Source organism: Salmo salar, unplaced genomic scaffold (assembly GCF_905237065.1).
Source record: "Salmo salar unplaced genomic scaffold, Ssal_v3.1, whole genome shotgun sequence".
Lineage (NCBI taxonomy): Eukaryota > Metazoa > Chordata > Actinopteri > Salmoniformes > Salmonidae > Salmo > Salmo salar.
This window is the reverse complement of record NW_025550914.1, coordinates 212,709-284,797: the sequence shown is the minus strand read 5'-3', so window position 1 is coordinate 284,797 and position 72,089 is coordinate 212,709. Positions and strand designations below refer to the sequence as shown.

The following is a 72,089-nucleotide window of genomic DNA, read 5'->3' as shown; positions in this document are numbered from 1 at the left end:
AGGAGTACCAGTACTGAGTCAATGTGCAGGGGTACCAGGTAGTTGAGGTAATAATGAGGATATAAGGAGTGCCAGTACTGAGTCAATGTGCAGGGGTACCAGGTAGTTGAGGTAATAATGAGGCTATAATTGAGGTAATATGTACATGTAGGTAGGGGTAAAAGTGACTTGGCAATCAGGATACGGTTTTCATGTCCTAATCCAGAGAGTGCACACAAACACTCACAAACACACACACAGGGAATGTTGCGTTTGTTTAATATTGTTTTAGGACTATGAAAATGGAGAAAATGTATTTGCCTATGGTTTGTGAAAACAACAAAAAGAAATGTGAAAATGGGAGAGGTGTCATGGGTGTCGTTGTGTAGAGAGGACCAAAACGCAGCAGGAATGTGGATGCTCATCTTTATATTTATTAAATAAACAGAACACGGAAAAACCAACAAAACAAAAGAACGACAGATGACAGTTTTACAGGCTATACGCAGCAGTGCAAAATACAACTAAACACAAAAACCCCAGGTGAAAACAAGCTCCTAATATGACTCCCAATCAGGAACAACGACGTACAGCTGTTCCTGATCGGGAGCCACACAGACAACAAAGAAATAGAAAAACCAGAAAACCATAGCTAACCAAAACCAGAACATACACTAAAACCCCGGAATACATAAACCAAACACCCCTTTAATACTACACACACAACCCGAACCATATGAAACAAATACCCTTCTGCCACGTCCTGACCAAACTACAATACAAATACTCCCTCTACTGGTCAGGACGTGACAAGAGGAGACTAGAGACAGTGTTGTTTAACTCACTGACCATGACCCATGAGTTCTTCTCACCTTTGTTCAGTAGAAAAGTCTCCCTCTCTAAACTCTATAGGATGACCCATAGACTCGTCACTCTTCATGGACACACAGCTGGGAACAGGGGAGGCTGGTCTCTCCTGCTTGATTGGGCTTCAACACAACAGAGACAAACATTATATATCTCATCTACTCATTTTCAGAAATGTTCATAAATTAGATTTTATTGTTTAAAAGACATTATGAAAGACATTGGTGTGTTTTTTCACTATTTAATCATGGCATCGGATTGTTCAATGACAGACATGTATTTGTTTAAAATCTATCACTTGATGGTTTCATTTCAGAGAGACAAATAACGTTTTTTTGTCAATGTGCAGGGGTACCAGGTAGTTGAGGTAATAATGAGGCTATAAGGAGTACCAGTACTGAGTCAATGTGCAGGGGTACCAGGTAGTTGAGGTAATAATGAAACTATAATTGAGGTAATATGTACATATAGGTAGGGGTAAAAGTGACTAGAGATTACATCTCCTCATCCTGGGAGTGCACACACACACACACACACACTCACACACACACACACACACACACACACACATGGAGGGAATGTTGTGTTTGTTTAATATTGTTTTAGGACTATGTAAATGGAAAAATAATTAGCCTATGGATTATGAAAACAACAAAAATAAATGGGAAAATGACTAGAGACAGTGTTGTTTAACTCACGGACCATGACCCATGAGTTCTTACCTTTGTTCAGTAGAAAAGTCTCCCTGTCTAAACTCTATAGGAAGACCCATAGACCAGTCACTCTTCATGGACACACAGCTGGGTACAGGGGAGGCTGGTCTCTCCTGCTTGATTGGGCTTCAACACAACAGAGACAAACATTACATATCTCGTCTACTCATTTTCAGAAATGTTCATAAATTAGATTTTATTGTTTAAAGACATTATGAAAGACATTGGTGTGTTTTTTCACTATTTAATCATGGCATCGGATTGTTCAACGACAGACATGTATTTGTTTAAAATCTATCACTTGGTGGTTTCATTTCAGAGAGACAATGTTTTTTTGCAAAATGTTATATATCTGCCTTTCTCTCAAATGTGACCGAACGGCTCGGTCTTATGTAGCAAAATTTGAAATTGTGTTTTTCACATTTGATAATAGTAGAGCCTCAGAGCTAGAACATGGTATATCATACACTACAGTTGAGGAACAGTGGAAAAGTGTTTCTGCTTTGGAAGATGATATACTTGTAACCTCACTTTGAGAAAATGGCCTTTTAATGTTTTGGTACCTGCTGGAGAGCTCTTCTTTGTCTACAGGGCTGTTACTTTGGCAGATAATGTCACCCATCTAAATAAATAGTTTTATATATATAATTAACTAAATGTGTGATGTTTATGGTTAATGTCAGTTTCATTGTTTGTTTTGCAAAAACATTGTTATTTTTTGGTTTTAAGTGGTAAAATGAACTAGAAAATGTTATATTTAGCAATTCTGAGTAAATACTACTTTAGTAATAAATTACACATTATTCAGTACTACTGCAGTTGATATATTATTCCAATAGATGGCAGCATAAGACCACAAATAACATTTCAGAAGATCCCCTACTTTAGTCGATAAAAACGTATTATACGAGTACATTCATTGTCAAATTCTCTCACAAGTAGCCAACTCAGCCCTGACAATAAGCTTGTGTCGTCAGCAGAAGCGAGCACTCTGCCTTCTCAAACAAGCGAGGGGCATGTTTAGGTAAATTTGCTAACCGGGAGGGTTACATGAGGTAATTTATTGATGGGCTGGAAGACGCACTCTTGTCTTTTCTATTCCGAGGTTGTTTACTCAGATATTAAGATGATGTGTTATAATGCATGTATACTGAGGTTGAGGTTCTGACTAGTGATTATTTACCAGGGTTCAATACCTGCTATAGTCACTACTTTCTTACTCTCCCCAAAGCCTTCCCTGTGGCTCAGTTGGTAGAGCATGGTGTGTGCAACGCCAGGGTTGTGGGTTTGATTCCCACGGGGGCCAGTAAAAAAAAAAATGCATGAAATGTATGTTTTCACTAATGTAAATTGCTCTGGATAAGAGCGTCTGCTAAATGATGTAACACAGTCCTGATATGTAGCTAACTAAAATAATGAGTAACCATTTTAGAAAATCATGGGACATGTGGTTGCATGCTATTTTATGTCAATCATATTGCTGCTTGTAGCCTATAACTAACGCTTAGTGGTCTTATGCTGCCATCTATTGGAAATTTGGCAATTAAAAGTTATTAATTCACGTACAGACATTGGTGAGGCAGTTGAGAAATAAAGTCTATTTTTCTTCTTAATTCCTTAGATCAGTCTCAAACCTCATTTGCTGGACTTTCACATAGAGGTTACTAGGTCCCCCAGTTTAAAAAATATATATTTTACCTTTATATAACTAGGCAAGTTAGTTTAAGAACAAATACTTATTTTCAATGACAGCCTAGGAACAGTGGGTTAGCTGCTTTGTTCAGGGGCAGAATGACAGATTTTTACCTCATCAGCTCGGGGATTCAATCTTGCAACCTTTTGGTTACTAGTCCAACACTCTAAACACTAGGCTACCTGCCGCCCCAGTTCAAACCACATTGAAAAAATAAAATGAATGTGGCTTGTTTATCAAGTGTTCTGCCTTGCAATAATGCATATAATAAAATAACAAAACAAAAACAGCAAAATGCTTAGACAGGTTTTGAATAACAAAACAATCAAAATGCTATTTAGTACTATAATGGTATTTACTATCATAATATTATTACTAAAACAGTTTCTAAAATAATTAGGTTTAGGCTAAAGTATGTAATACGTAGGGTTAGATGCTGATGTAAAAAGGGCTTTATGAATACATTTGATTGATTGTTAGGTTTAGGGTTTTTAAGACGAAGAACAGTATGTGTTTATAGCTCTCTTGCTCCCCCCTGTGGCCTTCTGTGGTTACTATACAATTCATTCACGACACCTGCTAGGCTCATAATCTGAGGTAGCAACTACGTCAGATCTACAAATCAATGAGCTAGACCTATCTATTTGGTTTGCAACTCTGTGAACCTGCGCAACTCTGTGAACCTGCGATGCCTACAAACAAAGATTTCAATGCATATCAAATTACCCAGCAGCCATTTAGAAACAACAAGTCATCAAAAAAGTGTTATTTCTTAATTAAAAAATGTATTCTGGATGTTTAAATCGGCCACATCTGAAAAAGAGGACAGGGACATGCGTTTTGTTTAGGTGGTATACCCTTTTCTGAAAACAAATATGGTTAACCATGACCAGAAAATGGTTAACGTTTAAGACTGTGGGCCACCACAATATGTACCCAAGCGAACAGGGATAGCACTCACAAAGTAGCCAGAACCCTGTTAATAATAATAAGTTACCTGATAATAATAATAATAATAATAATAATAATTGAGGTCAGCCTACAAGGTTAATAGTAATTTACCCGAGGTCGGTGTTCACGGTTATTGCCGACAGGTCTCATTGATAACAATAGAGAAGCTGCCATTTTAATGCAGAACAATGAGCTGGGAATAGAACGTTCAGAAGGTGAGTTGGCGTCACGGTGCTCAATTGAACTAGTAGGAGCTGGCAGGGTGAAAAATGACCTAAAATAAGGTCTGTTTTTTAGCGATTACTTCATAACATAACGTAAAATTATGAAACTGAGCTCCATGGAGGATGCAATGAACTAGTTTTCATCAGAAAAACTGTCCAGCCTACTTGAGGCGCCCGAAAATAATATTCAAAAGTTCGGTCCTTGGACACAGAGGGGTTAAACACTAAAGTTACAGTCCATCTAGTGAAGAGAGGAGAATCGGACAGCGATAACTTCTGCCGAAGTCGGTCCCTCTCCTTGTCCCGGCGGTGTTCGGCGGTCGACACTACCGACCTTCTAGCCATCATTGATCCATTTTTCATTTTCCATTGGTTTTGTCTTGTCTTCCTACACACCTGGTTCCAATCCCATCAATGACATGTTGTGTATTTAACCCTCTGTTTCCCCTCATGTCCTTGTCGGAGATTGTTTGTTGTATGTAGGTGTTTATTGTTATTCTGGTGTGCGACGGGTTTTGCACCCTCTATTTGTTATTTTGTATACTTTGGTTTTCTGAGGTTTTGACGTTTATTAAACAGCTCCATTTTTACCAAGTTCATTCTCCTGCGCCTGACTTCCCTGCCACCAGCACGCAACGCATTACAGCATCCATCAACGAGAGAGGGAGAAGCCCTCCACGGGATTTAACAGGTGGAAGAAACAACCGGGGAGCTCCATCGGTCCACAAGAAATGCAGGCAGCCAGTGATGATGTAGTGGAAGCTAGGATAACTAGGATGCTGCTGGTAGAGTAGCTAGCTAGCTTACCAAGCTGTACCGACTAGCTAGGATAACTAGGATGCTGCTGGTAGAGTAGCTAGCTAGCTTACCTAGCTGTACCGACTAGCTAGGATAACTAGGATGCTGCTGGTAGAGTAGCTAGCTAGCTTACCTAGCTCTACCGACTAGCTAGGATAACTAGGATGCTGCTGGTAGAGTAGCTAGCTAGCTTACCTAGCTGTACCGACTAGCTAGGATAACTAGGATGCTGCTGGTAGAGTAGCTAGCTAGCTTACCTAGCTGTACCGACTAGCTAGGATAACTAGGATGCTGCTGGTAGAGTAGCTAGCTAGCTTACCTAGCTGTACCGACTAGCTTGGCGAGCTAGCAGGTCGTTCGTCTGTTCCTCATCTCGAGGATGATGACGAATCCGGTGAACCACAAAATGAAACGAGGATAGCGAGTGAAAACGATCTGGCTATACTCATACTGCCCCTGACCATAAAGCAAAACACAAATTAAACGATAAACTTCGGCGTTTCAACACTGTAGTGAACTCCATCGTTATTCCCCATGATCACCTCAGCCCACTCTGCGCGTAACCGGACAATATGCTTGGCGCCACAACGTACGTGGGCACGGGGAGTTCCAGAACGTGACATGAGCAGTGCAACACAAAACAACTAAACACAGTATTTACAGTGGGTTACATTAGTAATGTTCATTTTGTATTATTATTATGTAAAACAAAATTATGTTGAGATCTGGTGGGTGGGGGTGATAAGAACGGAGCAGAAGAGACATTTTTGTTGTTTGCTGTAACTAATGGTCAAAGTTGTATTGTAATGTATGTATTGTATTGTATTGTAAAAAAAAGTCAGCCAGAGTTGAAGTGGACCATCATTCAAACAAAGAGATGACTCCCTGACCACCAGTGTGTTTGGATATAATGAAGATCAATTCAGTGAAGAAGAACCTCTAGAGTTCTGATCAAAGAGCCCTATAAAGGGTTCTATATATATTCTATATATACTGTATACTCAGACACTTCCTAACCTCCTATAAAGGGATCTATATATATTCTATATATACTGTATACTCAGACACTTCCTAACCTCCTATAAAGGGTTCTATATATATTCTATATATACTGTATACCCAGACACTTCCTAACCTCCTATAAAGGGTTCTATATATATTCTATATATACTGTATACTCAGACACTTCCTAACCTCCTATAAAGGGTTCTATATATATTCTATATATACTGTATACTCAGACACTTCCTAACCTCCTATAAAGGGTTCTATATATATTCTATATGTACTGTATACTCAGACACTTCCTAACCTCCTATAAAGGGTTCTATATATATTCTATATATACTGTATACTCAGACACTTCCTAACATCCTATAAAGTGTTCTATATAGAACTTTAGTGGTTCTGTATATTAAGCAAGATAGAACCCTTTTTGGTTTAAACAGGAGTGAAGAGTGTGTTGATATAACGGATATATTGTCAGAATTCAGCTTGAAACAACGATCAGAATTAGTCAAAAGGTTATGCATGCCAACATATTAGGCAGTTATTAAGAGGCTAAATGTTTGTGTCATGCAAAAATTCTCTAAATTCTACAGAACAACAATATTTTACAGACAACATGAAGGTCCCCATAAGCAATCATTTCTGATGAAAAATAACAAATGTGAAAAAATTGTAGATATAACGTTTTAGAAACAATGTTCTTAAACCAAATTGTCAGCTCACCTCTTAACTTTGGTGTCATGTTCCTCAGAGAGACTCATTTTAGAGGCAGGGCCTCCCTCCTCTCTCTCCCCAGAGAGTCTCATTTTAGAGGCAGGGCCCCCCTCCTCTCTCTCCTCAGAGAGACTCATTTTAGAGGCAGGGCCCCCCTCCTCTCTCTCCCCAGAGAGACTCATTTTAGAGCACTGTCCCCTAAACAGAGATCCAACATGTTGGTTGTGGTTAACACAGTGACAACTAAACAGAGATCCAACATGTTGGTTGTGGTTAACACAGTGACAACTAAACAGAGATCCAGCATGTTGGTTGTGGTTAACACAGTAACAACTAAACAGAGATCCAGCATGTTGGTTGTGGTTAACACAGTGACAACTAATTATTGAAGGTCAATTGATCTATTTTATTCATTATCTCTTAGCAATAAAACATTTACTAACAGACACATCCAAACAGTCAGGTGATTTAATGCATCACATGAACATGTAGTTGTGACTGATATTTTTCACCTTTTCTCCATGTACTGGAACTAATAATAATAATAATAATGTCTCACTTTCTCTTTTAATAATTTCTCTCATTCTAGTGTGTTGCTTTGTTCAACAGGTATGATATTATTATGCTGTTACTGAATTCAGTTCATAATAACAATGTTAAGAAAAGTATATTCAGTGGTTTCATACCAAATTACACAGGAAGCAGGAGCTCATTGTAATTTAGAAAACAACATGTTCTGATATTCTGAAAGATGATTTAGAACTATGATACATTAACATTTTTACAAATTGTAAAATAACCACGATATAGAAATCGTATAATACGATAAGTGAACAATATGTTATTGAATTTGACTTGCCTACGCCCAGTTAGCACCATTTTGTATGATTGAACTGTTACGTAGCTTTCCCAGGTGAAATGGACTGTTAGATCTGTGTTTTACTGTCAGTCACTAAACTAACATTACACCATACATTTAATTTATCTACACACTTTACAATAATCCCTGGGTAGATTCTTACCTTGTAGCCTGAATTCACAACCAGAACATGTCAAGTCATTGAGATATTTTCCGTTGTGCTGAGAGAGAATCTTCCTGATGACAAGTAGCTCTGTATCTATGTTCTAGGTACAGTTGATCTTTGGATACAATAATATCTGGTCAAAGTCTAGTGACACAACACCATAGTATATCATAAACATAACAGCAGTTTAACCTTCGGCCAGTAAAGGCCATGGCATACTATAAAACAGGGTTCGTCAACTAGGTTTGGCTTTGGGACAATTTCTTTCTGAGTTAAAGTTGGCAGGCCAGAACATAATTAGCATATATATTAGCACAATCAATAGGCCAACACTACAAGTATTACAACATTTTAATACATTTGGTTAGTACATAATACATTCAGTGACAAAATAATTTAGATCTGATTAAGTTCAGAAAATCATCAATATCTCTATTCAATTTGAATTTTTTGTTTATTTCTCTGTGTGTTGATTGGTGGGGAAAAACAGGTCTACGTTACTGTAGTCTACACTACTTTATTAATGTCAACATTCATTCAAAACAATTAGCTTGATAGCAAGAGAACATGTCGCTCTCAAAAAGTAACAAAAGAATGGTGGATAATGAAAATCAAAGTTTCAGGGAAGAACGGACAGAGAGATAAGCATTCATCTTACTATCTTTAGCCAAGCCAGTGTGTCTTGTTTGCAATGAAAATGTCACTGTTTGCAAATAATTCAATCTCAGACGGCATTATGAATATAAGCATGGTACTTTCCAAGTGGACTTCCCGCCCCAGAGGCCAGACGCAGAAACACTGAAGCATTAACTACAACCTACAAACACTGCAGTAGAATCCTCCGTGGCCTGACCCAACAACAGAAGGTCCAAGTGCTTCCTAAAAGCATCCTGGGTTCTAACCAAACACAACATGCCCTTTACAGACGCAGAGCTGTTTAAAAAGTACATGATGACAGTTTTGGAGGAATTGGCTACAGACCAGTCTATGGATAGAATAATTGTGTCTGTCAAACAGGTGCCCCTGTCTGTGACAACAGCCGGACGGTGTGTCCGTGCTCTGGTGGATGATGTACATAGGATTGTTCTGGAGGGGCTCAGTCAGGTTGAACATTTTCCCCTGGCTATTGATGAGAGAACTGACAACACCCATGTAGCACAGTTGTGTGTATATGTCCGTTATTTTCATGGAAATGACTTTAAAGAAGAGGCCATCCAGGATGATCTCCTGCTTCACAACAACGTGCGCTGGCTGAGTAAAGGAAAAGCTCCAGAGACATTCTGTGAGCTGCATGACCAGTTTGTGGATTTAGTCAGAAAAAGCTCAATGAATGCAGTAGCTGACCACCTTTGTATTCTGAGGAATTCCTCTCTAATGTTGCTTTTTTGGCGACATTCTGTAACTTAAATCTGCAGTTACAAGGAAGAGGAAAACAGTTGTGGACTTGAGGCCTTTACTAGGAAGCTTGAGTTGTTTGATATGGACTTGTCCTCTGGAAGGTTACTGCTCTTCAGCACACTGAAGAAACGACAGGCAGAGGTACCAGGCCAATTTGGAAGATTTCATCAAGCAGCTGAGGGACAACTTCTCCACCAGATCTGAAGACTACAGCATGCCCAAGGACATCAGGATATCAGTGTGTTTGTACGTGATCCTTTCACAGTCCTCCCAAGTGGAGAATTCAACTCCCTTGCTAACAAAATGATACCCTCACTGGATTAGGCCTCAATTCAAACTGATCTGATTGAATTACAAACATGGAGCCAAATCAGGGAAGCGCTCAGGAGTGCTGAGTCCTCGTGTGCGTTTTGGGTGGCAGCTCAGAGGAATACAGCACAATAAAGATACTTGCCTTTTATGTGCTAACAAAGTTTGGATCGACTTACACCTGAGAGTCCTCCTTTTCCTCTATGAATGCAATCAAGACTCACGACAGGAACCGGCTTTCACATTAGTCAATGGAGGACTGCCTGCTCATCAACATCACATCCCTCTCACCTGACATCCACAAGATCGTGTCCGAGGGGAAATGCAATTTTTCCCATTAAGTAAATAACTTAGTTTTTAATAAATAGTCATATAGGCTGCTAACATTATTTTGATCATTATTATTATTATTATTATTATTGTTGCTGTACTGACTATAACTACCTTAACTAACAGTGACTTATTATTATTATTATTATTATTATTATTATTATTGTTATTATTATTGTTGTTATTATTATTATTATTGTGATTATTAGTGCTTATCCATGACTATTTTAGGTCTCATGCCGCCAGTATTTTCTGTTTGTTTTGTCGTTAGAGGAGCAGGTTAACCTGTACAGGAGGTTATCCTGAGGTTATCCCCAGACTCCCGATACAGGACTACAGACATTCAGACAACACCTTTTTTTCTTTAAATGATTGTTTTATGTAGGATGCTGCCTTTTTGGCCATGTTGCAGTTGTAAGTAGGCCTAATAAATAAATACAAATCCCTCTTCTATTAGGCCGTGTTGTTTTCTTGTGAAAGATGCTGTTAAGCCACACAGCCTAGCTCAGATGGTTAAGTTATTTTATATGGGCCTGCGCCCCCACACAGCCTAGCTCAGATGGTTAAGTTATTTTATATGGGCCTGCGCCCCCACACAGCCTAGCTCAGATGGTTAAGTTATTTTATATGGGCCTGCGCCCCCACACAGCCTAGCTCAGATGGTTAAGTTATTTTATATGGGCCTTCACTCTGAAGACACAGACTCCAATTAAGCCCTCTTGTTGTTTGTAAAGTCACATTAAAATGAAGATTATTGTTGAAATGAATTACTCGACTGGTGTAGTTTTTCTCCATCTGTTTTCTCCACACCTGCATAACAAGTTATCTATATTTTCAGTACCAGGCGCTGTTCACCTCCTATTGATTACGCTGTGGTTGCAGCTTTACATTTCAGCACCAGGTGCTGTTCACCTCCTATTAATTACACTGTGGTTGCAGCTTTACATTTCAGCACCAGGTGCTGTTCACCTCCTATTGATTACGCTGTGGTTGCAGCTTTACATTTCAGCACCAGGTGCTGTTCACCTCCTATTAATTACACTGTGTTTGCAGCTTTACATTTCAGCACCAGGTGCTGTTCACCTCCTATTGATTACGCTGTGGTTGCAGCTTTACATTTCAGCACCAGGTGCTGTTCACCTCCTATTGATTACACTGTGTTTGCAGCTTTACATTTCAGCACCAGGTGCTGTTCACCTCCTATTGATTACGCTGTGGTTGCAGCTTTACATTTCAGCACCAGGTGCTGTTCACCTCCTATTGATTACACTGCTGTTGCAGCAATACATTTCAGCACCAGGTGCTGTTCACCTCCTATTGATTACGCTTTGGTTGCAGCTTTACATTTCAGCACCACTAAATGGTCCGCTGCCTGCTTTATTAGTTGACTGTCTCCTGCATTCTCTCTCCTCATGAATGAAGTTAAAACGTAACTTTTGCATTATTTAGGTAGGGTCACTTCCTTCTTGGGACATTGCATTTGGGACTTTTTGCAACTCAGGTCCAAGATAAAACATTTTTAATTGATTCTTTGAATGAACAAAAATATTCATAATTAATATTGTTGGCGGGCCAGATTTGGCCCACGGGCCGCCAGTTGGAGAACCTTGGGTTAGGCATTAGGGTTAGCATTGTGGTTAGGGTTTAAAATCATATTTTATGACTTTGTGTTTGTGCCAGCTAGTCACTACTCTGCAGAGCTGCCTCCAGAACAAGACTCATGATGTAAAATGTTAACCTGCACTTCACAATTCCAGACTCGGTAACAATGCAGAAACAGTCTATTTTAGTTGCCGCTCACAGCCTGTCTGTCTTCTCTCATTGACTCCCATGAATTCTATTTCCAGTGTAAGCATGCTTGTTCACACACAAATAAAAAAGGCTCACATGTGGTTTGGGCTTTACCCATAGTGAATCAGTTCACTACCTAACTCTTTACCCATAGTGAATCAGTTCACTACCTAACTCTTTACCCATAGTGAATCAGTTCACTACCTAACTCTTTACCCATAGAGAATCATTTCACTACCTAACTCTTTACTCACAGTGAATCAGTTCACTACCTACCTCTTTACCCATAGAGAATCAGTTCACTACCTAACTATTTACCCATAGTGAATCAGTTCACTACCTAACTCTTTACCCATAGAGAATCAGTTCACTACCTAACTCTTTACCCATAGTGAATCAGTTCACTACCTAACCCATACCCTAACTCTCTATCTGACCTGCACCTAGTTATTATAGATGTTCTGTAAACAGTAACAACATATGACCTCTATCTGACCTGAACCTAGTTATTATAGATGTTCTGTAAACAGTAACAACATATGACCTCTATCTGACCTGAACCTAGTTATTATAGATGTTCTGTAAACAGTAACAACATATGACCTCTATCTGACCTGAACCTAGTTATTATAGATGTTCTGTAAACAGTAACAACATATGACCTCTATCTGACCTGAACCTAGTTATTATAGATGTTCTGTAAACAGTAACAACATATGACCTCTATCTGACCTGAACCTAGTTATTATAGATGTTCTGTAAACAGTAACAACATATGACCTCTATCTGACCTGCACCTAGTTATTATAGATGTTCTGTAAACAGTAACAACATATGACCTCTATCTGACCTGAACCTAGTTAATATAGATGTTCTGTAAACAGTAACAACATATGACCTCTATCTGACCTGAACCTAGTTATTATAGATGTTCTGTAAACAGTAACAACATATGACCTCTATCTGACCTGAACCTAGTTAATATAGATGTTCTGTAAACAGTAACAACATATGACCTCTATCTGACCTGAACCTAGTTAATATAGATGTTCTGTAAACAGTAACAACATATGACCTCTATCTGACCTGAACCTAGTTATTATAGATGTTCTGTAAACAGTAACAACATATGACCTCTATCTGACCTGAACCTAGTTATTATAGATGTTCTGTAAACAGTAACAACATATGACCTCTATCTGACCTGAACCTAGTTAATATAGATGTTCTGTAAACAGTAACAACATATGACCTCTATCTGACCTGAACCTAGTTATTATAGATGTTCTGTAAACAGTAACAACATATGACCTCTATCTGACCTGAACCTAGTTATTATAGATGTTCTGTAAACAGTAACAACATATGACCTCTATCTGACCTGCACCTAGTTATTATAGATGTTCTGTAAACAGTAACAACATATGACCTCTATCTGACCTGAACCTAGTTATTATAGATGTTCTGTAAACAGTAACAACATATGACCTCTATCTGACCTGAACCTAGTTATTATAGATGTTCTGTAAACAGTAACAACATATGACCTCTATCTGACCTGAACCTAGTTATTATAGATGTTCTGTAAACAGTAACAACATATGACCTCTATCTGACCTGAACCTAGTTATTATAGATGTTCTGTAAACAGTAACAACATATGACCTCTATCTGACCTGAACCTAGTTATTATAGATGTTCTGTAAACAGTAACAACATATGACCTCTATCTGACCTGAACCTAGTTATTATAGATGTTCTGTAAACAGTAACAACATATGACCTCTATCTGACCTGAACCTAGTTATTATAGATGTTCTGTAAACAGTAACAACATATGACCTCTATCTGACCTGAACCTAGTTATTTTCAAGGAAGTACAGTCAGTATAGTCAATTCCATCGTCAATGTAGTAAATTTGTGAATTCAGTAAAAGTTGTTGTAAATGACAAAAAACCACAAAGCAAGAGATTTCAAATACTAACATGTTTTAATACATAAAGGGGCAGAGAGAAGATTTAATCAGATGGAAGACATGCTCCTGGTAAGTAGGCTGCTATGTCAGAGTTTAAGTTATGTAAGTCAGGAAGAAAATCAAACACTAAAGTTATTTATTGAATTCTTCCATTTGACCTGTCTTGATGTGGTGTGTTCATTTTATTGTTGTTGTTGGTTTCATTGCAGTGGCAGAAAATGTCCCACTCCTTTACCAATACATGTGAAGGATCTCTCTCTATCTACTCCCCCCACTTATTTCCATATAATAAATCCTCTTCAGTTTCCAATGTGTAGTCTGTGCTTTATGAAGACATTGTTCAGAATGATTAGGATCCAATACAATCCTAGATGATTGTTTAATGGCATCAACATGTACATGCAGTATGACAGATCTACAAGTTGTTCAATGAATCAGGAAAGCAGCAGATACAGCAGTCAGCACAGCCAGGAGGACACAATGGTAGATGGTATACTGTAGCCTGTCAATATGCAATGGCACCAGGGAGGACACAATGGTAGATGGTATACTGTAGCCTGTCAATATGCAATGGTACCAGGGAGGACACAATGGTAGATGGTATACTGTAGCCTGTCAATATACAATGGGACCAGGGATGATACAATGGTAGATGGTATACTGTAGCCTGTCAATATACAATGGGACCAGGGAGGACACAATGGTAGATGGTATACTGTAGCCTGTCAATATGCAATGGGACCAGGGAGGACACAATGGTAGATGGTATACTGTAGCCTGTCAATATGCAATGGGACCAGGGAGAACACAATGGTAGATGGTATACTGTAGCCTGTCAACATGCAATGGGACCAGGGAGGACACTATGGTACATTTACATTTACGTAATTTAGCAGACGCTCTTATCCAGAGCGACTTACAAATTGGTGCAATCAACTTATGATATCCAGTGGAACAACCACTTTACAATAGTACATCAATTTCTTTATTTCTTTTTTTGGGGGGTGGGGGGGGGTTAGAAGGATTACTTTATCCTATCCCAGGTATTCCTTAAAGAGGTGGGGTTTCAGGTGTCTCCAGAAGGTGGTGATTGACTCCGCTGTCCTGGCGTCGTGAGGGAGCTTGTTCCACCATTGGGGTGCCAGAGCAGCGAACAGTTTTGACTAGGCTGAGCGGGAACTGTGCTTCCGCAGAGGTAGGGGGCTCTTAGCACTCTGGGAGGAGGACACAATGGAGTTGTCAACCGTGATGGCGAGATCATGGAAAGGGCAGTCCTTCCCCGGGAGGAAGAGCAGCTCCGTCTTGCTGAGGTTCAGCTTGAGGTGGTGATCCGTCATCCACAATGATATGTCTACCAGACATGCAGAGATGCGATTCGCCACCTGGTTATCAGAAGGGGGAAAGGAGAAGATTAACCTGTTAGGGCTAGGGGGCAGCATTGACACGGCTGGATAAAAAACATACCCGATTTAATCTGGTTACCACTCCTACTCAGTAACTAGAATATGCATATACTTATTACATATGGATAGAAAACACCCTAAATTTTCTAAAACTGTTTGAATGGTGTCTGTGAGTATAACAGAACTCAAATGGCAGGTCAAAACCTGAGAGATTCCTTTACAGGAAGTGGCCTGTCTGACCATTTGTTGAACTTGTTTTCCATCTCTATCATTTACTAAGGATCTCAGCTCTAACGTGACACTTCCCACGTCTTCCATAGGCTCTCAGAGCCCGGGAAAAAACAGAATGTCGTCATTCCAGCCCCAGGCTGAAACACATTATCGCCTTTCTCAAGTGGCCCATCAAGAGACACTAGCTTATGCGCGTGACCCCGACCGCCCCCGCCTTTGGGATTTTTTTCCTCTGTTTGCCGAAAAGGAGATTCCCTGTCGGAATATTATCGCTTTTCTACGAGAAAAATGACGTAAAAATTGATTTTAAACAGCGGTTGACATGCTTCGACGTACGGTAATGGAATACTTTGAATTTTATTGTCAGGAATTGCGCCAAGCGCGTGACACTTCTTTACTATTTCGGATAGTGTCTGGAACGCATACGAACAAAACGCCGCTATTCGGATATAACGATGGATTATTTTGGACCAAACCAACATTTGTTATTGAAGTAGCTGTCCTGGGTGTGCATTCTGACGAAGACAACAAAAGGTAATGACATTTTTATAATAGTAAATATGATTATGGTGAGTGCTAAACTTGCCGGGTGTCTAAATAGCGAGCCCGTGATGCCTGGGCTATGTACTTAGAATATTGCAAAATGTGCTTTCACCAAAAAGCTATTTTAAAATCGGACATATCGAGTGCATAGAGGAGGTCTGTATCTATAATTCTTAAAATAATTGTTATGCATTTTGTGAACGTTTATCGTGAGTAATTTAGTAAAATGTTAGCGAATTCCCCGGAAGTTTGCGGGGGTATGCTAGTTCTGAACGTCACATGCTAATGTAAAAGCTGGTTTTTGATATAAATATGAACTTGATTGAACAAAACATGCATGTATTGTATAACATAATGTCCTAGGGTTGTCATCTGATGAAGATCATCAAAGGTGAGTGCTGCATTTAGCTGTCTTCTGGGTTTTGGTGACATTATATGCTGGCTTGAAAAATGGGTGTCTGATTATTTCTGGCTTGGTACTCTGCTGACATAATCTAATGTTTTGCTTTCGTTGTAAAGCCTTTTTGAAATCGGACAGTGTGGTTAGATTAACGAGAGTCTTATCTTTAAATGGCTGTAAAATAGTCATATGTTTGAGAAATTGAAGTAATAGGATTTTTAAGGTTTTGAAAATCGCGCCACAGGCTGGCAGTGGCTGTTACGTAGGTGGGACGAATTCGTCCCGCCTAGCCTAGAGAGGTTAGTGTGTCGTCTGCGTAGCAATGGTAGGAGAGACCATGTGAGGATATGACAGAGCCAAGTGACTTGGTGTATAGCGAGAATAGGAGAGGGCCTAGAACTGAGCCCTGGGGGACACCAGTGGTGAGAGCACGTGATGCGGAGACGGATTCTCGCCACGCCACCTGGTAGGAGCAACCTGTCAGGTGGGACGCAATCCAAGAGTGAGCCGCGCCGGAGATGCCCAACTCGGAGAGGGTGGAGAGGAGGATCTGATGGTTCACAGTATCAAAGGCAGCAGATAGGTCTAGAAGGATGAGAGCAGAGGAGAGAGAGTTAGCTTTAGCAGTGTGGAGAGCCTCCGTGACACAGAGAAGAGCAGTCTCAGTTGAATGACCAGTCTAGAAACCTGACTGATTTGGATCAAGAAGGTAATTCTGAGAGAGATAGCAAGAGAGCTGGCCATGGACGGCACGCTCAAGAGTTTTGGAGAGAAAAGAAAGAAGGGATACTGGTCTGTAGTTGTTGACATCGGAGGGATCGAGTGTAGGTTTTTTGAGAAGGGGTGCAACTCTCGCTCTCTTGAAAATGGAAGGGACGTAGCCAGCGGTCAAGGATGAGTTTATAAGCGAGGTGAGGTAAGGGAGAAGGTCTCCGGAAATGGTCTGGAGAAGAGAGGAGGGGATAGGGTCAGGCGGGCAGGTTGTTGGGCGGCCGGCCGTCACAAGACGCAATATTTCATCTGGAGAGAGAGGGGAAAAAGAGGTCAAAGCATAGGGTAGGGCAATGTGAGCAGGACCAGTGGTGTCGTTTGACTTAACAAACGACCTTCTTTTCAAAATGGTTGACGAAGTCATCCGCAGAGAGGGAGGAGGGGGGGGAGGATTCAGGAGGGAGGAGAAGGTGGCAAAGAGCTTCCTAGGGTTAGAGGCAGATGCTTGGAAGTTAGAGTGTGCTATTCCAGCTTCGGATGCATCCACCTCAACTATGAACGCTAAGGAGGGATCAGGATGCGCCAGCACTGGAGCCGTGGTAAACAGAGCCTTCAGGTTACCAAAAGCTCTGTCCGCCTCAGCCGACCACCGCAACCGCACCGGTCCCCCCTTCAGTAAGGAGGTAATGGGAGCCGCCACCTGGCCAAAGCCCCGGATAAACCTCCGGTAGTAGTTGGCAAACCCTAAAAACCGCTGCACCTCCTTTACCGTGGTTGGAGTCGGCCAATTACGCACGGCTGAAATGCGGTCAGTCTCCATCTCCACCCCTGACGCGGACAAACGGTACCCAAGGAAGGAGACGGACTGTTGAAAGAACAGACATTTCTCCGCCTTGACGTAAAGGTCATGCTCCAACAGTCGACCAAGCACCGTACGCACAAGGGACACATGCTCAGCGCGGGTGGTGGAGTATATGAGAATATCATCTATATACACCACTACACCCCGCCCGTTTTAGGTCCCTGAAAATCTCATCCACAAATGATTGGAAGACGGATGGAGCATTCATTAACCCATACGGCATGACGAGGTACTCATAGTGCCCAGATGTAGTGCTAAATGCCGTCTTCCACTCATCCCCTCCCCTGATACGCACCAGATTGTACGCGCTCCTGAGGTCCAATTTTGTGAAGAAGCGCGCCCCGAGCAATGACTCTGTCATACTGGCGATCAGAGGTAGCGGGTAACTGTATTTCACAGTAATCTGGTTCAAACCTCGATAGTCAATGCACGGGCGTAAACCTCCATCCTTGTTCACAAAAAATAAGCTCGAGGAGACAGGTGAAATGGAGGGCCGAATGTATCCCTGTCCCAGAGATTCAGCGACATATGTTTCCATAGCCGCCGTCTCCTCCTGTGACAGAGGATACACGTGACTCTTGGGAAGTGCAGCACCCTCCAGGAGATTTATCGCTCAATCCCCCGGTCGATGGGGTGGTAATTGAGTCGCCTTCCTTTTACAGAAAGCGATTGCCAAATCGGCATATTCGGGGGGAATGTGCATGGTGGAAACCTGGTTTGGACTTTCCACCGAAGTGGCACCTAAGGAAACACCTAAACACCTCCCTGAACACTGACAGGACCATCCCTTGAGAACCCTCTGTTGCCACGAAATAATAGGATCATGAGAAGCCCCAATACAACGGGAAACGCAGGAGCGTCAATCAGAAAGAGACTAATACTCTCTTCATGACTCTCCTGCGTCACCATAGCAATGGGAACTGTGACCTCCCCTAATCAGCCCAGACCCCAAAGGACGACTATCTAGGGCATGTATAGGGAAGGGAACATCAACGGGAACAATAGGAATCGCTAATCTATTGGCCAAAGACCGATCTATAAAGTTCCCAGCTGCGCCTGAATCTACTAGCGCCTTATGCTGGGAATGCGGGGAAAACCCCGGAAATCTTATAGACAACCACATGTGAGCAACAGGGGGTCTGGGTGAGTCGTGTGCCTACTCACCTGAGATGAACCACCAGTGTTCCGCCTACCACCTCGACGACCTGGAAAACCTCCCCAGCACCGACCAGCAGTGTGTCCTCTGCGGTCACCTCTGGTGCATGGAACGGTTTCCCCTCCGGTCTCCCTAGTACCAGCTCCGCCCAACTCCATTGGTGTTGGGTCTAAGGGACTGGAGGATGGAACCAACGGACCCCGATCCGGACGTCCGCGGGAGGCCAGCAGGTTATCCAGCTGGATAGATAAGTCCATCAGCTGGTCCAGGTGGAGGGTGGTGTCCCTGCCGGCTAGCTCCCTACGAACGTCCTCTCGCAAACCACACCTGTAGTGATCGATCAGGGCCCGCTCATTCCATCCTGCACCAGCCGCTAGAGTTCTAAAATCCAATGCGAACTCCCGAGCGCTCCTCATCTCCTGCTTTAAATGGAACAAGCGCTCTCCCGCCGCTTTTCCTTCTGGTGGATAATCAAACACTGCCTGAAAGCGGCGGGAGAAATCTTCGTAGTTTCCCGAGTCGGGTCTTCCACCTCACAGATGGCGTTGGCCCACTCTAGGGCTTTACCAGTCAAACAGGAGATGAGGGCGCTCACTCTCCCGCGTCCCGAGGGCGGCGGCTGGACAGCCGCCAGGTAGAGCTCTAGCTGGAGTAGGAACCCCTGACACCCGGCAGCTGCTCCGTCATACGCTCCCGGGAGCGAGAGCCGAATCCCACCGGATCCAGACGGCGGTTGGATAGGATCCAGAGGTGTACCGGGCGGTGGTGTGGCTGGGTCGACGGGACATCCTTTCCTCTCCAATCTCTCCATGGTCAGCAGCACGCCCTCCATGGCCGTCAGTAGATCCTGGATCATTTTAGCCTGCTGCTGAACGTGCTCCTCTAGCTGATTAGGAGAACTGGCTGCTCCTGCTGACTCCATTGGTGGTCGGTGATTCTGAAACGGATCTTCTTAGAGAAGTGGAGGAGTCAGGCGCAGGACACAGGGATGAAGGTAAACCAAAACGTGTTTACTAAAATTATTAAATCCATCTTCTCTTAAAAATACATAGTCTGGAGAAAACACCTCCAACTACACTAAACGGACAAACAATCACCGACAAGACAAACAGGAAATGTAGAGGTTTAAATAATGAACATATTTAGGGAAACTCAAAACAGGTGTACACAATAAAGACAAAACCAAACGAACAGTGAAACATCGATCGGTGGCAACTAGTAAGCCGGTGACGTCGACCGCCGAACACCGCCCGAACAAGGAGAGGGGCCGACTTCGGCGGGAGTCGTGACAACTATGGTAATGAACTGAACAGGTCTATGAATCTAATATTAATACTATGGTAATGAACTGAACAGGTCTATGAATCTAATATTAATACTATGGTAATGAACTGAACAGGTCTATGAATCTAATATTAATACTATGGTTATGAACTGAACAGGTCTATGAATCTAATATTAATACTATGGTAATGAACTGAACAGGTCTATGAATCTAATATTAATACTATGGTTATGAACTGAACAGGTCTATGAATCTAATATTAATACTATGGTAATGAACTGAACAGGTCTATTAATCTATTATTAATACTATGGTAATGAACTGAACAGGTTTATGAATCTAATATTAATACTATGGTAATGAACTGAACAGGTCGATGCTTGTCAACAACAGCCAGGGTTTTATTACCTGTAACCTGATCTGACTGTTACCTTCAATCTAATGCATTCTAACATCTGATCAGCCATTGAGATAGAACTGTTACCTTCAATCTAATGCATTCTAACATCTGATCAGCCATTGAGATAGAACTGTTACCTTCAATCTAATGCATTCTAACATCTGATCAGCCATTGAGATAGAACTGTTACCTTCAATCTAATGCATTCTAACATCTGACCAGCCATTGAGATAGAACTGTTACATTCAATCTAATGCATTCTAACATCTGATCAGCCATTGAGATAGAACTGTTACCTTCAATCTAATGCATTCTAACATCTGATCAGCCATTGAGATAGAACTGTTACCTTCAATCTAATGCATTCTAACACCTGATCAGCCATTGAGATAGAACTGTTACCTTCAATCTAATGCATTCTAACATCTGATCAGCCATTGAGATAGAACTGTTACCTTCAATCTAATGCATTCTAACATCTGATCAGCCATTGAGATAGAACTGTTACCTTCAATCTAATTCATTCTAACATCTTACCATGGTCACACTTGATAACTGTCACGACTCCTACTGAGGGTGGCTCCTCTCCCTGTTCGGGTGGTGCTCGGCGGTCGTCGTCCCCGGCCTACTAGCTGCCACCGATCCCCTTTTCGTTTTTCTGTTAGTTATGTCTTTATTAGTTGCACCTGTGTTCATTTAGGTAATTAGTGGTGTTATTTAAGCCCGCCTCCCCACCTGTTCTGTGTGCGGGCTTGTTACGTTTTGTTTCACTGTGTTTGTGTAGTGGATTGTGTTTTGGAATTTGTGTTTTGTTACGCCCTCTTGTTTTTTCAGCATATTCTCTTTTGTGGTACTTATTAAATAGTATTGTACCAAACATTTTTCTGCCTCCTGCGCCGGACTCCACACCCACGACGTCCAAGCGTTATAATAACTTCCTACTGAATTAACTCAACATGGACATTAATAGTTGCATAATAACACAAGGCTACAACAACAATAAACTGAAGTTATAGGCTATTTATTAAATCAGTTTACCAGCTCCAGGTAGGCTACACAAGTGGCACAAAATGATTTGCAATGACTCCAGTCATTTCAACATATTTATAGTATTAAATATAGGCTACAGTAGCCTAGATAGGCATACAGATTAATAGGCTACAGTAGCCTAGATAGGCATACAGATTAATAGGCTACAGTAGCCTAGATAGGCATACACATTAATAGGCTACAGTAGCCTAGATAGGCATACAGATTAATAGGCTACAGTAGCCTAGGTAGGCATGAAGATTAATAGGCTACAGTAGCCTAGATAGGCATACAGATTAATAGGTTACAGTAGCCTAGATAGGCATACAGATTAATAGGCTACAGTAGCCTAGATGGGCATACAGATTAATAGGCTACTTGACGGCCAACAGATGTTTCATTCTCCACATTTAATGTCAGTTTCATTGTGGAGTTTTTCTCATAACAGAAGCACATGATGGAGTTCCATAACTTTCATTTATAATTTCCAATCCAGAGACCCAGTAACAGAGCATGAGTAGAAACCTCCGCATTATATGGTTTTCCATATTAAAGTCAACATTAGAAAGCAGTTTAAACCACCTCCGAGTGAATTTATCTAACACTCTCTAGAGAACCTAAAGTAGTTTTCCTGTGCTTTGTCACCTTATCTCTAGAGCTCCTAAAGTAGTTTTCCTGTGTTTTGTCACCTTATATCTAGAGCCCCTAAAGTATTTTTCCTGTACTTCGTCACATTATTTAATGATGTGACTCAGTTCTAGAGAGTTAATATGTTTTATGGAAAAAGGGTTGTAAAATAGGTGTCTCCATAATGACAATCTAAATAACCTACCTTATAACATGCAGGGCTACTGATTAGTTTACACTTTGAAAACTGCTTGTTACAGAGTCTACTTGATAGGTAATCGACTAGCTGGGCTGTTCCCTGGACTCCGTGTGTAGGGACTTGTTACAGAGTCTAGTTGATAGGTAATCGACTAGCTGGGCTGTTCTCCAGACTCCGTGTGGAGGGACTTGTTACAGAGTCTACTTGATAGGTAATCGACTAGCTGGGCTGTTCCCTGGACTCCGTGTGTAGGGACTTGTACAATGCTTGAACAAGGTTATTGAACTTAACATTTGTGTCTGTCTGTATTCTTGGTATCTTCCACTAGATGGCAGTAAACACCTGCTGTAACTAGACTTTCCTACAACAGTGACCACGTTAACATGCACACCAATATCCCGTTATTATTCTACATACTCTGAAGTATTGTGTTTTTAAATTGATGTACACATCTTATCCCATTTACTGTTGTTTCTGCTGTCTGCTCAGGCTGTTCACATATTATATGTGTTGTGTGATGATCTCATCATATCTTATACCATTTACTGTTGTTTCTGCTGTCTGCTCAGGCTGTTCACATATTATATGTGTTGTGATGATGATCTCATCATATCTTATACCATTTACTGTTGTTTCTGCTGTCTACTCAGGCTGTTCACATATTATATGTGTTGTGATGATGATCTCATCATATCTTATACCATTTACTGTTGTTTCTGCTGTCTGCTCAGGCTGTTCACATATTATATGTGTTGTGATGATGATCTCATCATATCTTATACCATTTACTGTTGTTTCTACTGTCTACTCAGGCTGTTCACATATTATATGTGTTGTGATGATGATCTCATCATATCTTATACCATTTACTGTTGTTTCTGCTGTCTGCTCAGGCTGTTCACATATTATATGTGTTGTGATGATGATCTCATCATATCTTATACCGTTTACTGTTGTTTCTGCTGTCTACTCAGGCTGTTCACATATTATATGTGTTGTGTGATGATCTCATCATATCTTATACCATTTACTGTTGTTTCTGCTGTCTACTCAGGCTGTTCACATATTATATGTGTTGTGATGATGATCTCATCATATCTTATACCGTTTACTGTTGTTTCTGCTGTCTGCTCAGGCTGTTCACATATTATATGTGTTGTGATGATGATCTCATCATATCTTATACCGTTTACTGTTGTTTCTGCTGTCTACTCAGGCTGTTCACATATTATATGTGTAGTTCTCTCCAGAATAATGTTTTACATTGATAGACTAAATAAATTAGTGCTCTCCAGAATAATGTTTTACATTGATAGACTAAATAAAGTAGTTCTCTTCAGAATAATGTTTACATTGATAGACTAAATAAAGTAGTTCTCTCCAGAATAATGTTTTACATTGATAGACTAAATAAAGTAGTGCTCTCCAGAATAATGTTTTACATTGATAGACTAAATAAAGTAGTTCTCTCCAGAATAATGTTTTACATTGATAGAATGAATGCATTAGTAATCTACTAGTTAACACTGGTAAAGTTGACCGTTAAGTTTAGGGACTGGGGAGAAAACACAATAACTCCAAAACAGTGGAAAGATTGGTCCTGTGCAAAATGTCCAAATGTCATCAGTCTGAAGGGTTTAGTTTAGGGACTGGGGAGAAAACTCAATAACTCCAGAACAGTGGAAAGATTGGTCCTGTGCAAAATGTCCAAATGTCATCAGTCTGAAGGGTTTAGTTTAGGGACTGGGGAGAAAACTCAATAACTCCAGAACAGTGGAAAGATTGGTCCTGTGCAAAATGTCCAAATGTCATCAGTCTGAAGGGTTTAGTTTAGGGACCGGAAAGAAAACTCAATAACTCCAAAACAGTGGAAAGATTGGTCCTGTGCAAAATGTCCATGTCATCCATCTGAAGGGTTTTAAGGAAATGAAAAGCTGAGAAAACGATGAAACACGTTTCTGATAAGGTTGAAAATACTGTCTGCTTGCATCATAGTGTCAAAGATAACACCTCACACTCTTATTCACATTATCTCAAGAGATACTGAAATAAATAATATTTCTCCACCCCTAAATTAACATTTGTTGTTTCATATAAATTCAAGAAATGCATAATTCTGCAGTTAATATTATATTAGATTATAGGCCTACAGTCAGTGTCCAGATTTCAGTTCATATTATATTAGATTATAGGCCTACAGTCAGTGTCCAGATTTCAGTTCATATTATATTATAGACCTACAGTCAGTGTCCAGATTTCAGTTAATATTATATTAGATTATAGGCCTACAGTCAGTGTCCAGATTTCAATTAATATTATATTAGATTATAGGCCTACAGTCAGTGTCCAGATTTCAGTTCATATTATATTATAGACCTACAGTCAGTGTCCAGATTTCAGTTAATATTATATTAGATTATAGGCCTACAGTTAGTGTCCAGATTTCAGTTAATATTATATTAGATTATAGACCTACAGTTAGTGTCCAGATTTCAGTTAATATTATATTAGATTATAGGCCTACAGTCAGTGTCCAGATTTCAGTTACTATTTAATTTAACCCATTTGAATTTAAATGAGGAATATTCTGTTTATTTATGGATACAGAGATACTCGTGAACGGGATATCAAAGGCGCATGTGTGACAAAGTGAAAATGTAGAGTTTCCATCAACCTCAGTCGCGATGCGCGCAACGTAGATATCAGAGAACCCCGCAGTTCCGGGAGAGTAGTGGGTGAAACCATTCACCTCAGAAAGAGGGGTGATATTAATAACGTTTCCTTTCATTATGTGTGTCGAATATATTTGCTGCCATTGTAGTAAGGTTGTTAATGCGAGAGGTCTTCAGACTTACCATTATTTTTGTATTATTTTCCTTGAAAGAACAAGTAGAGGGTTTTGAGTGCTTCTCTCCTATTTGGAAAGTTGGTCTGCCTGCTGTTCAGTCAGAGATATTCTGAGAGCAGGTCTCCTTCTGCTGGACATAAAAACTGTTTAAAACTGTATAACACTACAATGTATCTGGAACACTGGGTCATATATCAGAAAGTCAATAGCGAATGTGGCTCTGTATATATTTCTGTTGTATTTAAAGCATATTTCTGCAAGTTAATCAAGTGTCTGCTAGCTTAGCTAGCCATGTTAATGACGAGCTAACCAGCACCGTCAATCAGTGCACTGTAATGTCACGCTAGTTATTGCTAGCAGGTGATTTATTGGTAATTCAAGACTTATTTATTGAAATATTAAGTGAATGTTTATTTTCTTACTACCTTAAAAAGTTTATACAAAAAGGGTTGTACTTGTGCTCTGTATTTATGGATTAATGTCACTTCACATTGAGGGCATGTATCATTACTGTTGTTCCTATCTAACAGTTATCTTGTGTCCTACCTAACCATGTATCATTACTGTTGTTCCTATCTAACAGTTATCTTGTGTCCTACCTAACCATGTATCATTACTGTTGTTCCTATCTAACAGTTATCTTGAGTCCTACCTCACCATGTATCATTACTGTTGTTCCTATCTAACAGTTATCTTGTGTCCTACCTAACCATGTATCATTACTGTTGTTCCTATCTAACAGTTATCTTGTGTCCTACCTCACCAGTGAACGTGTGGCTGTGACCGTCCTGTCAATGCCTGTCCTGGTGACTCATTTTACATTTTAGTCATTGAGCAGACGCTCTTATCCAGAGCAATTTACAGTTGGCCCTGGTGACTCCTGGGCCCTAATTCATAAAGGCAGTGTCTCAGAGCTGATCTAGGATCAGGTCCCCCCCCTCCATGTAATCTGATTCATTATGATCTAGGATCAGGTTCCCCCTCTCCATGTAATCTGATTCATTATGATCTAGGATCAGGTCCCCCTCTCCATGTAATCTGATTCATTATGATCTAGGATCAGGTCCTCCTCTCCATGTAATCTGATTCATTATGATCTAAGATCAGGTCCTCCTCTCCATGTAATCTGATTCATTATGATCTAGGATCAGGTCCCCCCTCTCCATGTAATCTGATTCATTATGATCTAGGATCAGGTCCCCCTCTTCATGTAATCTGATTCATTATGATCTAGGATCAGGTCCCCCTCTCCATGTAATCTGATTCATTATGATCTAGGATCAGGTCCCCCTGTCCATGTAATGTGATTCATTATGATCTAGGATCAGGTCCCCTTCTCCATGTAATCTGATTCATTATGATCTAGGATCAGGTCCTCCTCTCCATGTAATGTGATTCATTATGATCTAGGATCAGGTCCCCCTCTCCATGTAATCTGATTCATTATGATCTAGGATCAGGTCCCCCTCTCCATGTAATCTGATTCATTATGATCTAGGATCAGGTCCCCCTGTCCATGTAATGTGATTCATTATGATCTAGGATCAGGTCCCCTTCTCCATGTAATCTGATTCATTATGATCTAGGATCAGGTCCTCCTCTCCATGTAATGTGATTCATTATGATCTAGGATCAGGTCCCCCTCTCCATGTAATCTGATTCATTATGATCTAGGATCATGTCCTCCTCTCCATGTAATCTGATTCATTATGATCTAGGATCAGGTCCCTCCTCTCCATGTAATCTGATTCATTATGATCTAAGATCAGGTCCTCCTCTCCATGTAATCTGATTCATTATGATCTAGGATCAGGTCCTCCTCTCCATGTAATCTGATTCATTATGATCTAGGATTAGATCCCTGTCCATGTAATCTGATTCATTATGATCTAGGATCAGGTCCCTTCCTAAGTGAGGATTCAGACACGGCTAGGACATCCGGACATCAGGCCAGCACCGGAAATCCTTCATAACCACGTTCTCCTCAAAGACCACATAAACTCTTCCTGGATGGAATGGCACAGCAGCTACATCTCCATTGTCAATAATGACTAAGTTGATGGCTGCTGGTCTCCTGATGGCTGCTGGTCTCCTGATGGCTGCTGGTCTCCTGATGGCTGCTGGGTCTTGGGATGTTCCCTCCTGAGAAAGAACATGAAAATATAATTATCATGTCACAATAAACTCTTATGAAGACACACAAGTAGTTTCTCCCCTCCTTTATTGTAGGTCAAAGAATATTTGGAAATACCTCCTGCAGTAGTTGCCAGTGATCGGATATCTATACAGTCAAGTACTGAATCACTTCCTCTGTGAACACATGGCCTGCAGTAGTTGTCTATGATCAGATATCTATACAGTCAAGTACTGAATCACTTCCACTGTGAACACATGACCTGCAGTAGTTGTCTATGATCAGATATCTATACAGTCAAGTACTGAATCACTTCCTCTGTGAACACATAACACAACACTAGTTCCACAATGTCTTTCAAATCCATCAAAATCTCCCAAGCTCTCCCATCCTCTGGTACCTCGGAGCCAATTATTGCAGGAAGAAGCCTGAGCAATGTGAGATTTACATGGCCATTGCCTCCAATCGGTTTCCTTTTTTACAAAGCTCTTCCGTCAAAACACTAGCTGTCACGATCTTCGAAATGAGTAGACCAAGGCGCAGCGTGCCTAGAGTTCCACATGTTTATTAGATGAAACTCACAGAAAACAATAAAGCGCAAACCAAAACGTGCCGCCAATATAGTGCTCGTAGGCAACTATACATAGACAAGATCCCACAAACAATAGGTGGGAAAAGGCTGCCTAAATATGATCCCCAATCAGAGACAACGATAGACAGCTGCCTCTGATTGGGAACCATATCAGGCTAACATAGAAATACAAAAAACTAGAGTACCCACCCTAGTCACACCCTGACCTAAACAAAATAGAGAATAAAAAGGCTCTCTAAGGTCAGGGCGTGACTCTAGCACATGTTTTCTATCCAAGAGGAACATATAATCAATCATTGCACAACAACTTTCAAAATACTAACAATTGATGGCATTACAAAAACTGCATTACTTTTCATGTTTCAGTTCTACCTGCATACAATAGATAATATGAAATCCATAGTTTTTTATAATTCAGTTTCCTTTTACTGTAAACCACTCGAATGTGTTGCATTTTTTGTCAACATACTATCTAAAATGACTTTATAGAATGTACAGTTGTCACATCCTGGCCAGTATAAGGTTAATTGTTTTGTAGTTTGGTCAGGACGTGGCAGAGGGTATTTGTTTTATGTGGTTCGGGGTGGTGTGTTTGTGTAAAGGGTGTTTGATTTAGTATTTCCGGGTTTTTGGTTGATGGTCTATGTGTTTGTATTCTATGGTTAGTCTGGTGTGTGTGTTTCTATGTTTGGTTAATTGGGGTTGGGACTCTCAGTTGAAGGCAGGTGTTGTCTATCTGCCTTTGATTGAGAGTCCCATATATTAGGGTGTGTTTGTGTGTGTGATTTGTGGGTGATTGTTCTGTGTTGAGCCTATGCTTTGCAGACTGTCAGTTTATCGTTCGTTTTCTTGTTTGTTGTTTTTGTATTCGTGTTGATGTTCAAAATGAACAACTGCACACCTGCTGCGTATTGGTCTACCTTTTCCGATGACGATTTCGCATTATCGTCAGAAGACGAAGATACTTGTGACAACAGTATAAAAAAATAGTATGTGACAGAATTGCTGCAGTAAAAGCTTGATTAGCAACCTGAACTTGCTGCCAGTGATCAACAACAAATCCAACATACATGACCTTTGGTTCCAAATGTGTAAAAATAAAACACAATTACAGTAAATAAGGCACAGAAGGGAAAAAACACAAACATGCACAGTCCTGTTCTAATCTATACCATCTTCAGCATTTGGACACATGTTCTCGTCCACATCACATCTTATGTCATCTCTCGCTATGCACCTTGGATAGAAACGCTTGGCATGCCTTATCCACCCCTGGCATGCCTTATCCACCCCTGGCATGCCTTATCCACCCCTGGCATGCCTTATCCACCCCTGGCATGCCTTATCCACCCCTGGCATGCCGTATCCACCCCTGGCATGTCTTATCCACCCCTGGCAGTCTTCAGCTGAGATGTCTCTGCAGCCGGCATCCATTGCATCCAGGAGGGACATTTGGTCATATGGCCGATGATCATACACTTTCGACCCCCAGGCAGAAAAACATTCCTCAATGGGGTTGAGGAAAGGTGAGTAGGGGGGAAGAAAGGTGAGTAGGGGGGAGGAAAGGTGAGTAGGGGGGAGGAAAGGTGAGTAGGGGAGAGGAAAGGTGAGTAGGGGGGAGGAAAGGTGAGTAGGGGGGGAGGAAAAGGGAAACCATTCTTGGATGAGCTGCAAACCAGTTTGTGATTGCATGTGAATGGTGGAATGCTACATTGTCCCATGCAATCAGAACTGTCCTCCTGTTTCCTCCCAGCTGTTCCCTTTCTGCTTCTGGCACCAGTTGTTGGTGGAGGTCATCTAAACACAGCAGAAAGAGCTCAGTGTTGTAGGGACCAATCTGACATTTCTGCAGGACCAAACCAGCACTCCAGATTGCAGCACACGTTGTGATATTTGCTCCTCTCTGACCCGGCACATCAACGGTGGCCCTTTTCCCGATGACGTTTCTTCCCCTCCGACGTGTTTCTGCCAGGTTAAACCCTGCCTCGTCTACATACATGATTTAATGTGGGGTCTGATTAGTCTCCAACTCCATGACTCTCTGAAAGAAATCAAACACAGTATGTGTAAATGCTTTTCAGTATGTAAGCCCTGACCACTCAGTTTTGAAGTTTAACCAGGAGCACTCACTCCAGTTAGAGGGTGCATTAACAGGTATTGGAGCGTCGAGAGATGACGCACAACAACAGTTTCTACCACGAAACCCTGATTCCAATAACCTCCGCGGTCGAAATAACTGTAAAATACGTAGCCATCAACATGACTACCGCTACAATCGACCCGTTCGCTACGTTCCTGCACCCAACCCACCAAAAGTGTCAGAGCACAAGGGTAACAAAGGGTTGAAGGACGATCAAAACGTAGAACAATGTTCTCCAGAAGTCCCACTACGGGAAGAACTTAAGCGAGAACAATTTGATAAAAGGGTAAAAGATAAGTCACAAGGACTAGACGGGGAATTACTGGACACCAGGTCCGCAGGAATTAACACCCATAGCATGGACGTTAAAGTTCAAATTTCTCCCGCTCTCATTCAAGACCCTATCCAGGGCCCGCTTGATCAAGAAACAAGTCCCCGGGCTCTGTCCATAGACTCTGATACAAAAGTTGCGAAGAAAAAGGTAAAACGCTTCGTTAAAGCCAAGCCCACTCAAAATCAGAAAAGTCAATCTGCTTCCTTCTTGAACAGACATTGCACACCACGTCGTTGCGAACGACCACTCCACTTTGTGGGGAATATGTCCACTAACCACAAATCTAAACGGCCATACCTGGAAACAGTCCTGGAGGACTGCTTAGCTTGTCATGCGCTAATTGATTCGGGTACGACAATATCACTCATCTCTCAAACATTGTTTGATGATCTCAAAAGGGCTTTGAAACCAACTAAAGGTTGGTTAAAAGTGGAACGATGCAACACTAAACTTCGAGGGGTCACTCAGACTACCTCGCCTCTCACATTGAGAGTCATGCTGAAACTACACTTCCAGGACGTATCGCTCGTTCACCCTGTGTATGTTACCAGCCTCGAAACTGTAACCCTGCTACTTGGAGCAGACTTGATGGATCGGTTACTCCCATTGATGGATTGGAAAACCAACCAGGTATGGTCACAGGCCACAGTGCCTTCTCCACTGACCACACCGTCTCCCCCTAACGCTAGCTGCAACGCAGTCCTTCACGAGGGGTATCTGTCGAAAGCACCCCTTGAGAAAAAGACGTTTAGAAACCTCTTGGTACAAAATCCGATCCACGGAGATAGTACGATATCTCGACACATTCCATCAGCCAACCTGATTGACCAGTCTTTTCATGATTTCGAGCCAGCTGTCTCTGTGAATAAGCAACTTCCCTCCTCCTGGCAGTCATGTAATACGGTAGTTGAGATGAACTTTTCTTTCCCTTTGGACACTTCCACAAGCACTGCGGCCGTCCCAGCAAGAAAAACATTGATGCGCAGAGTATACTCTGCTTCCGATGATACACCTTCCGCTTTGTTGGGGATTGTCACCCCTTACAATGACACTAATGGTGTCAGTCCAGCAACTGACCCGATGACTCCCACTTGTGAAACACTTTGCGATATCACAGACCGATATCCTCGTCTCAGTTCACAGGTAATGAAGAGGATGCCACACGCGGACGCGGTGGTGACTGACATGCCTCGACAGCCACTGAGCGTTTTGAAGCACAAACACCAGGAGATTTGGTTGAAAGGTTACAGCCACTCTCATAAAAACGCGGCCGCTGACAACTCGTACATAGGGTCCGACCTTTTAATTTGCTTATCGGACACCAACACCACCCGCTGGTGGGGGGGTCCCGAGGCACAAAGGGGGGGAATAGTAGCCCAGACCCATGATGAGCCTCATCGAGGCCGGTGGGGGGGTCGAGACTACGGACAACACCGTACGAAGCCGCCAGAGCATAAATCAAATCTAGTTGTAAACTCTCCTATGAGAACAGTGAGGAGCAGACAGGCCCCTAGACGGGGATTATCTTAGAAGACATCTAAGATAGTACTGAGGTGTACCACGCTGGTCGTAAAGGAAGTCCAGTGGACTTGTCCACCTCCAAAACAAATGGCAACAATAATCATTCTTTGCCATGCGTAGATTCAACTACAATACAACTAGTAAAATGCTCCAATCATGTGTTCCGGTAGATAATATTTCAGAATAAATCGGTAGGATAACTGGTCCCCTTGAGTACCAGTACCAATACCAGCTACAATCAGTAAGAAGGTTAGAGACTTAACAAATCAAATTACCATTGACAACAGCGACATAGGAGTCACTCAGAGCGCAACACGTGGAGGGGAATCTCCAGTGCCCTCTTCCAATGGTTAACACACATGTCACTAATAAATAGGACCCTCCATTCAGGAGTAAAATTATTAGAAGTCATGAACCATGATCACACCACGTATGACTGGTCCAATACTTAAAGAGTACTTCCGTCGTGAGGTTAGCTCCTCCGTGGATAACATAGCTATGAAATAGACTTCATACCTATTGCCACTACAATAGTGGAAGACAGTGACTTGTAGAAAACTACTACAGACTCCCTTGACACCAATTCTGACTGACCTCCAGGCATTGACCTGAAAATTACCTGACTACGTCAGACTCATTCTGAACAAGTTGTAATCTGCCCGGATACTTGGTTTTCTTCCCTTGACATGCGCGCTTGTGTAAGCATAAACGCACATGCACAACGGAACATCCAATTAGGATTTATGCTAGGACCACTTAAGGGCCCAAGCAATATACCAGCCTTAGTAAAGTTGAACATTTACTTCTAGGCCTTTGACTCTACAGCACTCACCAGTTTTCTTCCCAGAAGTCCGTAGGTCATACCTGTAGACTGCCCAAAACTAGTGCATTACAGCTGTAGACTTATCATATAGTTATCAACTTAGGATAGCGCCTAAGCAACACACCAAGTAGGAAAACCCTAGATATGGCATTAGAGACAATGCCATGATAATCATTTTGCCAGAACATTGGACGTATATAGAATACAGTCCAATTAGATGATTTTTTTGTGTGAACTATATTTTGTATATTTTTGTTTTGTTTATGCTTTCATTCCTTTTCGGTTCAGTTCCTTTGACACTTAGGAAGTGATAGAGCCATAAACAAAGTCCCCATACAACCATCACTTAGTGCCACAACGCCGCTCATTGGGGAATGAATGTAATTATATATATTTCATGAGTGTGTGTGCGTTGTTAACATCTGCCTAAGTTACTGCCCAGATCTTCCAGTCTGGACGACGGGTCCGAACGGCGACCCCAAATCCGGACACCCACAGCCTATCCTTGTGGCGGCATGCCCGCTGTCAGAGAGACTACCAAGGTAAACCACCAGAGGGAGGGACCGCAACGGCGATCACCAACCAGGACATCCCCTGGCCCTTCCTGGGGTACTTTACAGCTTCCAGGGAACCTACCAAGGTACACCAATTGAGGAGACCGCAACGGCGATCACCAACCGGACATCAACTGCCCATCCTTGTGGTGGACGGCTCCGCTTTCAGAGAGCCTACCAAGTTCAACCACCAGAGAGGACTGCAACGATGATCTACCAATGGGACATCACGTGGTCATGATTTTATGTTGATTTGTAACTTGCAGGATAAACAAGATCCAAACCACCAGGGGGGTATGTCATGACGTTGGCCTCTTTTGGTACAATTTTGTGATACTCAGAAGAGACAATATAGCCATATTACCATAAAACTGTTTATATAATAGACTCAGTTTAAGACTTGCCTCATATGGGTGTATGGAATGTATTAATAAGGATAAAGCTTTTGTAAGACATTGAGATGCTATGTACTGATGTAATGTGATAGAATTGTATTTCTGTAACCAAATCTAACTCAGTCATAGGCACGCCCCAGGGACATATACAGGACCAGGCGTCATTTGACCAGCCTGTTCGATGGGCACTATAAAACACTCCCTGATTTACATTTCTCAAGACCAGGCCTACACTCTATGGCCAGAGGTTTGACCATCCAATTCCTCTACTGAAAGTGAACCATACCACGGGGTTAACTTTTAGACTATTGATACCGACAGAATAAGAACAAGTCTTTGATATTAATTATTAGTCTGCAGCTAAGTAAATTATATCATCGAACGCGAAGACCAACGAAACCACCATTCTATGACGACATTAATGAATGTCGCTCTGACACTTCCATTCTAACCAAGAGAGAGAGAGAGAGAGAACGCGGACAAAACTCCCCAACAGAACTACTCTCCAACAAAGAACGACGACACACTGAGCGTAAATATATATTGATTGCAATTGTTCCCGAATGAGTGAGCCTTCAATTGTCAATTGTAATATTAATGAACTCTGTGTAAACTTCTCAGCTGACCATTTATGACCCATTGTTCAACAGGCCGACCAGCCTGTTTAGCCCACAAGGGCACATTCCGATACCAATCCTTTGTGACAATAATTACTGTTTGTATGTTTTTCTGTTAATTACTTAGTGTAGTAAATAAATGATTTTAAGACAATTGATGTATGGATGATTTTAGTAAAGACTGGGTTCGTGCAGATACAACAATTTACGACGTTTTGGAATGAGACTGAACGCGAGGTAAATACACCATTTAAACTTAAGAAGATAATCGACCTATACTATAATAGAATAGAATATTATAGTACAGGAAAGTTATATTAGGAAAATTATAGCTTTGTAATCTGAATATTCTCCTTGGTGCCCCGACCTCCTAGTTAATTACAATTAAACGATTAATCAGTTTAATCGCGTGATAATAATTACAGGGAGCTAATTGATAAACATATCTTCAGTTTAATGGTACCCCCAAAGACACGACACCATGTTAATATGTAGAGTAGCATAGTGTCCTACTGTAACCCATGTTAACATGTAGAGTAGCATAGTGTCCTACTGTATGTACTGTAACCCATGTTAATGTGTAGAGTAGCATAGTGTCCTACTGTATGTACTGTAACCCATGTTTACATGTAGAGTAGCATAGTGTCCTACTGTATGTACTGTAACCCATGTTTACATGTAGAGTAGCATAGTGTCCTACTGTATGTACTGTAACCCATCTTTACATGTAGAGTAGGATAGTGTCCTACTGTATGTACTGTAACCCATGTTAGCATGTAGAGTAGCATAGTGTCCTACTGTAACCCATGTTAACATGTAGAGTAGCATAGTGTCCTACTGTATGTACTGTAACCCATGTTAACATGTAGAGTAGCATAGTGTCCTACTGTATGTACTGTAACCCATGTTAACATGTAGAGTAGCATAGTGTAAAACTCACTATAGAACTAGATACCATACCTGGACGTATTGGTGCCAGAGTTCCTTGACCCCATAGTGTAAAACTCACTAGAGAACTAGACATATTGGATAGACACCATACCTGGACGTATTGGAGCCAGAGTTCCCTGACCCCATAGTGTAAAACTCACTATAGAACTAGACACCATACCTGGACGTATTGGTGCCAGAGTTCCTTGACCCCATAGTGTAAAACTCACTATATAACTAGACACCATACCTGGACGTATTGGTGCCAGAGTTCTTTGACCCGCTCACTGTTCCAAACAAAAGGAACTGTGTACAACTGTTTCATTCCAACTCTGTGTTTGGTCAGATTCCGAGCCAATGGTAGTCAGGCTGATGCTTTCCACTGTGAAATACCAGGTTTTCCTCTACAATTATTGTCTGAATTTCTCTCAGTTTTATTGCATTGTCAGCGATGACCAATCCTACAATGGCATGCTCTTGGTCTTCACTGAGGAGCTTTCTTCTTCCCCAGGAAGGAGGAAGACGTTGTGTCCTTTAGAGGAACAAAAATACAGTATTATGACTGGTGTCCTACAGTTACTGTGGGACATAACAACAGTAATGATGGAAGAAGCCCTTGTGACTGGTGGCCTACAGTTACTGTGGGACATAGCAACAGTAATGATAGAAGAAGCCCTTGTGACTGGTGTCCTACAGTTACTGTGCGACATAGCAACAGTAATGATGGAAGAAGCCCTTGTGACTGATGGCCTGCAGTTACTGTGGGACATAAGAACAGTAATGATAGAAGAAGCCCTTGTGACTGGTGTCCTACAGTTACTGTGGGATATAGCAACAGTAATGATAGAAGAAGCCCTTGTGAAATGCAAAACTTACCTGTTGGTTTGTTGAATATTCCGGACAATGGAAGCCACGGCTGACCGTCTGAGATTAGGCTGGTCTCTTTCACTAGCCTCTCTCAGTGATAGACCATGGTATTAGGCTGGTCTCTTTCACTAGCCTCTCTCAGTGATAGACCATGGTATTAGGCTGGACTCTTTCACTAGCCTCTCTCCGTGATAGACCATGGTATTAGACTGGAGTCTTTCACCAGCCTCTCTCAGTGATAGACCATGGTATTAGGCTGGACTCTTTCACTAGCCTCTCTCCGTGATAGACCATGGTATTAGACTGGAGTCTTTCACCAGTCTCTCTCAGTGATAGACCATGGTATTAGGCTGGACTCTTTCACCAGCCTCTCTCAGTGATAGACCATGGTATTAGGCTGGACTCTTTCACCAGCCTCTCTCAGTGATAGACCATGGTTTATCACATGGTCTATGATGGTGGCTCTTATTTCATCAGTGACAACAGCTCTTACTCTCCTTTGAACACCACCACGCATTCTTACTCCTCTCCCCCTACCTCTCCTTCTCCCTTGTCCTGGTCCAACTACTCCTCTCCCTGGTGCAACTACTCCTCTCCCTGGTCCAGCTACTCCTCCGCCTGGTCCAACTACTCCTCTCCCCCTACCTCTCCTTCTCCCTTGTCCTGGTCCAACTACTCCTCTCCCTGGTCCAGCTACTCCTCTCCCTGGTCCAGCTACTCCTCTCCCTGGTCCAGCTACTCCTCTGCCTGGTCCAGCTACTCCTCTGCCTGGTCCAGCTACTCCTCTCCCTGGTCCAGCTACTCCTCTCCCTGGTCCAACTACTCCTCTGCCTGGTACTGCTACTCCTCACCCTGGTCCAACTACTCCTCTCCCTGGTCCAACTACTCCTCTCCCTGGTCCAGCTACTCCTCTGCGTGGTACTGCTACTCCTCACCCTGGTCCAACTACTCCTCTCCCTGGTCCAACTACTCCTCTCCCTGGTCCAACTACTCCTCTGCCTGGTCCAACTACTCCTCACCCTGGTCCAGCTACTCCTCTCCCTGGTCCAATTACTCCTCTCCCTGGTCCAACTACTCCTCTCCCTGGTCCAGCTACTCCTCTGCCTGGTCTAGCTACTCCTTTCCCTGGTCCAACTACTCCTCTCCCTTGTCCAGACATTATTTGTTCTCTCTTTGTGTTGTTCTGTATCCATATTGAACAATATCAATCCAAAGAGTACCCTTTTTAGTGTGTATGTCCATGTAATTGAAAGAACTTCAACACCTGGCAATGTCACTGGTTGAGATTGTAATCAGCTGTGGTTGGTCTATTTTACACAACTTACAGTAAATCAGCTATTTGTAAATGTTTCAATGATCTGCTCATTCAAAAATGCTTATCAGCTGTTTCAATACAGTTTTTGAGCTGCTGTTGTTGCAGAAGTTAAGGCTGTATACTATATTTAAGGTTTTGAACATTAGGTCTTCATTTCTGGAATGCTGTGTGCAAAGCATTTGTAAATAAGACAAGAAAGATCCATCATTTTGTTATTCGGTAAACTTGTATGTAAAGAAAATGTAAGCGTTTTAGAAACATGTTAATTAACTGCATATTCTGTGAAATCAACATGAATTGTGTTAATGTTCTGGTCCACAACAAGACGGATGTTGTGCTAATTGGGTTTAGAGTTTTGAAAATGTGACTACAGATTGGACAAAAGGATGTTAACGATTGTAAAAAACTGTAATACAATTTTGACTTTGCAGCTGGCATATCTAGAGGAAATCCCCCTCCCCATTGTGACCATCATGTTTATTTGCTTGAATCTTGTCTTTGTTTGTGATCAGGTTAGAAGAGAATGACTCCTCAACCCAAGAGGTCCTGGAGCAGCTGTGATTAGGTTAGAAGAGAATGACTCCTCAACCCAAGAGGCCCTGGAGCAGCTGTGATTAGGTTAGAAGAGAATGACTCCTCAACCCAAGAGGCCCTGGAGCAGCTGTGATTAGGTTAGAAGAGAATGACTCCTCAACCCAAGAGGCCCTGGAGCAGCTGTGATTAGGTTAGAAGAGAATGACTCCTCAACCCAAGAGGCCCTGGAGCAGCTGTGATCAGGTTAGAAGATAATTACTCCTCAACCCAAGAGGTCCTGGAGCAGCTGTGATCAGGTTAGAAGAGAATGACTCCTCAACCCAAGAGGCCCTGGAGCAGCTGTGATTAGGTTAGAAGAGAATGACTCCTCAACCCAAGAGGTCCTGGAGCAGCTGTGATCAGGTTAGAAGAGAATGACTCCTCAACCCAAGAGGCCCTGGAGCAGCTGTGATTAGGTTAGAAGAGAATGACTCCTCAACCCAAGAGGCCCTGGAGCAGCTGTGATTAGGTTAGAAGAGAATGACTCCTCAACCCAAGAGGCCCTGGAGCAGCTGTGATTAGGTTAGAAGAGAATGACTCCTCAACCCAAGAGGCCCTGGAGCAGCTGTGATCAGGTTAGAAGATAATTACTCCTCAACCCAAGAGGTCCTGGAGCAGCTGTGATCAGGTTAGAAGAGAATGACTCCTCAACCCAAGAGGCCCTGGAGCAGCTGTGATTAGGTTAGAAGAGAATGACTCCTCAACCCAAGAGGCCCTGGAGCAGCTGTGATCAGGTTAGAAGATAATTACTCCTCAACCCAAGAGGTCCTGGAGCAGCTGTGATCAGGTTAGAAGAGAATGACTCCTCAACCCAAGAGGCCCTGGAGCAGCTGTGATCAGGTTAGAAGAGAATGACTCCTCAACCCAAGAGGCCCTGGAGCAGCTGTGATTAGGTTAGAAGAGAATGACTCCTCAACCCAAGAGGCCCTGGAGCAGCTGTGATCAGGTTAGAAGATAATTACTCCTCAACCCAAGAGGTCCTGGAGCAGCTGTGATCAGGTTAGAAGAGAATGACTCCTCAACCCAAGAGGCCCTGGAGCAGCTGTGATTAGGTTAGAAGAGAATGACTCCTCAACCCAAGAGGCCCTGGAGCAGCTGTGATTAGGTTAGAAGAGAATGACTCCTCAACCCAAGAGGCCCTGGAGCAGCTGTGATTAGGTTAGAAGAGAATGACTCCTCAACCCAAGAGGCCCTGGAGCAGCTGTGATCAGGTTAGAAGATAATTACTCCTCAACCCAAGAGGTCCTGGAGCAGCTGTGATCAGGTTAGAAGAGAATGACTCCTCAACCCAAGAGGCCCTGGAGCAGCTGTGATTAGGTTAGAAGAGAATGACTCCTCAACCCAAGAGGTCCTGGAGCAGCTGTGATCAGGTTAGAAGAGAATGACTCCTCAACCCAAGAGGCCCTGGAGCAGCTGTGATTAGGTTAGAAGAGAATGACTCCTCAACCCAAGAGGCCCTGGAGCAGCTGTGATTAGGTTAGAAGAGAATGACTCCTCAACCCAAGAGGCCCTGGAGCAGCTGTGATTAGGTTAGAAGAGAATGACTCCTCAACCCAAGAGGCCCTGGAGCAGCTGTGATCAGGTTAGAAGATAATTACTCCTCAACCCAAGAGGTCCTGGAGCAGCTGTGATCAGGTTAGAAGAGAATGACTCCTCAACCCAAGAGGCCCTGGAGCAGCTGTGATTAGGTTAGAAGAGAATGACTCCTCAACCCAAGAGGCCCTGGAGCAGCTGTGATCAGGTTAGAAGATAATTACTCCTCAACCCAAGAGGTCCTGGAGCAGCTGTGATCAGGTTAGAAGAGAATGACTCCTCAACCCAAGAGGCCCTGGAGCAGCTGTGATTAGGTTAGAAGAGAATGACTCCTCAACCCAAGAGGCCCTGGAGCAGCTGTGATTAGGTTAGAAGAGAATGACTCCTCAACCCAAGAGGCCCTGGAGCAGCTGTGATCAGGTTAGAAGATAATTACTCCTCAACCCAAGAGGTCCTGGAGCAGCTGTGATCAGGTTAGAAGAGAATGACTCCTCAACCCAAGAGGCCCTGGAGCAGCTGTGATTAGGTTAGAAGAGAATGACTCCTCAACCCAAGAGGCCCTGGAGCAGCTGTGATCAGGTTAGAAGATAATTACTCCTCAACCCAAGAGGTCCTGGAGCAGCTGTGATCAGGTTAGAAGAGAATGACTCCTCAACCCAAGAGGCCCTGGAGCAGCTGTGATTAGGTTAGAAGAGAATGACTCCTCAACCCAAGAGGCCCTGGAGCAGCTGTGATTAGGTTAGAAGAGAATGACTCCTCAACCCAAGAGGCCCTGGAGCAGCTGTGATTAGGTTATAAGAGAATGACTCCTCAACCCAAGAGGCCCTGGAGCAGCTGTGATTAGGTTAGAAGAGAATGACTCCTCAACCCAAGAGGCCCTGGAGCAGCTGTGATTAGGTTAGAAGAGAATGACTCCTCAACCCAAGAGGCCCTGGAGCAGCTGTGATCAGGTTAGAAGAGAATGACTCCTCAACCCAAGAGGCCCTGGAGCAGCTGTGATTAGGTTAGAAGAGAATGACTCCTCAACCCAAGAGGCCCTGGAGCAGCTGTGATTAGGTTAGAAGAGAATGACTCCTCAACCCAAGTGGTCCTGGAGCAGCTGTGATCAGGTTAGAAGAGAATGACTCCTCAACCCAAGAGGTCCTGGAGCAGCTGTGATTAGGTTAGAAGAGAATGACTCCTCAACCCAAGAGGCCCTGGAGCAGCTGTGATCAGGTTAGAAGAGAATGACTCCTCAACCCAAGAGGCCCTGGAGCAGCTGTGATTAGGTTAGAAGAGAATGACTCCTCAACCCAAGAGGTCCTGGAGCAGCTGTGATCAGGTTAGAAGAGAATGACTCCTCAACCCAAGAGGTCCTGGAGCAGCTGTGATTAGGTTAGAAGAGAATGACTCCTCAACCCAAGAGGCCCTGGAGCAGCTGTGATCAGGTTAGAAGATAATTACTCCTCAACCCAAGAGGTCCTGGAGCAGCTGTGATTAGGTTAGAAGAGAATGACTCCTCAACCCAAGTGGTCCTGGAGCAGCTGTGATCAGGTTAGAAGAGAATGACTCCTCAACCCAAGTGGTCCTGGAGCAGCTGTGATTAGGTTAGAAGAGAATGACTCCTCAACCCAAGAGGCCCTGGAGCAGCTGTGATCAGGTTAGAAGATAATTACTCCTCAACCCAAGAGGTCCTGGAGCAGCTGTGATTAGGTTAGAAGAGAATGACTCCTCAACCCAAGAGGCCCTGGAGCAGCTGTGATTAGGTTAGAAGAGAATGACTCCTCAACCCAAGAGGCCCTGGAGCAGCTGTGAGAGAGTATCAGTGTGGAAACATTTGGGAACATTTAAAGAAGGTTCCCGGAATAGAGGATTGACTGTTACGTAAAGGGTCAGAGCCACTGAGTGGACAAAATATTAAGGATACCTTCCTAATATTGAGTTACGCCTGGTCAGTTTGTCATGGACAGAAAGGTGTCCTTAATGTTTTGTACACTTCGTGTAAACTGCACAATAATTATACATTTATGGATTTTTTTATGTAGCCTATTGTTTTCTCTATATTCAACCTGCCATCTACCCACCTGGGGACTGAGGGTTATGAGAGAATCCCAACATCACTAGCTTCTCTTTATACAACCTGCCATCTACCCACCTGGGGACTGAGGGTTATGAGAGAACCGCGCAGTTCTGCCTCCATGTCAAGATTCATGACAAAGGTCAACCTGCGACTGGGAGAGGCAATGTAAAATCAATAATGAAATTGTTTTCACAATTAACATCCTTTTCTTGTTTCAAGTATTTTTTATTATGAAAAGTACAATATATCCTTGTATACTTGTACAACTATGGAGCGTATGTCCATATATAATTATACAATTTGTTACTCAACTTAAAAGACGTACAACAAATGATCACATTGGTATTTTAATGGTGTTATTGTAAGAGTCTAAATGTTTAAACAGAGGATACATCTAAACCAGTATAAAACAAGTGCACTATGTTCTGAGAATGTTACTTTAACGTCAACTCATAACGTCACACTATAACTTCATGGGAGTCTTGTGGAAAGACGGCATGTTGTTTTGGGTGGATTGAGTGACGTCTTCATCAACATTTGCAGAATATTCCTATAATATTTTCACCTCTTGTCAGACGCCAACAGCCTAGTCGGCTGCAGACAGTCATAGGTCTTCCCTGTGGCTCAGTTGGTAGAGCATGGTGATTGCAACGCCAGCATGGTGTGTGCAACGCCAGGGTTGTGGGTTTGATTCCCGCGGGGGGCCAGTACAAAAAAAATAATATATATATATTTTTTAAATGCATGAAATGTATGTATTCACTACAGTAAGTCGCTCTGGATAAGAGTGTCTGCTAAATGACTAAAATGTAAAATGTAATAAGGAGTTCAAGTAGTTTATTTGCCATTTGCAGGTATTAAAAGTAATACATATACATTGTAATTCCTTGTTGGAGCTCTCTCACATATAGGACAGTACATACCAGTGGAGGCTGCTGAGGGGAGGACGGCTCATAATAATGTCTGGAACAGAGTGAATGAAATGGAACACATGGAAACCACGAGTTTAATACCATTCCACTTATTCCCCTCCAGCCATTACAAGCCTGTCCTCCCCAATTAAGGTCCCACCATCCTCCTGTGGTACAAACACAAACAACAAAATAGAACTGGGATAGAAGCTGTTCTAGAACCTGTGGTCCAGAAACTGATTTAACAGGCAGATAGAACTGGGATAGAAGCTGTTCTAGAACCTGTGGTCCAGAAACTGATTTAACAGGCAGATAGAACTGGGATAGAAGCTGTTCTAGAACCTGTGGTCCAGAAACTGATTTAACAGGCAGATAGAACTGGGATAGAAGCTGTTCTACAACCTGTGGTCCAGAAACTGATTTAACAGGCAGATAGAACTGGGATAGAAGCTGTTCTAGAACCTGTGGTCCAGAAACTGATTTAACAGGCAGATAGAACTGGGATAGAAGCTGTTCTAGAACCTGTGATCCAGAAACTGATTTAACAGGCAGATAGAACTGGGATAGAAGCTGTTCTAGAACCTGTGGTCCAGAAACTGATTTAACAGGCAGATAGAACTGGGATAGAAGCTGTTCTAGAACCTGTGGTCCAGAAACTGATTTATCAGGCTGATAGAACTGGGATAGAAGCTGTTCTAGAACCTGTGGTCCAGAAACTGATTTAACATGCAGATAGAACTGGGATAGAAGCTGTTCTAGAACCTGTGGTCCAGAAACTGATTTAACAGGCAGATAGAACTGGGATAGAAGCTGTTCTAGAACCTGTGGTCCAGAAACTGATTTAACAGGCAGATAGAACTGGGATAGAAGCTGTTCTAGAACCTGTGGTCCAGAAACTGATTTAACAGGCAGATAGAACTGGGATAGAAGCTGTTCTAGAACCTGTGGTCCAGAAACTGATTTAACAGGCAGATAGAACTGGGATAGAAGCTGTTCTAGAACCTGTGGTCCAGAAACTGATTTAACAGGCAGATAGAACTGGGATAGAAGCTGTTCTAGAACCTGTGGTCCAGAAACTGATTTAACAGGCAGATAGAACTGGGATAGACAGTGTGTATATGCAAGGTATGTTTGTGTATGTGTCCAGTGTGTGTGCAATTGTATAAGTGTGTGTCCGTGTGTGTGTCCGTGTGTGTGTCCAGTGTGTGTGTCCAGTGTGTGTGTGTGTGTGTCCAGTGTGTGTGTCCAGTGTGTGTGTGTGTGTGTCCAGTGTGTGTGTCCAGTGTGTGTGTAATTGTATAAGTGTGTATCCATATGTATGTGTGTGTCCAGTGTGTGTGTCCAGTGTGTGAGAGTGTGTCCAGTCTGTGTGTCAAGTGTGTGTCCGGTGTGTGTGTGTGTGTGTGTCCAGTGTGTGTGTGTGTGTGTGTGTGTGTGTATGTCCAGTGCGTGTGTCCAGTGTGTGTTTGTGTGTGTGTGTGTGTGTGTGTCCAGTGTGTGTGTGTTTCCAATGTGTGTCCGTGTGTGTCCGTGTGTGTCCAGTGTGTGTGTTTAAGAGTGTGTGTCTGTCCAGTGTGTTTGTGTGTGTGTCAGTGTGTGTCCAGTGTGTGTGTGTGTCCAATTTTTGTGTCCGTTCAGTGTGTGTGTGTGTGTCCAGTGTGTGTGTCCGTCCAGTGTGTGTGTGTAAGTCCAGTGTTTGTGTGTCAGTGTGTGTGTGTCCAGTGTGTGTGTCCAATGTGTGTGTTTCTGTGTAGTGTGTGTGTGTGTGTTTCCAGTGTGTGTCCGTGTGTGTCCAGTGTGTGTGTTTAAGTGTGTGTGTGTCTGTCCAGTGTGTGTGTGTGTGTGTGTTTGTGTGTGTGTCAGTGTGTGTCCAGTGTGTCCAGTGTGTGTGTATGTTTCCAGTGTGTGTCTGTGTATTTGTTTGTGTGTGTGTGTGTCCAATGTGTGTGTGTGTGTGTGTGTCAGTGTGTGTGTGTGTGTGTGTGTGTCCAGTGTGTGTGTCCAGTGTGTGTGTCCAGTGTGTGTGTCCAGTGTGTGTGTGTGTCCATCCAGCGTGTGTGTCCAGTGAGGGTGTGTGTCGTTTGTGTGTCCAGTGTGTGTCCAGTGTGTGTGTGTGTCCATCCAATGTGTGTGTCCATTCAGTGTGTGTGTGTGTGTCCAGTGTGTGTGTCCGTCCAGTGTGTGTGTGTTTGTGTGTAAGTCCAGTGTTTGTGTGTCAGTGTGTGTGTGTCCAGTGTGTGTGTGTCCAATGTGTGTGTTTCTGTGTAGTGTGTGTGTGTGTGTGTGTCCAGTGTGTGTGTGTGTGTCTGTGTGTGTGTGTGTGTGTGTGTGTGTCCAGTGTGGGTGTGCGTGTGCGTGTGTGTCCAGTGTGTGTGTGTCCAGTGTGTGTGTGACTGTCCAGTTGTGTGTGTGTGTGTGTGTGTGTGTGTGTGTGTGTGTGTGTGTGTCCAGTGTGTGTGTCCATCCAGTGTGTGTCAGTGGTGTGAGTCCAGTGTGTGTGTGTCTGTGTGTGTGTCAGTGTGTGTGTGTGTCCAGCTTGTGTGTGTAAGTCCAGTGTGTGTGTGTCCAGCGTGTGTGTGTGAGTCCTGTGTGTGTGTGTGTGTGTGTCAGTGTGTGTGTATCCAGTGTGTGTGTCCAGTAAGTTTGTGTTTCCAGTGTTTGTGTGTGTGTGTGTCCAGTGTGTGTGTGTGTGTGTGTGTGTGTGTGTGTGTGTGTGTGTGTGTGTGTGTGTGTGTGTGTGTGTGTGTGTGTCTCTGTCTGTGTGTGTTGAGTGTGTGTGTCCAGTGAGCATGTGTGTATCACTGACACAGGGACACTGAGGAGTCCCAAATCCCAAAGAAGTCAACATCAACCATAAATCCTGGATAGAGGGGCTCAGTGAATGTGGAGTTGAATGTGATCAGGTGGGTCAGTGTGTCAGAGGAGGCTCTATAGAAGGACAGAGTGCCGGCTGGCCAGTCCAGATAAACTCCTACTCTGTGGGAGCTGGAGGAGGGGACGTCTATGGTAGTGAGATTATTATTATGCCTGGTAGAGTATCTGTTGTCAGAGCAGAACAGACACCAGGACTTGTCATTCCATCCAAGATAACAGTCCTTAACCCCTCCTCTCCTGCTGATTCCTTTATATGTCACTCCTATACCAGCCTCTCTCCCACTCCACTCTACCTCCCAGTAACAGCGCCCAGTCAGACCCTCTCTACACAGCACCTGTCTACAGTCCTCAAATCTCTCTGGGTGATCAGGATACGGCTGCTCCTCTGTCCTACATGTCACCTTTCTGTTCTCCTCAGACAGAGAGAGGCGTCTGTTTACTGTGTTTAGGTCCAGTGTGAGATCACAGACATCTGATGGATGAAACCAGACACAATATTAGAAATCATCATCATTCACATTAGAATGTTAAATCACTTTTCACTAATTAATTTAATGTAGATGTTTCTATGTATCAAAAGGAGAAGTTAAGGTAACTTGAGACTTGTTGAATGATCACATGTTATACTGTATGGTAATATAAAACACACTTATTCACACACACACACACACACACACACACACACACACACACACACACACACACACACACACACACACACACACACACACACACACACACACACACACACACACAATGTCAAAACAACTCTTTGTAAACGTTGGTGTCCCTGATTTCTGCTTCTGTCGAACTACAGCTGATATTTAATATGACCAAGTCAGTTATGATGGTGGTCTTTGACTTTGACTTAACTTGAATTAAGACTTATTCTTAGTCATATTCTTCACAGCAGTCAACACTCACATTTTCTAAGCCCAGGTTTCATTGTGTTCTCTCCACCATGTTCCACACTGTAGCGGTAAGCAGAAGAACAGACAGTCATTGAGGGATACACCTGAACTCACACACACACTGTTCTAGAACCTGTGGTCCAGAAACTGATTTAACAGGCAGATAGAACTGGGATAGAAGCTGTTCTAGAACCTGTGATCCAGAAACTGATTTAACAGGCAGATAGAACTGGGATAGAAGCTGTTCTAGAACCTGTGATCCAGAAACTGATTTAACAGGCAGATAGAACTGGGATAATAGCTGTTCTAGAAAATGTGGTCCAGAAACTGATTTAACAGGCAGATAGAACTGGGATAGAAGCTATTCTAGAACCTGTGATCCAGAAACGGATTTAACAGGCAGATATAACTGGGATAGACAGTGTGTATGTGCAAAGTGTGTTTGTGTATGTGTCCAGTGTGTGTGTAATTGTATAAGTGTGTGTGTCCGTGTGTGTGTGTCAGTGTGTGTCCAGTGTGTGTGTCCAGTGTGTGTGTGATTGTATAAGTGTGTATCCAGTATGTATGTGTGTGTCCAGTGTGTGTGTCCAGTGTGTGAGAGTGTGTGTGTCCAGTGTGTGAGAGTGTGTCCAGTGTGTGTGTCAAGTGTGTGTCCAGTGTGTGTGTGTGTGTGTGTGTGTCCAGTGCATGTGTCCAGTGTGTGTGTGTGTGTGTGTGTGTGTGTGTGTGTGTGTGTGTGTGTGTGTGTCCAGTGTGTGTGTGTTTCCAGTCTGTGTCCGTGTGTGTCCAGTGTGTGTCCAGTGTGTGTGTCAAGTGAAACCAGACACAATATTAGAAATCATCATCATTCACTTTTCACTAATTCATTTAATGTAGATGTTTCTAGGTATCAAAATGAGAAGTTAAGGTAACTTGAGACTTGTTGAATGATCATATGTTATACTGTATGGTAATATAAAACACACTTATTCCCATTAATTACACACACACACACACACACACACACACACACACACACACACACACACACACACACACACACACACACACACACACACGCACACACACGCACAAACACACAATGTCAAAGCAACTGTTTGTAAACGTTGGTGTCCCTGATTTCTGCTTGTCACGTCCTGACCAGTAATAGGGGTTATTTGTTATTGTAGTTTGGTCAGGACGTGGCAGAGGGTATTTGTTTTATGTGGTTCGGGGTGTGTGTCTATGTAGAGGGGTAGTTGATTTATGTATTCCGGGGTTTTTGGTCACTGTTCTATGTTTATGTATTTCTAAGTTCTATCTAGTTTAGTCTATTTCTATGTTTAGGTAATTGGGGTGTGGACTCTCAATTGGAGGCAGGTGTTTTCTAGTTGCCTCTGATTGAGAGTCCTATATTAAGGTATGTGTTTGTCTTAGTGGTTTGTGGGAGATTGTGCTGTGTATAGCTTGTTGCCTTACCGGCCTGTTATTTAGTCGTTGTGTTTTTCCGTGTACGTGTTTGTTTAGGTTCACCTTCTTGTCTGTTTAACCTGTTGGGGATAGGGGGCAGTATTTACACGGCCGGATAAAAAACGTACCCGATTTAATCTGGTTACTACTCCTGCCCAGTAACTAGAATATGCATATAATTATTGGCTTTGGATAGGAAACACCCTAAAGTTTCTAAAACCGTTTGAATGGTGTCTGTGAGTATAACAGAACTCATATGGCAGGCAAAAACCTGAGAAGATTCTGAACAGGAAGTGGCCTGTCTGACAAGTTGTTGTTCATCTTGGCTCTTTTTATTGAAGACTGAGGATCTTTGCTGTAACGTGACACTTCCTACGGCTCCCATAGGCTCTCAGAACCCGTGAAAAAGCTGAATGATATCGAGGCAGCCCCAGGCTGAAACACATTAGCGCGTTTGGATAGTGGCCTGTCAGAGGACCATTAGACTGGGGCTCGTGCACGAGATGTTTTATTTTCCCTCTCTTTGAACGAAAACCACCACTCCCGGTCGGAATATTATCGCTTTTTTACGAGAAAAATTGCATAAAAATTGATTTTAAACAGCGGTTGACATGCTTTGAAGTACGGTAATGGAATATTTAGATTTTTTTTGTCACGAAATGCGCCGTGCTCGTCACCCTTCTTTACCATTCGGATAGTGTCTTGAATGCACAAACAAAACGCCGCTATTTGGATATAACAATGGATTATTTGGGACCAAACCAACATTTGTTATTGAAGTAGAAGTCCTGGGAGTGCATTCTGACGAAGAACAGCAAAGGTAATAACATTTTTCTTATAGTAAATCTGACTTTGGTGAGTGCTAAACTTGGTGGGTGTCTAAATAGCTAGCCCTGTGATGCCGGGCTAAAAAGCTGGTTTTTGATATAAATATGAACTTGATTGAACAAAACATGCATGCATTGTATAACATAATGTCCTAGGGTTGTCATCTGATGAAGATCAAAGGTTAGTGCTGCATTTAGCTGTGGTTTGGGTTTATGTGACATTATATGTTAACCTGTTAGGGCTAGGGGGCAGTATTGACACGGCTGGATAAAAAACATACCCGATTTAATCTGGTTACCACTCCTACCCAGTAACTAGAATATGCATATACTTATTACATATGGATAGAAAACACCCTAAATTTTCTAAAACTGTTTGAATGGTGTCTGTGAGTATAACAGAACTCAAATGGCAGGTCAAAACCTGAGAGATTCCTTTACAGGAAGTGGCCTGTCTGACCATTTCTTGAACTTCTTTTCCATCTCTATCATTTACTAAGGATCTCTGCTCTAACGTGACACTTCCCACGTCGTCCATAGGCGCTCAGAGCCCGGGAAAAAACAGAATGTCGTCATTCCAGCCCCAGGCTGAAACACATTATCGCCTTTCTCAAGTGGCCGATCAAGGGACACTGGCTTATGCGCATGACCCCGACCGCCTCCGCCTTTGGGATTTTTTCCTCTGTTTGCCGAAAAGGAGATTCCCTGTCGGAATATTATCGCTTTTCTACGAGAAAAATGTCGTAAAAATTGATTTTAAACAGCGGTTGACATGCTTCGAAGTACGGTAATGGAATATTTAGAATTTTATTGTCACGAATTGCGCCATGCGCGCGACACTTCTTTACTATTTCGGATAGTGTCTGGAACGCACGAACAAAACGCCGCTATTCGGATATAACGATGGATTATTTTGGACCAAACCAACATTTGTTATTGAAGTAGCAGTCCTGGGTGTGCATTCTGACGAAGACAACAAAAGGTAATCAAACTTTTATAATAGTAAATATGATTATGGTGAGTGCTAAACTTGCCGGGTGTCTAAATAGCGAGCTCGTGATGCCTGGGCTATGTACTTAGAATATTGCAAAATGTGCTTTCACCAAAAAGCTATTTTAAAATCGGACATATCGAGTGCATAGAGGAGGTCTGTATCTATAATTCTTAAAATAATTGTTATGCTTTTTGTGAACGTTTATCGTGAGTAATTTAGTAAAATGTTAGCGAATTCCCCGGAAGTTTGCGGGGGGTATGCTAGTTCTGAACGTCACATGCTAATGTAAAAAGCTGGTTTTTGATATAAATATGAACTTGATTGAACAAAACATGCATGTATTGTATAACATAATGTCCTAGGGTTGTCATCTGATGAAGATCATCAAAGGTGAGTGCTGCATTTAGCTGTCTTCTGGGTTTTGGTGACATTATATGCTGGCTTGAAAAATGGGTGTCTGATTATTTCTGGCTGGGTACTCTGCTGACATAATCTAATGTTTTGCTTTCATTGTAAAACCTTTTTGAAATCGGACAGTGCGGTTAGATTAACGAGAGTCTTGTCATTAAAATGGTGTAAAATAGTCATATGTTTGAAAAATTGAAGTTTTTGCATTTGAGGTATTTGAATATCGCGCCACGGGATTACACTGGCTGTTGAGTAGGTGGGACGCAAGCGTCCCACCTAGCCCAGAGAGGTTAAATATAAAGAAGATGAGTGCACATTTCCCGGCTGCATTTTGGTCTCAATCCTACGACAACCGTGACAGAATCTCCCACCAACCAAGGACAAAGCAGCGGGGTAAGGAGCAAGGGAACAAGTATATGGACTATCAGGGGAATTGGACATGGGAGGAAATTTTGGACGGGGCTGGACCATGGCATCAGGCTGGGGATTACCGTCTCCCAACGGAGGAGAGTGAAGCAGCCACAAGGCAGAGCGGCGCAGGTATGAAGCCATATACTCGCCGATAAAGCAGGAGAGGCACCCCCAATAATTTTTTGGGGGGGACACACGGGTAGTTCGGCTGGGCCAAGGGTGAGCCCTAAGCCAGCTCCCCGTGCTTTGTGGAGAGAACGTATGGAGTGGAGGGCGCCAAGGTATGCGGAAGTGCGCACGATCTCGCCCATACGCATGCACAGTCCTGTGCGAGTGATCCCAGCCCCTCGCAAGTGCCGTGCTAGAGTGGGCATCCAGCCTGGTAGGAGGATGCCTGCGCAGTGCATCTGGTCACCGGTGCGCCTCCTAGGTCCAGGCTACCCTACGCCTGCTCTACGCACGGCAACCATCAGGCCCCTGCACAGCCCAGTTCGCCCTGTATCAGCACTCCGCTCATACAGGGCCACTAGTTCCAGCCAAGACGGGTTGTGCAGGAGGTGCGATCGAGACCGCCAGTGTGCCTTCATGGCCTGGTATATCCACAGCCAGCACCACGCACCAGGCCTCCAGTACGTCAGCCCAGTCCAACTCAGCCTGTTCCCGCTCCTCGCACTAGCCTTGAAGTGCGTCTCTCCAGTCTGGTAGCTCCACTACCAGCCTCATGCGCTAGGCTTCCAGTGCGTCAGCCCAGTCCTATTCAGCTTGTTCCCGCTCCTCGCACTAGCCCTGAGGTGCGTGTCCCCAGTCTGGTACCTCCACTACCAGCCCCACGCATCAGGCTTCCAGTGCGTCAGCCCAGTCCCGAACTTCCGGCGACAGTGCCTCGTCCAGAGTGTCAGGCGACAGTGCCTCGTCCAGACTGTCCGGCGACAGTGCCTCGTCCAGACTGTCCGGCACCAGGTGAGACGGCCCACTGTCCGGAACCAGGTGAGACGGCCCACTGTCCGGAGCTCCCAGAGACGGCCCACTGTCCGGAGCTCCCAGAGTTGTCCCACTGTCCGGAGCTCCCAGAGTTGCCCTACAGTCCAGGGTCTTTAGTGACTGTCCTCAGGCAGAGGTATGCAGTGGGGGTGGTTAGGTCAGGCAGGGGATTAAGGCCTGAGCCTAAGCCACCTCCACTATAGGAGGTTTGGGGAGGGGGGGCTTTAGCACAGGAGCCGTCGGTGACGGCAGCCACCCTCCCTTCCCTCTTTTTAGTTAGAGGTTTATTTTTTATTTTTTTGTTGAGGTGCATCTGGGGTCTGCACCTTTGGGGGGGGGGGGTACTGTCACGTCCTGACCAGTAATAGGGGTTATTTGTTATTGTAGTTTGGTCAGGACGTGGCAGAGGGTATTTGTTTTATGTGGTTCGGGTTGGTTGTGTCTATGTAGAGGGGTAGTTGATTTATGTATTCCGGGGTTTTTGGTCACTGTTCTATGTTTATGTATTTCTATGTTTAGGTAATTGGTGTGGACTCTCAATTGGAGACAGGTGTTTTCTAGTTGCCTCTGATTGAGAGTCCTATATTAAGTTATGTGTTTGTCTTAGTGGTTTGTGGGAGATTGTGCTGTGTATAGCTTGTTGCCTTACCGGCCTGTTATTTAGTCGTTGTGTTTTTTCCGTGTACGTGTTTGTTTTGGTTCACCTTCTTGTCCGTTTAAATAAAAAGATGAGTGCACATTTCCCCGCTGCATTTTGGTCTCAATCCTACGACAACCGTGACACTGCATCTGTAGAACTACAGCTGATATTTAATATGACCAAGTAAGTAATGATGGTGGTCTTTGACTTTGACTTAACTTGAATTAAGACTTATTCTTAGTCATATTCTTCACAGCAGTCAACACTCACATTATCTAAGCCCAGGTTTCATTGTGTACTCTCCACCATGTTCCACACTGTAGCGGACAGTCATTGAGGGACACACCTGAACTCACACACTGGACACACACAAACACTCACACACACACACTCACACACTGGACACTCACACACTGGACACACACACACACACACGTTAGACGAACACACAGGAGACACACGTTAGAAAAACACACAGGACACACACTGGACACACATGTGTCCCCAGTGTGTATGTGTGTGTCTCCTTTGTGTGTGTGTCTAGTGTGTGTCCAGCATGTGTGTGTCCAGAGTGTGTCCACCGTGTGTGTGTGTGTGTGTGTGTGTGTGTGGACACACACACACAATGGACACACACACACACAATGGGCACACACACACAATGGACACACACACACACACACAATGGACACACACACACACACACACACACAATGGACACACACATTATGAACTCACACACAGACAATGAACTCACACACACACAATGAACTCACACACACACAGTCAGCATATAACTTTGTCCAAGTGGTGGTAAGAATGTGTGTCTTACCTAGCCTGATAAGTCAAACATGTCTGATATGAACATTGACATAAACCCTCTACATACTTGAGTTTCTCCAGTCTGCAGTGTGGATCCTCCAGTCCAGCAGAGAGCAGTCTGACTCCTGAGTCTCCTGGGTGATTGTAGCTCAGGTCAAGCTCTCTCAGGTGTGAGTGGTTTGACCTCAGAGCTGAGACCAGAGAAGCACAGCCTTCCTCTGTGACTAGACAGCCTGACAGCCTGCAAAGAGTCAAATCATATTAAAATCACACTGTATGACCTATTGTGTGTGTGTTTATGTAATTCTGTGATTGATTACGTTAGTTAGTAAATAAATAATTAAGCCAATTTGTATATTTCTGATTCATGATCTATGTTAGGGTTTGTGCAGATATCCAAGGGTTTGCTACATTCAGTAATGGAACTGATGAGGTAAAACAATTAATGAAAAAGTGACTGTAATCGATAAGATATGAAAATATCTGAAGAGTTATATTCGGGAAATTGACACTCTTTAAACAACATGTTCCCATGGTGCCCCCACTTCCTAGTTAATTAAAGTTACATGATTAGTTTAAACCGGGTAATTCAATTACTGATAGAGAATTTATTTAATAATATACAGACTTCACATTTAATGATAGTCAACGCTACGACAGCACCATTTAATGTTAGACAACGCTATGACAGCACCATTTAATGATAGACAATGCTACGACAGCACCATTTAATCATACACAACGCTACGACAGCACCATTTAATGATGGTCAACGCTACGACAGCACCATTTAATGATAGACAACGCTACAACAGCACCATTTAATGATGGTCAACGCTACGACAGCACCATTTAATGATAGACAACGCTACAACAGCACCATTTAATGATAGTCAACGCTACGACAGCACCATTTAATGTTAGACAACGCTATGACAGCACCATTTAATGATAGACAATGCTACGACAGCACCATTTAATGATACACAACGCTACGACAGCACCATTTAATGATGGTCAATGCTACGACAGCACCATTTAATGATAGATAATGCTACGACAGCACCATTTAATGATAGTCAACGCTACAACAGCACCATTTAATGATAGTCAATGCTACGACAGCACCATTTGGCATGTCACCACTTTCAGATACAAAATGTGGAACTCTCACAGTGACCAAAGAGGAGATGGTAACAACGTACTTCCATGTAAAGATAATATTGTCCTCACATCAATTTAGTTGATCAAGAATCTTTCCAATGTTTGATGACAACAGCCGGGAGCCATTTTCACCCAGGTGAATTCCGTCTTCCACAAAGTAGTCAGGCCAAGTTCCAGAAGGAGTCAAAATAGTCGACGAAGGACATACCCGAGTCCTTGGTCAGATGCATTAATCACTGGTGAAGAGACCAAAGACGGCTAAAACACTCAGTCCCACCACGGAGATGAAATTGGGCCCGAGACAATTATATGTTCTGCTAATTTCTGAGCATTCTCCAAGAGTAGTAAGAAATTGTCTTTTAGCTTTACAGATTTCACATGATGTCATTAGACCCGATATGCAACACCACTGTTTTCACAGCAGGAATCTGTTTCTTGATGGTGGGGGACTTCTGATAACTCCAATATCCTAGATCCAGGAAAACAAAGTGTACGGGGATTTCGACATCCACCGATCTATGAAACGTTCTATCTCAAATCCAAAATGCTGGAGCATAGCACCAAATTTACAACTGTAAGCTTCACTATCCAAACACATATGGTGTGGACTATGTGTGCCTGGTAAACACATGTGGATCTGGTGAACAGTTATCACTTGTTGACCAACTACAGGAATACTGACCTCAGAGTCTCCAGTTTACAGTGTGGATTCCCCAATCCAGCAGAGAGCATCTTCACTCCTGAATCCTTCAGGTCATTGTTACTCAGGTCCAGCTCTCTCAGGTGTGAGGGGTTTGACCTCAGAGCTGAGACCAGAGAAGCACAGCCTTCCTCTGTGACTAGACACCGTGACAGCCTGCAAAGAGTCAAATCATATTAAAACCACACTGCTATTCTTTGGTGGTGAAAATAGTGGCAGTATATTTTTTTCAACATATTCAGATATATCAGTGTCCTGAAACCTGCCATATCTATTAATAAATGAACGTATCATTATTATAAATTATCATAATATTACTTGTAGATAGAAAAATGTTTATGTTTAGTACGAATATTTGAGTAGACTGAACAGACCAGTTTAAAAAGCAGTATCAGTCAGAAGACAGACAGTGAGGTATCAGATTTAGATTGTGTTGAGTATAGAGTCCACATCATATCTATTTTGACAGTGAAGCTAACATTTTAAATGTGGCTCTATACTGTAACATTTTGGATTTGAGATCAAATGTTTCATATGAGGTGACAGTATATAATGTCACCTTTTTTTGAGGGTATTTTCATAGATACAGTGCCTTGCACAAGTATTTATCCCACTTGGCGTTATTCCTATTTTGTTGCATTACAACATGTTATTTAAATTGATTTTAATTTGGATTCATGTAATGGACATGCACAAAATAGACCAAATTGGTGAAGTGAAATTAAAAAAGAACTTGTTTAAAAAAAAAAAAAACTGAGAAGTGGTGTGTGCATATGTATTCACCCCCTTTGCTATGAAGCCCCTAAATAAGATCTGGTGCAACTAATTACCTTCACAAGTCCCATAATTAGTTAAAGTCCACCTGTGTGCAATCTAAGTGTCACATGATCTCAGTATAGCCTGTCCTGAAAGGCCAGAGAGTCTACAACACCACCAAGCAAGGGGCACCACCAAGCAAGGGGCACCACCAAGCAAGGGGCACCACCAAGCAAGGGGCACCACCAAGAAAGGGGCACCACCAAGCAAGGGGCATCACCAAGCAAGCGGCACCACCAAGCAAGCGGCACCACCAAGCAAGGGGCACCACCAAGCGGCACCAAGAAGACCAAGGAGCTCTCCAAACAGGTCAGGGACAACGTTGTGGAGAAGTACAGATCAGGGTTGGGTTATAAAAACAACAAAGACACCAAAGACAACCCTGAAGGAGCTGCAAAGCTCCACAGTGGAGATTGGAGTACCTGTCCATAGGAGCACTTTAAGCAGTACACTCCACAGAGCTGGGCTTTACGGAAAAGTGGCCGGGAAAAAAGCGATTGCTTAAAGAAAAAAATAAGCAAACACGTTTGGTGCTCGCCAAAAGGCATGTGGGAGACTCCCCAAACATATGGAAGAAAGTACTCTGGTCAGATGAGACAGAAATTGAACCTTTCGGCCATCAAGGGAAACGCTATCATCCCGAGAATACCATCCCCACAGTGACGCATGATGGTGGCAGCATCATGTTGTGGGTTTGTTTTTCATCAGCAGGGACTGGGAAACTGGTCAGAATTGAAGGAATGATGGATGGAGCTAAATACAGGGAAATTCTTGAGGGAAACCTGTTTCAGTCTTCCAAAGATTTGAGACTGGGACGAAGGTTCACCATCCAGCAGGACAATGACCTAAGCATACTGCTTAAGCAACACTCGAGTGGTTTAAGGGGAAACTTTTAATTGTCTTGGAATGGCCTAGTCAAAGCCCAGACCTCAATCCAATTGAGAATCTATGGTATGACTTAAAGATTGCCAGCAGAACCTATCCAACTTTTATTAATTTTTTTGTCTTTTTTTCTTTTACTAGGCAAGTCAGTTAAGGACAAATTCTTATTTACAATGACAGCCTAGGAACAGTGGGTTAACTGCCTTGTTCAGGAGCAGAACGACAGATTTTTACCTTGTCAGCTCGGGGATTCACTCCAGCAACCTTTCGGTTACAGGCCCAACACTCTAACCACTAGGCTACCTGCCGCTCCAACTTGAAGGAGCTGGAGCAGTTTTGCCTTGAAGAATGGGCAAAAATCCCAGTGGCCAGATGTGTCAAGTTTATAGAGACATATCCCAAGAGACTTGCAGCTGAAAATTGCTGCAAAAGTTGGCTCTACGAAGTATTGTCTTTGGGGGGGTGAATACAGTGTGTGTGTGTGTTGGACACACACACACACACACGCTGGAGCATAGCACTACATTTACAACTGTCAGCTTCACATTCCAAACACATATGTTGTGGACTATGTGTGTCTGGTAAACACGTGTGGATCTGGTGAACAGTTATCACTTGTTGACCAACTACAGGAATACTGACCTCAGAGTCTCCAGTTTACAGTGGAGATTCCCCAGTACAGCAGAGAGCAGCTTAACTCCTGAATACTTCAGGTCATTGTTACTCAGGTCCAGTTCTCTCAGGTGTGAGGGGTTTGACTCCAGAGCTGAGACCAGAGAAGCACAGCCTTCCTCTGTGACTCGACAGCCTGACAGCCTGACAAAGAGATCATCATGACTTCACAAACACACTGTTCATTTAACGAGTAGTGTTGAAGGACAATGGCAGATGCATTTGGTTTATTTTCTCAAACAACATATAGATTCATCTTCCACCTTGTATGGTCATGATGTTTTACTAATGTGAAAATCAATGCATTTCTTCCTGATGATTAGATCTTAAATGTAATTTGGTGTACTCACAAAACAGCTCTGGAGGCTTTGACCACTGGCAGCAGCCTCAGAAGACCTTCCTCTGATCTGGAGTACTTCTTCAGGTCAAACACATCCAGCTCCTTTTCTGAAGTCAGCAACACAAAGACCAGAGCTGACCACTGTGCAGGTGACAGGTTGGCTTCTGAGAGACTTCCTGATCTCAGGTAACTTTGGATCTCCTCCACTAGAGAATGGTCATTCAGTTCATTCAGACAGTGGAACAGATTGATGCACCTCTCTGGAGAGGGATTCTCCCTGATCTTCTCCTTGATGTACTTGACTGTTTCTTCATGGCTCTGTGAGCTGCTTCTTGTCATTGTCAGTAGACCTCGTAAGTGCTTCTGATTGGACTCCAGTGAGAGGCCCAGAAGGAAGCGGAGGAAAAGGTCCAGGTTTCCCGTCTCACTTTGTAAGGCTTTATCCACAGCACTCTTGTAGAAAGTAACTTTACGCCTTTGTTTGATCCTCACAGAAAAGTTCCTGGACGTTGATTGCAGTTCGGCCATTAAATTCTCATTGTTGTTGATGAATGAGAGGAACACATACACAGCAGCCAGAAACTCCTGAATGCTCAGATGAACAAAGCTGTACACCTTGTCCTGGTACAGCCCACATTCCTCTTTAAAGAGCTGTGTGCACAATCCTGAGTACACTGAGGCTTCATTGACATCAATGCCAGCCTCTTTCAGGTCTTCTTCATAGAAAATCAGATTGCCCTTCACAAGCTGTTGAAAAGCGAGTTTGCCCAGTGACAGAATGCTCTCATTATTCCAGTGTGGACCTGTCTGTTCTTTCCTAAGATACTTTTCATTCTTCTGTTTGATATGAAACACCACAAGGTGTGTGTACATCTCAGTCAGAGTCTTGGGCATCTCTTCTCTCTTATGTTTCAGCATGTGTTCAAGGACTGTTGCAGAAATCCAACAGAAGACTGGTATGTGGCACATGATGTGGAGGCTCCTTGATGTCTTTATGTGTGAGATGATTCTGCTGGCCAGGTCCTCATCACAGAATCTCTTCCTGAAGTACTCCTCCTTCTGTGGGTCATTAAAGCCTCTTACCTCTGTCACCTGGTCAACACACCCTGAAGGGATCTTATTGGCTGCTGCAGGTCGGGTAGTTATCCAGAGGAGAGCAGAGGGAAGCAGATTTCCCTTGATGAGATTTGTCAGCAGAACATCCACTGAGGTTGACTCTGTGACGTCATAACAGATCTTGTTCTTCTGGAAGTCTAGGGTCAGTCGGCACTCATCCAGACCATCAAAGATGAACAGAACTTTGTATTTGCCGTAGTTGGAGATTCTTGATTATTTGGTTTCCATTGAGAAGTGATTAAGAAGTTCAACGAAAGTGTGTTTGTCCTCTTTCATCAAATTCAGCTCCTGAAAAGGGAATGAAAATACAAATTGGACATCCTGATTTGCTTTTCTTTCAGCCCAGTCCAGAATGAACTTCTGCACAGAGACTGTTTTTCCAATGCCAGCGACTCCCTTTGTCAGCACAGTTCTGATACGTTTGTCTTGTCCAGTTAAGGGTTTGAAGATGTCGTTACATTTGATTGCAGTCTCTGGTCTTGCTTGTTTCCTGGTTGTTGTCTCAATCTGTCTCAGCTCATGTTCATTATTGACCTCTCCTGTTCCACCCTCTGTGATGTAGAGCTCTGTGTAGATCTTACTGAGAAGTGTTGGGTTTCCTTGTTTAGCGATCCCCTCAAATACACATTGAAACTTCTTCTTTAGATTAGATTTGAATTCATGTTGGCAAATCACAGCAAGCTCATCTGACAGGAGAAATAACACATAGGATATTATTATTAATCAAATGTATTTATATAGCCCTTCGTACATCAGCTGATATCTCAAAGTGCTGTACAGAAACCCAGCCTAAAACCCCAAACAACAAGCAATTTAGGTGTAGAAGCACGTTGGCTAGGAAAAACTCAGTCTGTTTTAATGTCTACAGTATTGTAGGACTGTTATAAAGTTTTAAATTATGATCATTTCTTCTCTTAACTGACTGTATAAATGTGTAAATGTTTTCATAATGCATTACAGACTGGTGTGACTGATTATATTATTATTGGTATTATTGATGGCATTATTAATGTTGTCTCTCTCTCTCTCTCTAAATTAATCACCACAACACATCCCTGCTGCTACTTGATGAGGTCACTAGGTGTTGTGTTAAGGCTGCTACAATATCATTGATTTACACAGCTACTTCAGCTGTACTTTAGCTACAGCTTTTAAATGTTATAAAACAGCATTCAACATGAGGCAGACAGATCTTACTTTTCTGAAAGATGCACTGTTTTTTTGTCTTTTCTATTCCGAGGTTGTTTACTCACTTAAAACCTCTTACAACTACTTAGGGCCAGGGGGCAGTATTTTCAATTTTGAAAAAAATATGTGCCCATATTAAACTGCCTCCTACACAAACTCAGATGCTAGGATATGCATATTATTATTAGATTTGGATAGAAACCCCTCTGAAGTTTCTAAAACTGTTTGAATGGTGTCTGTAAGTATAACAGAACTCATATGGCAGTCAAAACCCTGAGACAAATCCTAACAGGAAGTGGAAATCTGATGTGTGGAATCACTTTCAAGCCTTTGCCTATGAAACACACAGGGACTGGTTACTCATTTAGCACTTCCTAAGGCTTCCACTAAATGTCAACAGTCTTTACAAAGTGGTTTGAGTCTTCTCCGGTAAAAACAAACCGACTAGAAGCCTGGCAACTTGGTCACAAGCGGATGGCCATTACTACTATGGCGCGTGTGCATGTGGGGACTATTTTGTTCCGAAACGTTTTATAAGACAATGCAATCGTCTGCTTTGAATATTATTGAAGTTCTGATTGAAAAAGGCCCTAAAGATTTATGCTATACAACATTTGACATGTTTGAAAGAACGTAAATAGATTTTTTTGGTACTTTTCGTGGCGACTAGTTCCGCGCGCTTCGTACATTTGGAGTAGCCTACAGAACGCGGAGCTATTTCGACATAAATTATGAACTTTATCGAACAAAACAACATTTGTTGTGGACCTGGGATTCCTGGAAGTGCCTTCTGATGAAGATTATCAAAGGTAAGTGAATATCTCTAATACTATTTATGATTGTAGATGGTTCCAAGATGGCGCTGGTCTGTATCACCTAGTGTATTTTTCTGAGCACAGTACTCAGATTATTGCAAAGTGTTATTTCCCAGTAAAGTTATTTTGAAATCTGGCAATGCGGTTGCATTCACGAGATGTTAATCTATAATTATTTGAATGACAATATTATATTTTACCAATGTTTTCGAATAGTAATTTTGTAAATTGTAGCGTCGATCCACCGGCTGTATTGGAGGCAAAATATTTTCTAAACATCACGCGCCAATGTAAAATGCTGTTTTTATATATAAATATGAACTTTATCGAACAAAAGAATGCATGTATTGTGTAACATGATGTCCTAGGAGTGTCATCTGATGAAGATTGTCAAAGGTTAGTGCTTCATTTAGCTGTGTTTTGGGTTTTTGTGATGCATGGTAGTTGCTTGAAAATGGCTATGTGGTTCTTTTTGTCGATGTACTCTCCTAATATAATCTAATGTTTTGCTTTCGCTGTAAAGCCTTTTTGAAATCGAACAACGTGGTTCGATTCAGGAGAAGTGTATCTATAAAACGGTGTAATATAGTCCTATGTTTGAGAAATAGAAATGATTCGATTTGTGGTTTTGAATATGGCGCTCTGATTTTTAACCTGTTGGGGATAGGGGGCAGTATTTGCACGGCCGGATAAAAAACGTACCCGATTTAATCTGGTTACTACTCATGCCCAGTAACTAGAATATGCATATAATTGTTTGATTTGGATAGAAAACACCCTAAAGTTTCTACAACTGTTTGAATGGTGTCTGTGAGTATAACAGAACTCATTTGGCAGGCCAAAACCTGAGAAGATTCCAAACAGGAAGCGCTCTCTCTGACTATTTCTTGGCCTTCTTGATCATCTCTAACCAAAACAGGGGATCTCTGGCATAACGTGACATTTTCTAATGCTCCCATAGGCTCTCAGAAGGCACCAGAATGGTGAATGGTGACTTTGCAGGCCATGGCTGAAAAACAGTAGCGCATTTGGATAGTGGTCGATCTAAGAACAATGAGACTGGGGCGCGTGCATGAGCCGACACCATGTTTTTATTTTTTCGTCTTTGAACGAAAACAGGGTTTTCCGGTCGGAATATTATCGCTGTTTTACGAGAAAAATCGCATAAAAATTGATTTTAAACAGCATTTGACATGCTTTGAAGTACGGTAATGAAATATTTTGAATTTTTTTGTCACGAAACGCGTCGGGCGCGTCACCCTTCTTTACCCTTCGGATAGTGTATTGAACGCACGAACAAAACGCCGCAATTTGGATATAACTATGGATTATTTGGAACCAAACCAACATTTGTTATTGAAGTAGAAGTCCTGGGAATGCATTCTGACGAAGAACAGCAAAGGTAATCCATTTTTCTAATAGTAATTCTGAGTTTGGTGAGTACCACACTTGGTGGGTGTCAAAATAGCTAGCCTGTGATGGCCGGGCTATCTACTCAGAATATTGCAAAATGTGCTTTCACCGAAAAGCTATTTTAAAATCGGACATAGCGATTGCATAAAGGAGTTCTGTATCTATAATTCTTAAAATAATTTATGTTTTTTGTGAACGTTTATCGTGAGTAATTTAGTAAATTCACCGGAAGTGTTTGGTGGGAATGCTAGTCACATGCTAATGTAAAACGCTGGTTTTTGATATAAATATGAACTTGATTGAACAAAACATGCATGTATTGTATAACATAATGTCCTAGGAGTGTCATCTGATGAAGATCATCAAAGGTTAGTGCTGCATTTAGCTATGGTTTTGGTTTTTGTGACATTATATGCTAGCTTGAAAAATGGGTGTCTGATTATTTCTGGCTGGGTACTCTGCTGACATAATCTAATGTTTTGCTTTCGTTGTAAAGCCTTTTTGAAATCGGACAGTGTGGTTAGAATTAACGAGAGTCTTGTCTTTAACTTGTTAGGGCTAGGGGGCAGTATTGACACGGCCGGATAAAAAACGTACCCGATTTAATCTGGTTACTACTCCTGCCCAGTAACTAGAATATGCATATAATTATTGGATAGAAAACGCCCTAAAGTTTCTAAAACTGTTTGAATGGTGTCTGTGAGTATAACAGAACTCATTTGGCAGGCAAAAACCTGAGAAGGTTTCATGCACGAAGTGGCCTGTCTGACAAGGTGTTGTTGTTCTTGCTTCTGTTTATTGAAGAGTCAGGATCTTAGCTGTAACGTGACACTTCCTACGGCTCCAATAGGCTCTCAGAGCCCGGGAAAAACCTGAACGATGACGAGGCAGCCTCAGGCTGAAACACATAATCGCCTTTGCCAAGTGGTCTATCAGAGGACAATGGAATTAGGCGCGTGCCCGATTCGACCCAGTGATATATTTTCCTTCGGCTGTTTACCTAATTGCAGATTCCCGGTCGGAATATTATCGCTTTTTCACAAGAAAAATGGCATAAAAATTGATTTTAAACAGCGATTGACATGCTTCGAAGCACGGTAATGAAATATTTAGAAATCTTTTGTCACGAAATGCGCCGTGCGCACGACCGTTATTTACCATTGGGATAGTGTCTAGAACGCATGAACAAAACGTCGCTGTTGGAACATAACTATGGATTATTTTGGACCAAACCTACATTTCTTATTGAAGTAGAAGTCCTGGGAGTGCATTCTGACGAAGAACAGGAAAGGTAATCAAACTTTTCTAATAGTAAACCTGACTTTGGTGAAGGCTAAACTTGGTGGGTGTCTAAATAGCTAGCCCTGTGATGCCGGGCTATCTACTTAGAATATTGCAAAATGTGCTTTCACCGAAAAGCTATTTTAAAATCGGACATATTGAGTGCATAGAGGAGTAATGTATCTATAATTCTTAAAATAATTGTTATGCTTTTTGTGAACGTTTATCGTGAGTAATTTAGTAAATTGTTAGTAAATTCGCCGGAAGTTTGCGGGGGGTATGCTAGTTCTGAACGTCACATGCTAATGTAAAAAGCTGGTTTTTGATATAAATATGAACTTGATTGAACAAAACATGCATGTATTGTATAACATAATGTCCTAGGTGTGTCATCTGATGAAGATCATCAAAGGTTAGTGCTGCATTTAGCTGTCTTCTGGGTTTTTGTGACATTATATGCTAGCTTGAAAAATAGGTGTCTGATTATTTCTGGCTGGATACTCTGCTGACATAATCTAATGTTTTGCTTTCGTTGTAAAGCCTTTTTGAAATCGGACAGTGTGGTTAGATTAACGAGAGTCTTGTCTTTAAATAGCTGTAAAATAGTCATATATTTGAGAAATTGAAGTAATAGCATTTCAAAGGTTTTGAAAATCGCGCCACAGGATTCAACTGGCTTTTACGTAGGTGGGACGAATTCGTCCCGCCTGCCCTAGAGAGGTTAAAATGGTGTAAAATAGTCATATGTTTGAGAAATTTAAGTAATAGCATTTCTAAGGTATTTGAACATCGCGCCACGGGATTACACTGGCTGTTGAGCCCATAGAAGTTAACTGAAATCGATCCCACTAACGGGATTAGAGCTGTAAGAAGATTCTTTTTTTTATAATGCATGTATACAGAGGTTGTAGTTCTGACTAGTGATTATTTACCAAGCTTCAATACCTGCTATTGAGGCGCCAAAAAAATGATATTCAAAAGTTCAGTCCTTGGACACAGAGGGGTTAATCACTAAAGTTACCGTCCATCTAGTGAAGAGAGGAGAACCGGACAGAGGTAGCCAGCATCCATCAACGAGAGAGGGAGGATAGGATAACTAGGATGCTACTGGTAGAGTAGCTAGCTAGCTTACCTAGCTGTACCGACTAGCTAGGTTAACTAGGATGCTGCTGGAAGAGTAGCTAGCTAACTTACCGAGCTGTACCAACTAGCTAGGATAACTAGGATGCTGCTCGTAGAGTAGCTAGCTAACTTACCGAGCTGTACTGACTAGCTAGCATAACTAGGATGCTGCTGGTAGAGTAGCTAGCTAGCTTACCTAGCTGTACCAACTAGCTAGGATAACTAGGATAACTAGGATGCTGCTGGTAGAGTAGCTAGCTAACTTACCTATCTGTACTGACTAGCTTGGCTAGCTTGCAGGTCGTTCGTCTGTCCCTCATCTCGAGGATGATAACGAATCAGGTGAACCACAAATTGAAACAAGGATAGCGAGTGAAAAGGATCTGGCTACACTCATACTGTCCCATACCGTCAAGCAAAAAGCTAATTGAACAATAAACGTTGTTATTCCCCAAGATCACCTCAGCCCACTCTGCGCGTAAATGGACAATATGCTTGGCGCCACACCGTACGTGGACGCGGACAGTTCTGTTCGTGGACGCGGGCAGTTCCAGAACGTGGACATGAGCAGTGCAACACAATCAACTAAACCCAGTCTTTACAGTGGGTTACATTAGTAATATTCATTTTTTATTATTATGTAAAACAAACATTCTACCCTTTTTTATAACAATATTTTGAGATCTAGGCCCATGTCCACAAAGCGTCTCAGAGTAGAAAATGGGTTGTATGTGCTGAGAATAAAGACATTTTACACTTATGGGTATAAATTAAAGCTATGCATGAAGTCTCTAGTCCCACCTCGTCGGCAGATATTTAGGACACCTCGTGAGCTGTCCTAAGTAGTTAAGAGTTAACAGCAGGTGTCTTGATAATACTATAGAATAATGCAGCGAGTCAGTGGATCCTGCACCACATGTAATTGCTTTGTAGTAGTTAAAAATAATGTTTAATATTTCTATATGATCAAACCATAAATAATATAGACCTACATGCAACAGTACGTCTTGCTCATTTGACAATAATTTGTGTATAATATTTATGTATGACAAGTGATAACATGTATGTCTGCATAGCATTTTGTCTTCATTTTGGCAGATTAACTCATGCTTATTTCTGAAGATTAACTCAGGTTTTCGCCCAGCGGCTAAGGAGTTGGAGCTGTGGCAGGAGTTGGACCTGTGGCCTAAAGGTGGCTGGTTTGAATCCCGGGCCAGGTGCTGGAAAAAAACGGCAGAAATGATCTGACCACTGGAGTGCTGCTGGGTTCACATCCTCAAAACTTTCACCTTTCGTTCATCAGAACTCTAGAGATTCTTTTTGACTGAACCCAAAAATATATATAACTTTTAGTGGTTCCATATATTAAGGAAGTGATAGAAGCCTTTTTGGTTCTATAAGGAACCTTCTTTTCTAAGACTGTATAATAAACACGTTTTCTTTTGATTATTTAATTATCAATATCATGTTATTTCAAGTTCTCTTTGGAGAGCAACATCACATTGTTAAAAAATTATACTAAATTGGGGATGGCTATAAATTGGGCAATTGAAGGCGTCTAGGGCGTAATATGTGTTCGATAAAAATGAACATTGTACGCAACGTTGTAGGCAACATTATTGGCAAGGGACTTGATGCCTACTATGCCAAAGATATTTAGAGTTGTTAAATGGGTGTGAAGAGTGTGTTGATATAAAGGTAAAATTTTCAAAATTCTGCTTGTAACAACGATCAGAATTAGTAATAAAAAATATGCATTCCATTATATTAGTCAATAATTAAGAGCAGGCAAAGTGGTCGTGTCATGTGTTAATTCTATCAAATGTCTTACATTGCAACGAGTACAGTCAGGGGGCTGTGGAACCCCTGCAGTACCTCCACAGACCCCAGATTGAGAACCCCTGATTTAGCAGATGCTCTTATCCAGAGAGATTTACAGTAAGTGCATTCATCTTAAGATAGCTATTTATTTTGGAAATAAACTTAATACATTTCTCATAAAATTGTCACCTCTTAGCATTAGTGTCATGTCCCCCAGAGAGACTCATTTTAGAGGCAGGGCCCCCCTCCTCTCTCTCCCCAGAGAGACTCATTTTAGAGGCAGAACCCCCTCCTCTCTCTCCCCAAAGAGGCTCACTTTAGAGCACTGACCCCTAAACAGAGATCCAACATGTTGGTTGTGGTTAACACAGTGACAAGTAATTATTGAAGGTCAATTGTTCTCTTTTATTCATGATCTCTTAGAAATAAAACATTTACTAACAGACACATCCAAACAGTCAGGTGATTTAAAGCATCACATGAACATATAGTTGTGACTGATATCTCTTATATCCTTCAATAATATCACTATTTAATCATGGCATGGGGTTGATCAATGAGAGACATGTATTTGTTTAAAATCTATCACTTGATGGTTTCATTTCAGAGAGACAAATAATCAGGTTTTGCTTTTTAAATGGTGCATATCTGCCTCACTCTCAGAGAAATCCGTAGTAATGCTAGGTTTTACACAGTAATAGTATATATCTGCCTCACTCTCAGAGAAATCAGTAGTACTGCTAGGTTTTACACAGTAATAATATATATCTGCCTCACTCTCAGAGAAATCAGTAGTACTGCTAGGTTTAATACAGTAATAATATATATCTGCCTCACTCTCAGAGAAATCAGTAGTACTGCTAGGTTTTACACAGTAATAATATATATCTGCCTCACTCTCAGAGAAATCAGTAGTACTGCTTGGTTTTATACAGTCAAATGTAACAAAGAACTACATGTTTAATAAAGAACTGTACAAATTATACATTAAATATTAAATACAGTAATATGAGATCTGTATGTAAAGCATTTACTTTTGAATTTAGCAGTTGTTTTTATCCAATGCCTGGTTTCCCAAAAGCATCTTAAAGCTAAGTTTGTCATCATTAAAACATTCGTAGGAGCATCGTTAAATCTTTAAGCTGTTTCCCAAAACCATCGGTATTAACGTGGAACAGCTGAGTGGGTCGTTAAATGCTTTTATTACCCTCCCGCATCACTTATACACAGAAGATCTCAACTAAACATTGATAAACCATGTGATTCTGTCTCTTTGTGACCACTGATGACTTCAGAACAAAGTTGACTACAAATACAAAGTTGCAAATGTCTTTAAAGTTGATAGAAACAAGTGACGTATGAAATGATGCTTCAAATGAAAACCAGGATGAGCACTAAAATATAAACAGTTGTCTATAGTCCTATTACAATCAGATTGAAATACGTTTTATGTTCAATCAATCAATCAATCAAGTTCTATTTTGTTACTTGTAGGCTACTGTCTGTAATTTGTCTCAATATATTTCATGTGTATCCTAACATGAACCCTATGATGTGCCAAATCTGTGATTTAATGCATTTTTTCTTTGGTGCGTTTTTATTGGCATTAGAATAAGCCTCGGCAATATTTGCAGCCAAATGTGCTAATATTTCTCTAGATTTGAATGGAGAAAATGTGTTGCCATGCACGTCTCTTGTAGTGCTGCTGATCCAGTTTCTACTGGTGTGACTGAGGATATGAACTCTGACCTGTCCACCAGACGTGATACCTTGTAGTGCTGCTGATCCACTTTCTACTGGTCTGACTGAGGATATGAACTCTGCCCTGTTCACCAGACGTGCTACCTTGTCCCGAACCTGCTGTTTCAACCCTCTCTCTCTCTCCCCCCTCTCTCTCTCCCTCTCTCTCCCCCTCTCTCTCCCCCTCTCTCTCTCTACCACACCTGCTGTCTCGACGTCTGAATGCTCGACTATAAAAAGCCAATTGACATTTACTCCTGAGGTGCTGACCTGTTGCATTCTCTATAACCACATTTATTATTATTTGACCCTACTGGTCATCCATGAACATTTGAACATCTTCAAGAATGATCTGGGCTTAATGGCCATGTACTCTCATAATCTCCCCCCGGCACAGCCAGAAGAGGACTGGCCACTCCTCAGAGCCTGGTTCCTCTCTAGGTTTCTTCCCAGGTTCCTGCCTTTCGAGGGAATTTTTCCTAGCCACCGTGCTTCAACATTCGAACATGCGCTGCTCATCATGAGACGACCGTTAGAACCAATGACGTGTTTCTGCCAATGAACTTCAAAAGAAATCATATGGTATTTCTCACATGCTCCAAATACAATAGGAGTACACTTTAGCATGAAAAGCTGACTTACGAGCACTTCCCAACAATGCAGTTAAAAAGTAAGGAAAATTAGCTAAATAAAAAAGGGAAATAGTAACTCAATAAAATAAAAAATAATGAAACTATAAAGAGTAAAAGTGTGATAAGAGAATTATCTAATAAAGGTAAATGAATCAATAAACCATGATGAATTTTTAGTCATACGGCATGGTTAATGAATAATCAATGTAATGATCAATGTAGTGATCGATTGGTCTGATTAGTTCCAGAAAGTCCAGGAACCACTGGAGAGGGAAAGAAATGTGTGTATGCAATTAGTATAGAGAGCAGGGGACAGAAGGTAAAGGAAGTAAAACTTCAAAGGGTTCCTAACCTTGAGGGAAAGGAACAGGCTGAGCTAGAATGTGATAAACAGCGTGAGAAGTCAATGGGGGATGCAGGTCACCAACAGTTTGTGTGTAAATACATGTGCGTAAGTAAGCAAGAACTATATAATGACTGTTTTGTTATCCTGACCTGAGAACGTTCTCATGAATAAAGCTACAGAAACCTTTTGCAGAAAGCTGAGTCCTTGCCTAATTATTTTAACCCATTGTCTTACAAACCTTGGGCATTAGTCAAGGCGAATTGATTATTGATTATTATCATCGAGATATAAAATTCCTTTAACAAAGTGACTAGGCAATCAGGATAGATTACATCTCCTCATCCAGGGAGTGTACACACACACCCTCACTCACACACACACACACACAGGGGGGAAGGAATGTTGTGTTTGTTTAATAATGTTTTAGGACTATGAAAATTGAAAAAAGGATTAGCCTATGGATTATGAAAACAACAAAAATAAATGGGAAAATGGGAGAGGAGAAATGACTAGAGACAGTGTTGTTTAACTCACTGACCATGACCCATGAGTTCTTCTTACCTTTGTTCAGTAGAAAAGTCTCCCTCTCTTAACACTATAGGATGATCCATAGACCAGTCACTCTTCATGGACACACAGCTGGGAACAGGGGAGGCTGGTCTCTCCTGCTTGATTGGGATTCAACACAACAGAGACAAACATTACATCTCTCATCTACTCTGAGCTGAGATGGAAAACATAAGAAGAGTTTCATTTCAAAACGCTATAAATCAAATCAAATTTGATTGGTCACATACACATGGTTAGCAGATGTCAATGCAAGTGTAGCGAAATGCTTGTGCTTCTAGTTGCGACAGTGCAGTAATATCTAACAAGTAATCTAACAATTTCACGATTACCTTATACACACACAGGTGTAAAGAGATGAATAAGAGTATGTACATATAAATATATTGATGATTGATGGCCGAACGGCATAGGCAAGATGCGGTAGATTGTATAGAGTACAGTGTCACTGTGATGAGTAATGTAGGGTATGTAAACATTATATAAAGTGGCATTATTTAAAGTGACTGGTGATACATTTATTACATTCAATTTTTTATTATTAAAGTGGCTAGAGATTTGAGTCTGTATGTTGGCAGCAACCACATGTCAGTGATGGCTGTTTAACAGTCTGATGGCCTTGAGATAGAAGCTGTTTTTCAGTCACGCCTTCCTGTGACATCTGGTGGTGTAGGTGCCCTGGAGGGCAGGTAGTTTGCCCCCGGTGGTGCGTTGTGCAGACCTCACTACCCTTTGGAGAGCCCTACGGTTGTGGGCGGAGCAGTTGCCATACCAGGCTGTGATAAAGCCCGACAGGATGCTCTCGATTGTGCATCTGTAAAAGTTTGTGAGTATTTTCAGTGACAGGCCAAATTTCTTCAGCCACCTGAGGTTGAAGAGGCTCTGTTGCGCCTTCTTCACCACGCTGTCTGTGTGGGTGGACCATTGCAGTTTGGCCGTGATGTGTACGCCGAGGAACATAAAACTTTCCACCTTCTCCACTACTGTCCCGTCGATGTGGATAGGGGGGTGCTCCCTCTGCTGTTTCCTGTAGTCCACGATCATCTCTTTTGTTTTGTTGACATTGAGTGTGAGGTTATTTTCCTGACACCACACTCCGAGGGCCCTCACCTCCTCCCTGTAGGCCGTCTCGTCGTTGTTGGTAATCAAGCCTACCACTGTAGTGTCGTCTGCAAACTTGATGATTGAGTTGGAGGCGTGCATGGCCACGCAGTCGTGGGTGAACAGGGATTACAGTAGAGGGCTGAGAACACACCCTTGTGGGGCCCCAGTGTTGAGGATCAGCGGGGTGGAGATGTTGTTTCTTACCCTCCTACCCGGGGCGGCCCGTCAGAAACTCCAGGACCCAGTTGCACAGGGCGGGGTCGAGACCAAGGGTATTGAGCTTAATGATGAGTTTGGAGGGTACTATGGTGTTAAATGCTGAGCTGTAGTCAATGAACAGCATTCTTACATAGTTCCTTCTTCTGTTTGGAAGGAATACCTAACAAAGTGTCACTAACAACAACCAAAACGAAACAGGTGGTTTTAGGATGGGTTCTGAAAGACACTCATGGGGGTGTCCACAAGTTATGGAAAACCAAGGCTTTCTGAACCATTTGGGGCTTTCACCAAATTGTGCCGAAAATGCCATTGATAGATTTGATTACTAATAAACAACATTTAGTTAGAATGTGGGGTTCTCTTTTAGCCTCCAGGTTCACTGTGTTTTCAGAATCTATACATGTGTGGTATTATTTAGGATTCTAAAGACTGAATATTATCATAGGCTACACTATATAAAACACATTATTTAAACAACAATGGGAAGCTTTCACAGAAAATAATTATTCAACTGTAGCAGGGATTCAATCTTGTTGATATCTGATCCAAATCCCCATCCCTACCTGCTGAGATACAGTTCAGTCTCTACAAACTGGAAGACATCAAACTAAATAATAAGGTGTCCAGTAGAGGTCTGATCCAAATCCCCATCCCTACCTGCTGAGCTACAGTTCACTCTCTACAAACTGGAAGACATCAAACTAAATGTGTTAACAGTAGAGGTCTGATCCAAATCCCCATCCCTACCTGCTGAGATACAGTTCAGTCTCTACAAACTGGAAGACATCAAACTAAATGTGTTAACAGTAGAGGTCTGATCCAAATCCCCATCCCTACCTGCTGAGATACAGTTCAGTCTCTACAAACTGGAAGACATCAAACTAAATGTGTTAACAGTAGAGGTCTGATCCAAATCCCCATCCCTACCTGCTGAGATACAGTTCAGTCTCTACAAACTGGAAGACATCAAACTAAATGTGTTAACAGTAGAGGTCTGATCCAAATCCCCGTCCCTACCTGCTGAGATACAGTTCAGTCTCTACAAACTGGAAGACATCAAACTAAAT

At 42.3% G+C, this 72,089-nt stretch overlaps 1 protein-coding gene across 1 annotated transcript; it reads right to left on the bottom strand.

The window, feature by feature from the left end:
• Positions 1-45,469: 45,469 nt before the first annotated feature.
• LOC123740224 (stonustoxin subunit beta-like) lies at positions 45,470-50,782 on the bottom strand. The gene is made up of 2 exons (XM_045713994.1): positions 50,722-50,782; positions 45,470-46,107 (listed from the first exon to the last, which is right to left on the bottom strand). The coding sequence occupies exons 1-2, from the start codon at positions 50,780-50,782 to the stop codon at positions 45,566-45,568; spliced, it is 603 nt and encodes a 200-aa protein (XP_045569950.1). The 3' UTR covers positions 45,470-45,565.
• Between the last annotated feature and the right edge of the window lie 21,307 nt (positions 50,783-72,089).

Bases quoted from the DNA above. Each gene is read 5' to 3' on its own strand.
- LOC123740224 (XM_045713994.1), bottom strand. From the start codon at position 50,782: ATGGCTTCATACCTGCGCCGCTCTGCCTTGTGGCTGCTTCACTCTCCT. The intron at 46,108-50,721 runs GTAATCCCCAGC...CATCAGATGTCT, and splicing joins CTCTCCTCCGTTGGGAGACG to GTGATCTCACACTGGACCTA.